Consider the following 72089-nt stretch of genomic DNA (forward strand, 5'->3'; position numbering starts at 1 on the left):
TTGACCCGTACTCAACTTGTGAGATATGTCTTCTTAAAAAAAGACAAGCGCCATTTGTAGGACATATTTACTGAGCTACTAACACATTGGGTCTGATACATAAGGATGCATAAGGAACACTTAATGAATCGGCTAAAGATGGTTATTCTTATTTCATTACCTTTACCGATGATCTGTTATGGTATATATATTTGTATATGAAGTATAAATCTGAATCCTTTAAAAAGTTAAAGGAATTCAAGGCTGAAGTTGAGAAACAAATGGGAAAGAGTATAAAGGCTCTTTGATCTAATCGAGGAGGTGAATACCTTAGTGCTAAATTCCATAATCATCTTAAAGAAAATGGAATTTTATTGCAATTGATAACTCCTAGAACTCCAGAACACAATGGTGTATATGACAGAAGAAATCACAGTTTATTAGATATGGTGCGATCCATGATCAGTTACACGAATTTGCTAATATCCCTTTGGGGATATTCCCTTGAAATAGCCACATATCTTTTGAAAAGAGTCCCAACCAAGTCTGTTCCAACTATGCCTATGAGATATGCATGATAGTAAATCGAGTCTTAATCATATTAAGATTTGGGGTTATCCAACTTATATCAAAAAGCAGAAAATGGACAATTTGGAGGGGAGATATGAACAAGGTCGCATCCAAAAGAAACTCTTGGATACTATTTCTATTTTCACTCTGACCAAAGAGATTCGGTCAGTAGACATGCTTCTTTTCTGGAGAATTAGTTCATCCAAGAAAGTGGAGCAAGGCGGAAAATATAAATACAAGAAGAAACCAATAGAATAGCAAACGACCGAATCTAGACATAAACTTCATATTCAATGAGAAATTCAAATGCACAACCTCTTCGAAGGAGTTTGAGAATGTCTCGTCCAACTGTTCGTTATGGACACTTAATTGAATATACTAAACCTTTGTTCATTGTGAATGACAGTGATCAATCTATTGATCCTAACACCAATGAGGAATCGATGTCCGACATTGATTTTGGTAACACTACAAAAAAACTAGGATTTTGCGACGACAATTTGCAATGAAAAAATTTTCGTCGGAAATTTGCGACAACTTTTGAAATGAAAACTAAAATCGTCGGAAATTTGCGACGAAAAATTTTTCGTCAGAAATTTCCGACGATTTTTGCGACAAAAACTTTTTCGTCGCAAATTTCCGACGAATTTTGCGATGAAAGATTTTTCGTCGCAAATTTCCGACGAATTTTGCCAACAAAAGATTTTTCGTCGCTAATTTCCGACGAATTTTGGCGACGAAAGATTTTTCGTCGCTAATTTCCGACGAATTTTGGCGACGAAAGATTTTTCGTCGATAATTTCCGACGAATTTTGGCGACGAAAAATTTTTCGTCGCTAATTTCCGACGAATTTTGGCGCAGAAATTTATTCGTTGCAAATTTGCGACGAAAAATTTCGTCGCTAATTTCCGATGGAAAAAAAATTTGTCGCTAATTTCTGACGAATTTTGGCACAGAAATTTATTCGTTGCAAATTTGCGACGAAAAATTTTTTGTCTCTAATTTCCGATGGAAAAAAAATTTGTCACTAATTTGCGACACCGAAAATAATTTTTGTGATATCCGTCCCCACCCCCAATTTCTCTCTCTCGACTGATTCCTTTTATCCCCTCACTGCTCTCTCTCCGTCTCTCTCTTTCATTTCTCTCGATTTACCTATCTGTGCACGCGCAAATCAATCTTGATAAAGCTTTTCCGCTGGTAAGTGTCGTGGCTAATTTCGTGACTAATTGGCGACAAAAACGGTTTGTCACAAAATTATTCATCGCTGGATTTGTATTTGTTGGTGTTATTGAAATTTTTTTTCCCTTCCTTACTAGTTTGGCCGGTCGCCGGAGACATCGCCGACCATGGGGCGAGGTCTAGTGGCCTGGCCATGGCCGCCGGTCGACCTCGCCGACGCCCAGGTGGGCTAGCCTCGCATGGGCCTCGCCATGGCCGGCAAGCTCGAGATCTGGGCAAGCTCGAGCTCGTCGACCAAGCTCGCCGGCCATGGTGAGCTCGGCCCTCGCCGGTGGCGAGGCTGGCCCTCGACGGCACTGGCGAGGGCCGAGCTCGCCGGCGGCGAGGCTGGCTCTCGCCGGCACTGGCGAGGGCCGAGCTCACCATGGCCGGCGAGCTCGAGCTCGCCCAAATCTGGGCGAGCTTGAGCTCGCCGGCGGCGAGGCTGGCCCTGGCCGGCACTGGCGACGGCCGAGCTGGCCATGGCCGGCGAGCTCGAGCTCGCCCAGAACTCGCCCAAATCTGGGTGAGCTCGAGCTCGCCGACACAAGTTCTGGGTGAGCTTGAGCTCGCCGGCACAAGTTCTGGGTGAGCTTGAGCTCGCCGGCGGCTTGGCTGGCCCTCACCAGCACTGGCGAGGGCCGAGCTCGCCATGTCCGGCGAGCTCGGGCTCGCCCAGAACTTGCCCAGATCTTGGCGAGCTCGAGCTCGCCGGTCATGGCGAGCTCGGCCCTCGCCAGTGCCAACGAGGGCCAGCCTCGCCGCCGGCAAGCTCGAGCTCACCCAGAACTTGCCTAGGCGAGATCGCCGATCGTCGAACCGGCGAGCGGCCAAGACGAAAGGAAAAAAAAGGAAAAGAAAAAGACAGAGAAAAAAATAAAAGATAATTAAAAAATGAATCTTAAGTAATTTGTTTTTATTTTAGGTACGTGTCCATTTGAAGGTCTCGCAATCCAAGTGAATGTTGCAATTCTCATCAAATAGACCACTTTCTACTACAAAGGTTTCAGTCAAATACTTGGTAAGTCTTCTGGACATGGTAATTTTTTCATTTTTTTCAAGTTGAAAGTAATTGTTTCGTAGAAAACAAAATTGTAATTGTTAGAATTTTATGGTTTTAATTAACAATATTAAACAAGAGATATGATATTTTTAATATTGTACGAGAATTTTTTTATTTTTATATAGACACAATGCAAAGAGACAGGGGTTGGATGTATAATAAGAACTTACCTGGACGTCGAGGATTGACCGATGAGTTTCGAATCGGGTTGGAACTATTTTTGGACTTTGCTAGTAATAAATATGAGTTCATGGATGGAAATAAGTTAATGTGTCCATGTAAAAAGTGCAGTAATGGAAAGTTTCAAGACATTGACAAAGTTAGAGAACATCTTTATAGATTTGGGTTTACTCCGAACTATTATAATTGGACTTGCCATGGTGAACCATTTATATCTGATGACGGATATCGAAGAAGCGACCAATTTTTAGTGAGGGAAGAATGTAGCTATTATGACCAATTGAACCCATACCAGAGGATGGTGTTTGATGAAACCGATCATAATTTTATTTCAGAATCTAATCATGCAAGTACTAGTTTTACTCCTACACTTGAACAAGTGGGAACTAGTCACACATCACAATTGGAAGAGATAAGAGTTACAGGTTTTGATGAGAATGTGTGTGATGGAACTTTTCAATCTAATCAGTTCTGGAAAGTGTTGAAAACAGCAGATGAACTTTTATGGGCAGGTTGTGACAACCACACGAAGGTATCAGTTACAGCAAGACTGTTAAATATCAAGGCAGATCATAATATGTCTATGGATTGCTTCAACTCTTTTGTTGAAGTAATGCGGGAAACAATGCCTCGTGACAACATCATGCCAAGTGACTTTTACGATATGAAAAAGCTAGTGGATAACTTAGGTCTTTCAGTTGTAAGGATTGATGTATGTAGTAGGGGTTGTATGTTATATTGGAGAGACGATGAAAATGCAGAATCATGCAAATTCTGTAGCCAACCTAGGTACAAGATTAATAGGAGGCAAGGTCGTAATCAGAAGCGTAGACAATACAAGCAAATATTTTATTTGCCCTTAATTCCCAGGTTGCAAAGGCTTTATGCGTCTCAAGCCACTGCTGAACACATGATTTGGCATGCAAATCACGAAACAGAAGAGGATCTAATGTGTCATCCTTCAGATGCAGAGGCATGGAAACATTTTGATAGAACATACCCTGAGTTTGCGATAGAGCCTCGAAACATCAGGTTAGGTCTGTGTGCTGATGGATTTGCCCCATTTGGGAAATCAGAAAAAAGTTATTCATGTTGGCCAGTTATCTTAACTCCGTACAATCTTCCACCCTGTATGTGCATAAAGACACCTTATATGTTTTTGACATTGATCGTGACTAGCCCGCAAAATCCGAAAAAGTTGATAGATGTTTATATGCAACCATTGATTGAAGAGTTACAACGGCTATGGGACAAAGGTGTCCCTACGTATGATGTTTCTACCGATCAAACACTTGTAATGAAGGCTACTCTTCTTTGGACAATAAATGACTTTCCAGCTTATGGAATGTTATCTGGATGGAGTACAGCTGGGATCTTAGGATGTCCGATATGTATGGAGAGATCGAAGGCATTCAGATTAAAACATGGTAAGAAGCCCAGCTATTTTGATTGTCACAGGCAATTTTTGCCACTATATCATACATTCAGAAGGAATAAAAAAAAGTTCATCAAGAATAGGATCGAAAGAACACATCCACCATTGATGTTGATCGGTCATCAAATTTGGGAGCGAGTGCAAGAGTTTCCAACCGTTGTTGAAAACCCTCACGGCACAACTATTGCGTACGGAAGTACACATAAGTGGACTAAACGCAGTATATTTTGGGGTCTATCATATTGGAAGGCCCATCTTATTCATCATAATCTTGACGTCATGCACATAGAGAAGAACGTTTTCGACAATGTCAAAAATACTGTGATGGATGTTACTGGAAAAACAAAAGACAACTTGAACGCAAGAAAAGATATGAGGGATATTTGCGATTGGCCAACACTAGATGCGGATGCAAGCAGCAGGGGACCAAAACCAAAAGTAGTTTATACATTGGACAAGGAGCAAAGACGGGTCGTTTGTCAATGGTTGAAATCGGTGCGATTTCCTGATGGATATGCTTCCAATCTCGGGAGATGCGTTAATTTGAATGAATGCAAGTTGACAAGTCTGAAGAACCATGATTGTCACATATTTATGGAAAAACTAATTCCAATAGCCTTCAAGGAACTTCTACCAAACTTTGTTTGGGGCGCTATTACAGAGTTAAGTAATTTTCTACATGATATTTGCTCAACAGCGTTGAAGGCATCACACATGGAGAAACTAGAGAGAGATATTCCAATTATTCTTTGCAACTTAGAAATGATATTTCTTCCATCGTTCTTTGATTCAATAGAGCATCTCTTAGTTCACTTGCCTTACTAGGCCAAAGTTGCAGGTCCCGTCCAATTTCAATGGATGTATCCATTTGAGAGGTAAATTTTTTTTTAAATAAATTTGAAATTACTTCATTATATATTATGTTCCGATAAACTTTTTTGTATTGCAACTAGCTTCTTATATCATTTGAAGAAAAAAGTGAAGAATAAGGCATGTGTCGAAGCTTCAATTTGTAATACATATATTGTGGAAGAAGTGACAACATTTGCATCATACTATTTTGAGCCGTACAGGTAGTGTAAGAGGCGGAGAGCATGAAGAAATGATGAGGGCCCCATTGATCCCTATTGCAAATTATTCTCTATTTTCAATTTTTGGGTCGACCAAGCGGCGCATGTAAGTTTCGTCACTTAACAGGTGAAGAAAAGAAGGCAGCCCATACATATATTTTACTGAACTGTCCAGAAGTTAAGCCATACTTCAAGTAAGTGTACATTTGTAAGTATATGTATTGTGTGTCAAACATTTGCTAATATATAAATGGTATTTGTTAATAGGATTTTCCAAAATTCAATGTTTGGACTACCACCGAATGAGTTTAACCGTTTGTGCAAGGAACAATTTGCAACATGGTTCGAAACATATGTAAGTTGTATATAGATGAAATCCAAGTTATTCGAATTTTTTATACATCATATATTAAAATACATATTATTGACATTGCGTGTGTGACCTTAGGTTCACAGTAATCATGATTATGTTGGAGAGCAAGGATTGCTATATCATCTGTCGTGGGGTCCAAAGTCAAGAGTACGAAGTTGGCCAGCATATTTCATAAACGGGTATAATTTTCACACTCGAAATTATGGAATGGGAAAAGCCACAATGAATAGTGGTGTGTGTGTTCAGTCATCCAATGGTGACGGTTCGAAAGATGATTTTTATGGCTTGTTGAATGAAATCGTAGAGATAGAGTACCATGGACCATTAATGCTGGTTGTGTTATTTAAGTGCATGTGGTTCGACCCCGTCAAAGGAATGAATGTGCATACGAAATTTAATTTGGTTGAAATAATCACAAGAAAAGATATTTGAAATATGAACCATTTGTCTTGGCACAACAAGCAATTCAAGTATATTATGCATCATATCCTAGTTTGAAAAGTGACAAAGCCGGTTGGTGGGCTGTATGTAAAATCAAAGCACGAAAAAAAATCGAGGAACACTGGAAGGACACAGCATATCAACAAGAGGAAGTTCGTCACATGATTGAAACTGATGAATATAACATTCCAACTTTATGAAATCCATGTGGAGTGATGATCGATATGGATCCAACTGAAATTCGCGAATCAAATTTTGAAGTGAGTATAGAATTTGATTTTGAGACAGAGGATGAAAATAATGCTCATGAAGAAGATGAAGATCAAGACGGAGATGAAGACGAAGATGAAGGTGAAGATGAAGGTGAAGGTGAAGATGAAGATGAAGATGAAGATTATGATTTTTGAGACTTTTTACTAATTATGTGTAATTATTATTATTATTGGGACATGTGTTTTTTGTTGTTGTCACAATTTTTATTATTGTTGTTGTCGTAATTATTATTATTGTTGTTATTGATGTTGTTGTTATTATTAGAATACGTGGCTAATTAAACTCAGATTTAACCACGGAATTGAAATAGTCAGGAAAAAGCCACGCGACTATATTTCCGGCGTCTTCTTTTAAATTCGTGGCAAAATTGGTGGGAAATTTCCCACGAATTTTGCCACGAATTTAAAGTTTCCGGGAAATTATTGCACTATCTACTATTTTCGAACACCCGGTATATGATGCTTGTTTTTTTTAATTTCGTGGGAAAATTCGTGGGAAATTTCCCACGAATTTTCCAACGAAATTAAAACACCCGTTATGTGTTGCGCCTTTTTTTAAATTTGTGGCAAAATTCGTCGGAAATTTCCGACGAATTTTGCCACGAAATTTTAATTTGCCGTATGTTGGAGTCTTTTATTAAATTCGTGGCAAAATTCGTTTGAAATTTCCAACGAATTTTGCCACGAATTTAAAGTTTCCGGGCAATTATTGCACTATGTACTATTTTCGTGGCAAAATTCATTGAAAATTTCCGATGAATTTTGCCACGAAATTTTAATTGCCATATCTTGGAGTCTTTTATTAAATTCGTGGCAAAATTCGTTGGAAATTTCCGACGAATTTTGCCACGAATTTAATGTTCCGGGCAATTATTGTATTATGTACTATTTTCGTGGGAAAATTCGTGGGAAATTTCCCACGAATTTTGCCACGAAATTTTAATATGCCGTATGCGGGAGTCTTTTTTAAATTCGTGGTAAAATTCGTTGGAAATTTCCAACGAATTTTGCCACGAATTTAAAGTTTCCGGGCAATTATTACACTATGTACTATTTTCGTGGCAAAATTCGTCGGAAATTTCCGACGAATTTTGCCACGAAATTTTAATTTGCCGTATGTTGGAGTCTTTTTTTTTTAATTCGTGGCAAAATTCTTCGGAAATTTCCGACGAATTTTGCCACGAATTTAATGTTCCGGGCAATTATTGCACTATGTACTATTTTCGTGGCAAAATTCATGGGAAATTTCCCACGAATTTTGCCACGAAATTCAAACACCCGTTATGATGCTTGTTTTTTTAATTTCGTGGGAAATTTCCCACGAATTTTCCAACAAAATTAAAACACTCGTTATGTGTTGCGCCTTTTTTTAAATTCGTGGCAAAATTTGTCGGAAATTTCCGACGAATTTTTCCACGAAATTTTAATATGCCGTATGTGGGAGTCTTTTTTAAATTCGTGCCAAAATTCGTTGGAAATTTCCAATGAATTTTGCCACGAATTTAAAATTTCCAGGCAATTATTGCACTATGTACTATTTTCGTGGCAAAATTCGTCGGAAATTTCCGACGAATTTTGCCACGAAATTTTAATTTGCTGTAAGTTGGAGTCTTTTTAAATTCGTGGCAAAATTCGTCGGAAATTTCCAACGAATTTTGCCACGAAATTTTAATTTGCCGTATGTTGGAGTCTTTTTTAAATTCGTGGCAAAATTCGTCGGAAATTTCTAACGAATTTTGCCATGAATTTAAAGTTTCCGGGCAATTATTGCACTATGTACGATTTTCGTGGCAAAATTCGTGGGAAATTTCCCACGAATTTTGCCACGAAATTCAAACACACGGTATGATACTTGTTTTTTAATTTCGTGGGAAAATTTGTGGGAAGAATTTTCCAACGAAATTAAAACACCCGTTATGTGTTGCGCCTTTTTTTAAATTCGTGGCAAAATTCGTCGGAAATTTCCGATGAATTTTGCCACGAAATTTTAATATGCCGTATGTGGAAGTCTTTTTTAAATTCGTTGCAAAATTCGTTGGAAATTTCCAATGAATTTTGCCACGAATTTAAAGTTTCCGGGCTATTATTGCACTATGTACGATTTTCGTGGCAAAATTGGTGGGAAATTTCCCACAAATTTTGCCACGAAATTCAAACACCCGGTATGATGGCTTTTTTTTTTTAATTTTGTGGGAAATTTCCCACGAATTTTCTCACGAATTTCAAATTTCCGGTACAAGCGGCTTTTCTCAATTTCATGGCAAAATTCGTGGGAAATTTCCCACGAATTTTGCCACGAAGATAGAAACATATCATAATATTCTTCAACCGTCCATCTCGCGTCTACCAAGTAATTTTGGCCCAACCAAATCTCTTTCTCGCCGTCCTCGCCGTCTACCTCGCCGTCGCTGCCCTCGCCGTGCACCTCGCCGTCCACCTCGCCCGGCGCGGTAAGTACTCGAGCTCCATTCCTTGAATAAATATGCTGTCGCGGCCGAGGGGGGGTCGCGGCCGCGATTCCGGGGAGGGGGGGTCGCGGCCACGATTCCGGCCGGGGGGGGGGTCGCCGCCATGATTTCGGCGAGGGGGGCTCGTTTTGATATTTGTTGTAATTCGTTTTGCATATTTAATATGCTTCCTTATATTTTTAGTGAAATCTGATGTGGTCAAAATTTCAATAGATTCTTCCGACGAGAGCCAGAGATTGCTATTTATTAGAGGCGATAGTCTGTTTGTTTCATTTTCTCAAGTTTATTTCTTGCTCTCTGAAACAAAATGGTAAGCAACCGTAATACATGTTCATATTTTTGAATATATTTGTCTAACCTCTTTACTTGTCAGTATAAACGTGGAGGTCACATGCGTGGTGCGGTTTCACAAAGAAGACCAGCCCCTTCCGCTTCGTGGCCTCGTCCCCGTCTCTCTCCTCTTCCCCTGCCCTTTCATCCAACCCTCAACCACCACATGTTCATGGACAACACGGACACATTGGCCCATCCTCCGACCCTTAACAACATATTAGGGAAGAACTTGGGGACATGCGAACTGAATTTACTTCAGTTCCATCTCCTTCGGTTCCACATTCTTCTTCAGTGCAACACTCGAATGATGAAGAAGATAGCCGATTCATTATATGCCCATGTGGAGATTCATAAGTACTTCATTTTTTTACGTATATGTAAATTATGGATGTAAACAAAATTGTCCATGTTGTGAATTTTCCGTATGCTTCATTGTCTTATTGTCTATATTGTTATAACATGTTTTCAGATTCATATATTCTACGTATGTTGTGAGGGAACTTAATAAAATAGTCAATAACTGTTGGATCGGACAGTTTACTACTCTCAGCAACGCTCCTAAAGAAGTAAAGACTTTGTGGTGGAATGAGTTCAAGGTTAGTGTTGTCCTTCTATTTTCTCACATACTAAGGTCGGTGTAACATACTGATGGTCAATAATGAATTTTCTCACGAATTTTCTGGTGCATTATAATGGATATGTCACCTGTAACCCTCATAATAACTTTCAGTTGCTTTTCTATTGATTGTAGCGTAAGTTCACGTGAAATGAAATGGAAGAGGATGAGGTTAGAAGAATTTTTAAAAAGAAAGTCGGTGATCACATGCGATATGTGATAAATAGAGCGAAGAAAACAAAACAAAAGCTGGATTTCATAACAGCTGACAATTGGACGGAAATTACGAGAACTTGGGAAAATGAGAAGCATAAGCAAAGGTGTGAACAGAACAAGAAGAATCGAGCTTCTAGTTCTAGTGACGGGTCTGCGTATGCCACATATGCTGGGGGCTCTATCAGCATCGGCGAGCATAAAAGAAGAATGGTAATTTTGTTTAAACTTGTCAGTTCATTTAATTCAATGATTACTCATTTAATTTTAATTTTTGTAGGCAGATGAATTGGGGACGGAACCCACATTTACAGCCACATTTGAACGCACATTTCAGAAAAAGGATAAGACATGGACTGGCGCTCGAGCAAAATCTATTAAGGTATGTAAGGTTATAGTTTGGACTTTATGGAAATTAGAATGAAAATCATGAATGTTTTTAATATTTATGGTAATATATATGAATTTATATTATTTTCATATATATTGTTAATATAGGAAAAATATGATGAATTTTTAATGAGGACTGCTAGTGGTGATGGTGGTGGTGATGATGGTGGTGGTGGTGATGGTGTTGCTGTGTCTGAGCCATCAGTTGACAGTATGGCATTATGGGTGGAGGCAACGGGTGAGATGAAAAGAAGAAAAATATTTGGGATAGGATCCTTGTCAAGGATGTACAAAACGAAGGCTGCTGCAACTTCATCCTCCAATGCAGCTGTTTCAAGGAGGACACGACATGAGGAGGAAATGACCCAAGAATTGAACCAACTGAAACAGTTGCTTGTACAGAAGGACAAAGAAATGAAGCATTTACTTGGACAGAAGGACGAAGAAATGAGAGTGATGCAACAACAAATGCAACTTATCATGCAACACCTCGACATCGATCGCAATGAGGTTCCTCCTGTACCTCCTATTAATGTAATAGGTGGTGGGCATAATGATGAGCCATACAATGATGCGGCGATTGATGATGATGATGATACTGATGCTTTTATTGTCAGTCCATCCTAGTTCATTCTCTTCGGGGCCGACCAGTCGTTGTCGTCGTCCCCTCGCGGCGAGCTACCTCGTCAATTCGAGGACAAGCTTTAGGTGACGTCCTCGTCTCTCGGCTTTATGAGTTAGAATTGTGACGTTGTTGCTGGTTTCATATGTTTTCTAATGGATGTGAAAGTTGACTTATTTTCAAATGTAAGAACATTGGTCCTTGAACGTTTTTTAAAAATCCTCCTACTCATTTTTTTATAGCTAGTTCCACGTCCATGCATAAATGCTTTTTTTTATATTTTGGACAAATTCGATATCTTTATTTATGTATCCATATTTCATCAGGTGTCGATAAAGGTGACTGTTCCTCATGTCCTGCCAAGTACCAAAGCGGCCAACGTTTTATGGTTATCCCGCGTCCTTTCAATGTTATGAATGTATTACATGATGTTTATTAGTGCTTAGCTACCTCTATGTACTATGAGAATGAATATCAAATACCATCATGTGAGACTTTGCAACTTATACATTATAGAAATTAATATTATTGCTAATTATATTTAAAATCGAAATTGTCCCTAAACAAAATTCGTCGCAAACTTAGCGACGAATTTTTTCACGAATAGATTTCGTCGCAATTGAAATTTTTGGTCGGAAAAATTCGCGATTTTCGACGATTTTTGTAACGAATAATTAGCGACAAATTTTGTAACGAATTTTCCCACGAATTTAGCCACGAATTTGTTTTCGTCACAATTTACCAACGAAAATTGAAATTTTTTTGCGGCAAAATTCGCGATTTCCCACAATATTTGCAACGAATATTTTGCGACAAATTTTCCAACGAATTTTGCAACTAATTTAGTCACGAATTTTGCAACGAATAATTAGCCACGAATTAATTTTCGTCGCAAATTACCAACGAAAATTCAAATTTTCATCGCAAAAATTTGCGAAAAAAAATTTCCGAAGAATTTTTTTTTTCGTGGGAAATTTCCCACGAATTTTGCCACGAAATTGAAAAAAGCCGCCTATGCCGAAAATTTGAATTTCGTTGCAAAATTAGTGGGAAATTTCCCACGATATTTGCAACGAATATTTTGCAATAAATTTTCCAACGAATTTTGCAACTAATTTAGCCACAAAATTTGCAACAAATAATTAGCCACGAATTAATTTTCGTCGCAAATTACCAACGAATATTCAAATTTTCGTCGCAAAAATTTACGGAAAATAAATTTCCGACCAATTTTTTTGTTCGTGGCAAAATACCGGATTTTTCAATTTCGTGGGAAATTTCCCACAAATTTTGCCACGAAATTGAGAAAAGCCGCCTATGCTGATAATTTGAATTTCGTGGGAAAATTCGTAGGAAATTTCCCACGAATTTTGCCACGAAATTGAAAAAAAACCGCCTATGCCAAAAATTTGAATTTCGTTGCAAAATTCGTGTGAAATTTCCCACAATATTTGCAACGAATATTTTGTGACAAATTTTCCAACGAATTTTGCAACTAATTTAGCCACGAATTTTGCAACAAATAATTAGCCACGAATTAATTTTTGTCGCAAATTACCAACGAAAATTCAAATTTTCGTCGCCAAAATTTGTGCAAAAAAAAATTTCCGACGAATTTTTTTGTTCGTGGCAAAATACCGGGTTTTTGAATTTCGTGGGAAATTTCCCACAAATTTTGCCACGAAATTGAAAAAAGCCGCCTATGCAAAAATTTTAATTTCGTGGGAAATTTCCCACGACTTTGTTTTCGTCACAAATTACCAACGAAAAATTAAAATTTTTTGTCGCAAAAAATTTCCGACGCCGAATTAGCGACGATCTTTTTTTCATTGCTAATTCGTCGGAAATTCGTTTTGCCACGAAAAATTACCGACGAATTTTGCCACGATTTTTGCAACGAATAATTAGTGACGAATTTTCCAACAAACTTTCCAACGAACTTTGCAACCAATTTTGCGACGAAAAATTTCGTCGCAAATTACCAACAAAAATTTAAATTTTTTGTCGCAAAAATTTGCGACGACGAATTACCAACGAATTTTTGTTCGTCGCTAATTTCGTTAGAAATTCGTTTTCCAACGAATTTTGCCAAATTTTTCGTTGGAAAATTCGTGGCAAAACCCTTGTTTTCTTGTAGTGTAAATGGCTTGAGGCCACGAAATCTGAATTAAATTCAATGTATTTCAACAATGTTTGGACTCTAGTTGACTTGGCCGATAGTATTGTACTAATTGGCTGTAAATGGGTCTTCAAGAGAAAAATGAACACTGATGGTCAAGTTGGAACTTACAAGGCACAGCTACTTGTGAAAGGATATCATAAAAAAGAAGGGATTGATTGTGACGAGACTTTCTCACTAGTAGCCATGCTAAAATCTATTCATATTATTTTAGCTATAGCTATGTATCTTGACTATGAGATATTCCAGATGGATGTCAATACAACTTTCCTAAATGGGTTCCTCGAAGAAGATATCTATATGGAACCACAACGGGGGGGTTTGAATGTGATGGTGATAGTCGAAGGTGTGCAAACTTAAGAGAGCCAATTATGGACTCAAGCAAGCCTCCAGAAGTTGCAACATCCATTTTGACGAGGTAATCAAATCATTTGGTTTCATCAAAAATCCGAATGAATCTTGTTTATATAAGAAGGTCAGTGGGAGCGCAATTGTCTTTCTAGTTTTGTATGTTGATGACATACTTTTGATAGAGAATGATATACCTACGATATCATCGATCAAAAAATTCTTGTTACATAAATTCTCCATGAAGATTTAGGAGAGGCAACCAATATTTTAGGAATAAAAACCAACAGAGATAGATCGAGATAATTGATTGGCCTTTAACAATCTACGTACATCGACAAAGTGTTAACACATTTTAACATGCAATATTCCAAAAGAGGATTGTTGCCTTCTAGGCATGAAATCCATCTTTCCAAGGATACGTGTCCCAACACTCCTTAAGAGAGAGAGCGGGTGGCAAAATACCCTATGCATCCATTATTGGTAGCATATTGTATTCTATGCTATGTACGAGACTTGATATTGTGCATGATGTATGCATGACGAGTAGATATCAATCTGATCCAAGCAAAAGCACTGGATAGCAATCAAGACTATCCTTGAGTACTCACGAAGGACTAAGGATCTATTCTTGATATATGGAAAAGGAGAGTTTAAAGTTGAAGCATATACAAGTCTGATTTTCAATCTGATCCTAATGATTATAAGTCTACTTATGGGTTTGTCTTTACACTCAATGTTGGTACAGTTAGTTGGAAAAGTTCCAAACATAGCATAACTGCTGATAGCTGCTGATTCCACCATTGAGGCTGAGTATGTAGCTGCTTCTGAAGCAACAAAGGAAGCGGCTTGGATGAAGAAATTCATTTAAGAATATGTAGCTGCTTCTGAAGCAACAAAGGAAGCGGCTTGGATGAAGAAATTCATTTCAGAACTTGGAGTGGTTCCTTCCATTGAACAGTTGATGACATTGTTTTATGATAGTAATGAGGCAATAGCTCAAGCTAAGAAACCAAGGTCTCACCAGAAATCCAAGCACATTGAGAAGCATTTCCATCTCATCAGAGAGATTGTTGGGAAAGGTGATGTCACCTCACAGAAAATAGCCTCAATGGAAAACGTGGCGCATCCCTTCACTAAAGTGTTGCCTCAGTCTTCTTTTGAAAGACACCTTGACAAGATGGGTTTAAGGCATGAGAAAGGTTGGCTTTAGTGCAAGTGGGAAATTGTTGGTTATATGCCCTAAAGCAAACTTGTCATAGTTACATGTTAGGGATTTCAGTTGTATTATTTACTAGCAAAGGCAAATTCATTCATTGTCCCATTTATATGAATGAATCCATAAGATCACTTGCGACTGAATTTATTAGTAGGGTGTTAAGAATATATGTGACATGTTCAAAGTTAGATTGAGTCTTTAAACAGTTCCTGGTTGATGGATTATTAAGAGGATATTGATGATCTTGTTGAGACCGGTATGTTCTTAAGCTTCAACATTTAGTATTTGATACCTAAGGGAATGATGAGTCAGAAGTCATTGGGTATTGTAATACCCGAGCTAGAACACAAGTGCTGGTATCGGACAAGCTCACTCAACATGACATACTCAGAACGATTAGCAACATAGAAGCTTTTAGTGGGATTAATGACTAATCATTTGGGCTATGGTCTTATGTAAAATCCTTAGACTTGAGGCACGGTGTTGACTTGTATTTTTTATGGTTGTGGTTCACAAGTGCACATATTGGCGCTTCATTGAACCATCTTTGTACTTGATGGTCATAGTTTGTTCATATATGAACGTACATGCGTGTGCAATATGGAATCGGTCTTCTTGTCGTATATAAGATACAATAATGATGTCCTATGCGATCTAACCGTGCCATTGTTTTGAAATCATTAGCTAGGGTTATAACCAAGAATGAATAGTTGATGTCTCATTGAAATACGTGTCAATTAGGCTTGTGCATTTGCTTGAATTGGTGCATTGACAAATAATTCCATGGCTTTTGTTCGATCGGGACATAGAAAGACAAAAGGATTGAATTAGATGGCAGCCAAAGTTGACAAATTCATTATGTTCTTAAATCATTCATACTGTTTGGGTAGCCATGACATATTGCTAGATGTCACTCATGGTTTGTAGGACCTAAAGATTGAGCAGGACGAACAGTTTTTTTGGTTGTACTAATGTATTATTACAAGTCCTACGGCTAGCTCAATGATGAACCTAGGGATGCCACAAACCATAACCAATTCAAAATGACGTTTAAATGGGAGAGACATAATGCAAATGTGTTTGCAAATTGCGGCAATCAAATTGAGTCGGGCAAGATTAAGGTTCTAAAACGGGTTCAAGATCAACGGACAGATTAATATTCTAAAACGGTTTCGGAATAAATGGTTAGATTAATACTCTTAAATGGTTTTAGAATCAATGACCAAATAAATGATCCGAAGTGGTTTCAACATCAATGGGCAGATTTATGATCCGAAACAATTTCAGAATCAATGGCAATTTAACGATCTTAAACGGTTTCAGAATCAACAATCAAATTAATGTTCTAAAACAGTTTCAGACTTAACAGCTCAATTAACACTCTGTAACAGCTACAAAATTAATTCCCAGATTAATGCTCTGTAACGGTTACTGAATAATGCTCTGAAACGGTTTCAAAATCAACGTTTAGATTCAGACTCTAAAATGGGTTCAAACTCAGCGGTAGAATTAATGCCCTAATACAGATTCAGAGTTAACGGCCGAATTGATTTAAATAAATTGGATCTGAAAATGATTATTAGTGATGATTGACGTCAATCAAATTATTCACACACAAGAACAATTGCTAGCACAATTGATGTGGTGAACTCACTCGAATTTCTCTCTACCGTTCGATGCATGATTGGTGGTGTTTCTAAACTAGAGATCCGACATTTATGGGGCTAGAATTGAAGAACATCGTAACCAGATTACTTTAGACAAGTCAAGAGGAGATCGGACATTTACGATATGGAACTAAAGAACATTATAACGAGATTGTTAAAAATGTGATTAGACCTCCTTCTTCATTTCTATGTTCTTTTTATTAAAATGCACGAACAATATTTTGGAGATATACATGTCTTCCGCTGCAATTTTTTTTTTATTTACTTTTACCTATGCATGCTTTTGCCCAAAATCCCATCAATTGCAACTTCATGGAGGCGAGTTTCAATCTGAGGTGTTGTATAAAGATTCCCTTATGACCAGATATCATGCCAAAAGAAGCTCCATTGGTAGTTAGCACTCAGAAAAATTATCAAAATACCCAAATCTATTGCAATTGTGCCAATTTAGTTCTAATTTTTTTTTTGTCAATTGATTCCTAAGTCTTTTGCATTTGTGCCAATTGAATCCATCTAGCCATTTTTTGCGGGAAATCATTGATATGGATGCCGACTGTCTTACATAACACCGCCAACGATGACTCGGACAATTTTTAATAATTTTTTTTGAATTTTTTATTTATATTTTTCTTTTTTTTTCTTTTCTTTCACTTTCTTTTTTTTTCCTTCCCTTCTTCCTCCTCACTAGTCTCCGACGAAGCTCGCCGCTGCCGGCAAGGACGAGCCTCGACAATAAGTGCGAAACCTCTTTCTCTATCTCCTCAGTCTCCACATTGATAGTGCTGCCCTTGTCTTCTAGATCTTTGGCTATGGTCGATAGAGACTTGTTGACACTCTGCTTCCATTGTAGCTTTGAAGGGATTGAGGATTTGAGCGAAATCTGGGAATTGGCGCACTCACGACTCCTATTTTCTTTGTTGAAATTGTCCGACTCAAGCGATTCAGAGAGCTTTACGAAGATGGAGTTGGCAGAAGACCAAGAGACCTTGACGGCAACGGCAACGGAATCTTTGGATTCTCCTTTGTCGAAGGCAGCGTTGTTCCATATTTGAAGCTCAGGGGTGTAGAATGCATCTGGGTACTCAGGAACACTCAGCTTCTGAGGTAACTTGAACTAGAATGTTTTTTTTAATGTTAGGACAAACAGTTTACCTTAACAACGAAGATACACAAACATGAAAGAGGCTTCTTACTTAGGTTTTTGACTAATCCTTGGTTTATGATTAGTACAACTAGATGAGTTCTGATTTTGAATGATCTAAATGCCCTGATCTAGTCGATCTGGGGTGGGCCAATATTACTTTGTTTGCTAGGCCTATGACATGGAAAAATCGTGATCAGCTCCATATTCTCAAAGATTGAGCTTGTACTATAGATTTAATTATGAAAACGATCCATCCATTACTTTATCCCTTGAACTGATGCAGTTGAGATGAGGGCAAACACGAGTAAAACTAGCAAAACAATCATGACTGCATCGAACACGCTCAAAGGTGCAAATTCAAAGAAAATTCTCTCATAATTACGTCATTAATCAAAAGGATAAATTGAATTACACGAAAATTAGATACCTATTCTACGTTCAACTTGAACTTCCTCTGCCGCCAATCCCTTTTATCAGTAGTTAGATCTCAATCCTTAGTTAGACATGAAATGCTTCCAACAATTTATTAACCCAAGTGACAAAGATCTTCGTGCATGTCATGTTTATTTAGTTGTTTCCTAAAGGCGTAAGTCTTTTCTAGTCGGCCTTGGAAACTCTTTCTTCAGGCCAAAGCTCGGCAGAATTGAATAGAGGGATCAAACGAGCAGTGAAGACCCATTTGGCACAAATTTGACCTTATGTAGCGTGAAAGAAGGCCAGTTGAGATATGAAGGATTTATCATGATGACTAGTTGACCGTGCTTCTAAGTATAATAGACGTTGGTCCATGCAAGAATTTGCTCATTGTCAATGGCAATTGAGCGGATTTTAAGGTGCGCAACAATCCTCTCATTATCGCCTTGATTAATGAGCGCCAAGTCAACTTTCGTTAACTACTAGTTGCATAGCCCGGGCTTTGCGAGTGCACATTACATTTCTACATTGTCACCATTTTATTTATTAGAACCCCATCTCTCTCGCTTGTCGTAATTTGGTGATGAGGATTGGGTTACAAAGAAATGTCCTATTTCATCCAAATTCTAGAGTTTGCACGGAAAGTATTTTAATGGAATTTGTTCACTGAAAGTCCTAAAACTTATCACGAAACTGCAATTAAGTCCTAAAACTCGCAAAAAGTGCAATCAAGTCCTAAAACTTGTCAAGTTGATTCAATCGAATTCTAAAGTTAACACTATCTAACTAGACTAACGAAAAACACTTCCGTGTCTTATTTTATTACTTTTCTTGAGACACGTGGCAATGATGTGGCAACCAATAAGTATCACATCGGAAAAAATAAAAAAAATTAATTAGATAAAAAAAAAAAGCTAAAAGTTCAAAAAATAATATATAAAAAAAACCACACACACAACCAGCGGCTGTGGCCTAGCCCTCGCCGGTGGTCACTACCACAAGCATCGGGAAGGACTAACGAAGATCCCCTAGGCGTTCCCGAAGCCCAGCGAGGGTCTACAGGCCCTAATTTGGGTGAGGAGGACCCTTGCCCTAGATCTGAGCGAGGGTCATCAGCCCTCGCATAGGCCGGCAAGGCCTCACTTGGGGTGGGCAACACAGGGCGAGGCCTTGCCGGCCCAAGCGAGGGCCGACAATCCTCGCTTAGATCAAGGGCGAGGGTCATGCCCTCCCCATTTCAAGGCTTGCAGACCCTCGTTGGAGACCGATGAGACCTCGCCCAGAGCCAGCAAGGGTCGCCAGGCTTTAAGAAGGCCCAGGTGACCTCCACCGGCCCTTGCCGGCGACTTTGGCAATAACTAGGGCTTGGCCACAGCCACTGAGTGTGCGTGGTTTATTTTTAATGTATTTTAAACAAAATTAGTATTAAAAATTAAATTTGACCAAAACAACGTCGTTTATCACCACGTAGGAAAGAAAAAATATCGATTAAACCAACTTAACAAGTTTTGGGACTCGATTGCACTTTTTCTACAAGTTTTGGGATTCCATTGCACTTTCGTGAAGTTATAGGACTTCTAGTACACATATCTTGTATTTTAATTGTGTTATTTTCTGTTTTACAGGCAACTTCTTAGTATTAGGGATTCGGAAAGAGTTTGGTCATCTTGTTATTGGGGCTGGGCTCGAACGTCCTTGACTTTTGCATGAGATTTTCATACTAAATAGTGACACCAAGAAGCTAATCGTCACTGGGACGAAGTCACATTATTATAGGCAGAACAATGCCGACTCATGACGGCATTAACAAGGGTAACTACAATTACAAACTTCCTCAGTTACGCAGGTTCCGATTGCCTTTGGGCCGAACCTCCGAGCGCAGTAACCCTTGCACTGGTCCAAAACGCAGAACAGTTTCAAATCAACCGAATATATGCATGTGTTCGCTGCTCTCACCATCGTCAACTCATTGCCTGCATCCCAAGAGAGAAAAAAGAAAACACTGCACGGGTCAAATTTCAATTCTTTGAGATGATTTATATGTCTATATAATATGTCGAAGACACCATAGTTATATCTCCGCACGAATTATATATATAAGAAAAGAAAAAGCACTTTCATCTGAGTGAATTTGATTTACCAAAGCTTAATAAGAGGAAGAGTACCAGGATGGACATGCTGGAGCTCTTCATCTTGTGGATCTTCTGAATGATACTGTGGATGCTGCAAGTTTTAAGTACGTGCAGGGATACATGCTGGGCAAGTAGGGATTACGAGGTTATATATTCATTCATGTCTCTCTGTATTAGGCATTATATCCGTTAGCCATTCTCAATTTGTACTTTAGGAGAGTATGGGGTGGGCAATTTAGGTAAGCAATATTGAATTATTGGTAATTTCTTATTGGACTGTTATAGCATGCCATTTTGAGCCGTTGTTATTGAGCTACTATGAGTAAGAAAAATATCTGGATTCGCAACTCGATATCGGTCGTGATATATTGCTTATATTTGCAAGAAATTGAAAAAAAATTCCAAAATGAGTTCACAGGTCAGAATAAATGTTGTCATGGTTCTTACTAGTGAAAAAGAAAAGCTCACGAATAATTCAAAGTAGAAAATGGAAAAGTAAATTCAATAAAGAAAGAGAACGTGTTGCTTGAAGTGAATTCAATAAAGAAATAGAGATTAGTGGGGATTCTCAAATTATTCTGGACAGCTCCCCCATATATTTTATGTTAAAATAAGTGCATTGAAAGTCTAAAAACTTTGTCACGAAAGTGCAATTGAATTTTATAACTTTCAAACAATGCAATCACTTGCTTCAGTGAAACAATCCCGACGATTCCCCTCGCAATCGATGAACGCCCAGGAGGTCCAGCGAGTTCTTGAGCAGCAGGCTTGATGCCCTTGCGACCAACGCTTACAGGAGTACCCTCCAGTCCCGCCAGAGTTCCGCAGCAAAGCAGCCCAATCCCAGCGAGCAACCAGTGACCATTGACGACATCTGCAGCAACAGGCCAATCCCGGCGAGCCTCAAAGCCGCCTCCAGTGAACTCCAGGACTACGCCTGTGCCTCGCACACCGTCAGCACTCACTGCGACCACCAACAGCAACCCAGGGACACTAAACATACTTCGCATCTTCTCCAGTCGATCCCAGGCACACTTCCATCACGTTGTCCGACGTCAAAACAGCCCCAACGTGCCAGATTTTCTCCTGCTGGTCTCCAACCCGTGAGCAACATCACCAGAGTCGACCACAATCTCATGCATCACTCGGCCACAATTGAAGACATGTCTTTTTATCGCTTAAATTGATGCAGTTGAAATGAGGATAAACTTTCACCAAAATTTTGATATAAAGACCGTGGACACCTTAATTAACAAATAATCGAGTTAGGTACTGAGAGGGCATTAGTTGAATAACTAGTATAATCAAGCCTCCAACCCTAGATCCGGTTACGTAGGAAGCGGAGTATTCTCTTATACCTCACTCGATTACTAGCCGGCCACAATAAACTTGCGGCAACTTTCCTCATGTAGGATTCTCATAGGGTTATTAGAATTGTAATGTATTTCCGTGTGAGATAAAGGTTTAGGAGAGCATGTGCTGATTGAGGACCGTTTCGGCATTACCTCTAAACCCATCTTCCCCTTGTCGGGAGGGTCGCGACAATCCTAATCAACAAATTATGATGGAATTAAAGAGGAATCTACAATTACAATGCGCATGTTTGCAGAATGCGATGGCCTTCCTGCCAAACCTCATAATGCAACCTAATTTGCCAAACCTCACACAGCATTGATAAGCATGTAATCTACAACAAAAGGAGAGAAATCCACCTTCCCCGTCCTTAACGCTGTAATTTCTCTTGATGGTGAATCAATGCCTTTTCCAGCTTGTAAGCAAGCCTTGGCCTAACATGGTCATTTCGTCTGTTCACCGCACTCGGTTGAACCGGACTCAACCCTCAAAGGGAATCAATCACCCATCTGAGAGACAGGGACATGAGGGTCGTGTTCCGCCATGCTCATTCCACTAAATAAAATCCATTTTCAAGGGGGAGAAATGGAGGAACAAAATGCAAATCAAGGAAAAATGGAACTGGAAAGAAACTGTTCAGCTAAATGTTGTTAAAGTGATCTGTAGTGAGGGGAGGATCGACAAGCTTAAACAACTGAGCAGACGCGAAAACTCCCACTGCCCTTACACTTGTGCTTGCCATGCCACCATATAAATCACCATATCTTACGACCACCACCATTTTGTACTTCTTTTCTAGAATCAGTTCAATCATGCGACCAATGGATGTCGTGGTAGTAACACAAGGAGGTGGACTTCTCATCATGGCTGATAGCGGAGAATTCAACTGCACAAAATGCACATCACATTTAGCACCTGATGAAAGTAGTGTTTGGACAACATGGCTAGGGTGGCAGATCTCTCAAATGGCAGAATTAGACGTCTTTTTCATCTGATCCTCCAAAACCTCCTTATGGGATTCTATGTATGAAAATCATATGCAGAAATCAGACATTTGTTTTCTATGAGTACTTCAAGTCAAACCATGCTTCATACCAGAAAAACTCATTCTTTTGTTAAGCCATGCCAATTATAAGACTAATTCCGTATTATCTAGTAAAGTCACACAAAAGGAGTTTTGCTAAAATGTCAGACACTACTTATGCAAACAGAAGACAAATCTGGAGTCTAAATGTTAACAGGGTGAAAATGCGTCTGAATATGACCAAAAGCAGAGTGATGTCCGCCCCCCCACCCAACGAGCTCTGCGGATAATTAAAAAACGATTTCTTCACGGTAAAGCCTTAAGAAAGTTGGAGCTGAAACAAAAGAGCTTACCTCATTACAATCTTCACAATGCAAGAGCCCTATGCAGCTACCCCAGTCATCTACAATAGGGACTACTGAATCCCTAAAAAACCGCATTGTCACTTTCTTCAGAAGCAAAGTACCTGGTAGTGGCCTAGCTGCTTCAAATGGCATCATGATACTGTCAATAGGTTCGTATAATGATAGCTACACAGAAAAAAAATGGTTTTATGGGACAACTTCAAATTATTGTTCAATTGTGGACAGTGATGCCAATAAGTCAAAATATAAGAAGCCGAGAGAAGAAAACATAAAAATAGACTGTGGCAATTAGCACAAATGTTCAACTAATCAGCTATTTGACTTTCGAATAGCTTATTCCACGTACCTCCCATATCAACAACAATTACGTCTACACCAATGAAGACAAAGAAGACCAGATGGTTAGAGTAGTTTAAAATTAAGTGTTCTTGTAATTAGAGCTAGACATGAGATTGCACGTTTCTGGCAGGTAACTTATCATTGACTGTCATCTATTAATCGAGTCTTTGTAGCATATCGCTTGTACCTTTAATTTGGAGTTCCACAATACATGGCCATCCGTAAAGTTGTTCGTGTAGAAAACTTTTAACAATTTTGTCTAGTCAAGTTTTTAAATTCTTCCCTGTCCAATTTCCTCAATTTTTTTTCTCGAGGTTCAAACTCCATAAAGGTACACTACTAATTTTTTCAGCATGAGACATTGCACCTCTTTCATTACCCCGCCTTCATTCACCCCTGTCATACCCTCAATGCCTTATGCATGCACAACCTCATGTAAGAGGTTTACATTTGCTTGTTTTCTTTTTCCTTTCTCCTACTAAAGTTTGAGAGATTATCTTAGCTTATCTTCTACACATGACCTCTATAGCCACCAACATCTTTGTCATTCCTTCTCTCCGCTTGGAGTGAATCAACATGTATAACCCACAAGGCAGCCTTAACTTTTGCTTTCTTATATAGTTCTTCCACAATTCCATATGTATGTCTTGCAATGTTTTTTAGCAAGTTCCAGACAAATTAATAATTTCGAGCAAGGCCTACTTTTAGCAACCCAAGTAGTACGGTGAATTACTTTTTCCTATCAATTTTCTCTTTTCTACAGTTTCATTTAAGGTACCGGTCTTTCTTACCTTCCTAACTTTATTAAACCCACATTATCTTCCTTTCCTTCATTCCTCATCTTGAAAGAAATTCACTAATCAATATTCACACACTGTCTTTGAATATAAGCTTCTTGAAATGCTTTCACCCCGCTGTTCTTCAGCAAATCGTTCATAAAGTGCTCATATGGAAAAGAAGTGCCAATTTTCATGCTAGTATAGGTGGTGAAATAGAATGTACTCAATACCCGAGGAAGTAAGTGAGGACTGAACAAGGAGTTTGCAGTTCCCAACAAAGCCTCTATGTGCATAGCGACCTGCAATTTAGAAGGCAGTCCACTTAGAAAAAGATTAAGCAAAGGAGAAGCTGGACTGGATAACAAACAAGTTTGAGAAAGCAAACGACAGACCGATTAAATAAGACCAAAAGATAAATGATGTCATCCTGAGCCAACTTTGAAAAGTGTCTCCAAGGACAGTTCAATTCAAATTTAAGGTGTTAATAGGTATGATTCCACAGTTTCTTTGCTGATTAGATTTTGGATTTTAAGCACCAACAAGAGACCAATTGACAGCATTCCAATCATGGAAGGTAGGATTCCAAAACTTATATTCTCTGCTGATTAGATTTTAGATACTAAACACCGAGAGGAGACCAAGTTACAGCATTCCAAACGTATGTATACCAGATCAAGCTAAATGAAGAAGAAAACTGGATTAAAAAAAAAAGGGCTGCGCTTTTCCACTCCTCATTTGGCTTAGACACTCATTTTCTTTGTGTTTTGACCATATTATCCCTTGTATGGCCCACCACTTCTCTTATAACTCTACAAAACTGATCCCTTTTTATTTTGTTTCTTCTTTTTTTTTCTTGCAGGTCTCACTTTCCTTCTTCTTTCTTTTCACACCTAAATCGTCTCTCTGTTTTCCTACCATTCTCTTCTTCCTACACCTCCATGTGATGCCAACCCCGTTGTCCTCCACGCTTTCCCTGCCAACCCTCACCGTACAATTTCAACCCCCTGAAGGCAATGGGGATTGGAGAGGCCACAGCAGTGCTTCCTCTGCATCTTGTGAGAACGCACAAAACCCCTATCCACACTAAAGGGAAATGGACGCTCCCCTCGCCGACTATGCCCATTCATGTAACTTCTCAGCTGCATTTGCCGAGAGGATTTTCAGGCCTTTCCTTGAAAACCCACATGTAAATGTTTTCTATGTCGTGCTAAACCAAAAAAGCATTGAGCGGCAAGTCTGATTTCTCAAAGCCAGACACACCATTACGGTCCTGAACTATTTTGGAGTTTGATTTTTCATTCAAAATAGGCCTAAAGTAGAAACTAAAGAAAAACCAGGCGATCCACGCACTATCAAGGCGCTTGTTACTCTTATGCCCCACTTTAGGATATTAACATTCATCTCTATTTGGTAAAGTTGGGGTCCTAAACAACATTTAAAATATCACAAGGGTCGTTCCAAAGCAGAGAAGGTGGCCTAGGCCTTGATGACAAAGGGAGATTGATATCAGGTGGTCCTCTAGCAGCTAGGGCACGCATCATGGAAAGATATAGGTGGGACTTTGGTTTCAAGTCTGAATTCAGACCAGCCCGTTTTATTATCTCTCCAAAAGCACAAAGAGCACCTAAGCATATAAGAAATGCAAGAAAAAGAAGCTCAGTGGACCCTCTTTGTGGTAGCTGATTCAAATACCTCCATCTAGTTTACTAGAGGCAGCAGCTAGATAGACAAGTCCTCAAACAAATGACAAGTTGACCCAATCATAACTTCAACTTCTATAACTTCTATGCAAATACTAAGTAAAACAGCATATGCGCGCAGATACACATCAAATCCAACACAACCTTCTAATTGATCTCGAATGAACTTTCAATTATTACCATTGATCATTCCATCAATAAATACTTACCATTTATCATTACTATAAACATCTTTCACATGCACGTACCTTTGATCGATCCACAATTCAGCAATGCATCAACTATTGCTGTGTATGCAGTCTGATCCAAAACAAGATCATAACGTGATTTCATTTCAAACACAATCTTCTGAACTGAAACTAAATCCATGGAGTGCCTAAAACCCTGTAAAGAAAAGCTTGAATGTCAGATAAATCAATAAATATTGAACAAGCAAGAAACATGCTGCAACAACCATTAGAATCTATATTATGTTTCAGCTTCATATGGCAAGAAAATGGATCAACTAACTGCATCCTAGTCTCACTGGTCCTACTCTCCAACATTTATGCTCAGGATCCTTCATTGGTGTCGGAATGAAACTTTAAAGATGTGTCAGGCCCGTAATAAGAACCAATAAAGATCATGATGAAAACACCATTTTTTTTCTACTGCAAGTAATCAGGTTATCAATTTTCATTGAAATTCTTATCACTGGAAAAGGTTTTCCACAAATACATGGAATTAGAACACCAACTTAAAAACAGTTGAAAAAACTACATTATTCTGTAGCAGCATGGTGTACAGAAAAAAACTCGGTCGGTTTGCTTGTTTTAATTAAGTCCTGGTGTAGACTAGACATGGTAACCCATAAAGCGAAGAGAGGTCTGAAATTAGAAATCCAATGATGAGCACTGGGATAGGCTACTGAGTTAAATTTTAAGAAGTGAGACCTCTCAATTACAACCAACATTATAAGTTCTAAGTAGAATACACTCACGGTTTTCTGAAAATGAAGACAATGATTAAGAGACCATTTTGACAATTTTATGTGATATGCTAATTGCGATTTTTCAAAGAAGAAAAATGGTTTCTTCCATTTCTTATTTTTTATCATACTTACATAACACTTAAATAGGGCCTACAATAACTAGAAAATAGCAAGAAATAAAAAACAGATTTCCTACTTCTTAATTCTAGCGATTTACTTCCTAATCCTAAGGATTCAGGAATAAAAATAAATGGAAACAAAATATTCCTATCTCGGGATTTTCTCCGAGATCTTCGAGATTTTCTTCTAATTCTTCAACACCCCCTCTCAAGTTGGTGCGTAAATGTCTATCATGCCCAACTTGCTGATGAGAGACTCAAAGTTAGGTCTGAACAATCCCTTTGTAAGAATGTCAGCTATTTGTTGTGTTGTTGGCACAAATGGCATACAAATTGCTCCTGCATCAATCTTCTCTTTGATAAAGTGTCGGTCAATCTCAACATGCTTGGTTCTATCATGTTGCACTGGATTATGTGCAATGTTAATTGCAGCCTTGTTGTCACAGTACAACTTCATGGGCATTTTCACTGATACTTTAAGTTCTTCTAGTACTCGTGTTAGCCACAACATCTCACAAACACCGTGGGCCATTGCTCGGTATTCCGCTTCTGCACTGCTTCGCGCCACAACATTCTGCTTCTTACTTCGCCAAGTAACCAAGTTCCCCATACGTATGTACAATATCCCGAAGTCGACCTTTCGTCGCAATTGACCCCGCCCCTCGCATCCGTGTATGCTTCAATCTCCCGTTGAGTAGATTTTTTGAATAGCAGACCTTTTCCGGGTGTGCTCTTTAGGTATCTTAGGATCCTGTACATAGCCTCAAGATGTTTTTCATATGGAGAGTGCATAAATTGGCTTACCATACTCACAGCAAAGGCAATATCTGGCCGAGTATGTGACAAATAGATCAGTTTCCCTACTAGCTTCTGGTATCTCGATGTATCAACAGGAACCTCATCTTTGTCATCTCCAAGTTTCTGATTGGGATCTATAGGAGTTTCTGCCGGTCTACAACCACTCATTCCGGTTTCCTTTAGAAGATCTAGGACATATTTCCTTTGTGAGACTACAATTCCCTTTTTCGATCGAGCTACCTCCATTCCAAGGAAATACCTTAGAGTTCCCAAATCCTTGATCTCAAACTCAGAAGCGAGACATTCTTTCAACCTGTTCATCTCAACAATATCATTCCCAGTGAGAATGATGTCGTCCACATACACTATCAAAGTTGCAACCTTCCCGTCACAAGAATGCTTTACAAACATGGTATGATCAGCTTGTCCTTGAACATACCCTTGTTTCTTCACAAAATGAGTGAACTTCTCAAACCAGGCCCTCGGTGACTGTTTCAGTCCATATAATGACTTCTTCAATCTACATACCTTTGATCCAGAACTTCTATCAAAGCCCGGGGGAAAATCCATGTATACTTCTTCCTCCAAATCTCCATTCAAAAAAGCATTCTTCACATCTAGTTGTTGCAGGGGCCAGTCAAGATTGGCTGCAAGTGACAGGAGCACTCTTACAGTGTTTAGTTTTGCAACTGGAGCAAAGGTTTCAAAGTAATCGATCCCATAGGTCTGGGTGTATCCTTTTGCGACCAACCGAGCTTTATACCTTTCGAGAGATCCATCGGACCTATGCTTGGTTGTAAATACCCACTTGCATCCAACTGTGGTCTTTCCCTCAGGTAGATCCACTATATCCCACGTTCCATTTTTTTCTAGAGCTTTCATCTCCTCAAGAATTGCTTCCTTCCACTCAGGAACTTGTAGAGCATCCTGCACAGTTTTCGGAATCTCCACACAAGACAATGTTGAGGTAAAGGCACGGAAATTGGGTGAGAGGTTTTTGTAAGACACATAATGAGACATAGGATGTTTGGTACAAGACCTAACTCCTTTTTGGATAGCAATAGGTATGTCAAGTTCATCAGGTCGGACAGATTGAGTTGGAACATTACCTGGTGACTCTATGGAGTTCTGGTCATGCCCCGGTTCGGACTCATGGCACCTTAAGGGAGCAGGGTTATCTTCACAAGTAGGATGCGATGACAATATATGTGGACCCGAATTTTCATTATTTAAAACACTTGGTTCAAAATCTGGTATAAGGGTTGCGGGAATATGATTTTTAGGAAGAGGTTTTTCAGGTTCTAGACAAAAAAAATCTATGATGGAGTTGTGCGAATCTGCACTTTCTTTCCCCCTCTGAAGATGAGCTCCAAAAAAAGGTGTTGATTCAAAAAAAGTGACATCCATGGTGATAAACATTTTTTTGGAAATCGGGTCAAAGCATTTATACCCTTTTTGATTAGGTGCATAACCAACAAACACACATCGTTTTGCTCTAGGATCAAGTTTCCCCCGATTTCTATCATGGATGTGGACAAATGAGGTACAACCGAATAGTTTTAAGGGTAAGGCTGAAGCAAGTCTAGAAGTTGGGTAGGTCTCCTGAAGAACTCTTAGGGGTGTTTGAAATCCTAACACTTTAGAAGGCATCCTATTGATGAGATATGTAGATGTAAGAAGAGCTTCACCCCAGAGATATGTGGGAACTTTAGTTGTGAAGAGTAAAGCTCTAGTTACTTCTAAAAGGTGTTTATTCTTCCTCTCTGCCACCCCATTTTGTTGAGGGGTGTCAGGGCAAGAACTTTGATGCACAATCCCCTTTTCCAAGAAAAACTGTCCCAAATTTTTATTGAAATATTCTTTCCCATTGTCACTTCTAAAAATTTGGATTTGTCCTTGGAATTGTGTTTGTACCATGGTGTAAAAATTTTTGAAAACAGTCTCTACTTCGGATTTCTCTTTTAACAAGTATACCCAACTCACCCTTGTATGATCGTCAATAAATGTGACAAACCATTTCTTTCCTGAGAATGTAGGAATTCTAGATGGGCCCCAAACATCACTACGAATTAAGGAGAATGGTTTCGATGGCTTGTAGATTTATGAGGGAAAATTGGTTCGATGATGTTTGGCTAATTCACAGAATTCACACTGAAATGAAGATGGACTTTTATTCAAAAATAACTTTGGGAAGAAGAACTTTAAATATTGAAAATTCAGATGACCTACATTATAATGCCATAACATAATGTCATCATCCTTACTAAGAGTAACAGATTCAAAACAACTACCCTGGACTTGTCTACTTGAGCTTGTTCCATCTTCAAAGAAATAGAGTCCTCCACTCTCTCTAGCATTGCCAATCGTCCTCCCCGAGGTCAAGTCCTGAAACTCACAATGAGATGAGAAAAAGTTAGCTTGATACTTTTGATCGAAGGTTATTTTACTAATGGACAGCAAGTTACAAGATAGCTTTGGGACATGAAGAACTTTATGAAGTGTGAGGGCTGGTGAGAGCTTGATACATTCTGTTCCAGCTATGGCTGAAAGAGAACCATCTGCAATTGTGATTTTTTTATTTCCTACACACGGACTATAGGTGGAAAAGAGTTTTGAACAACCTGTCATATGATCGGTTGCTCCTGAATCGAGAATCCATGGAGCAATTTGGTGTGGATTTTCTATGAGGAAAGCAGTGGAAAAATAATTACCTTTCTGGGCTAAAGAACAAGATGGATTTGAAGAAGGTTGTGGAGATTGAAGGATTTTGTATAGGTGCTCTAACTGTTCCTTTGTGAATGGAACCAAATCAGACTTGATTTGCTCTTCATTTGTTGCTTGGAACGCACGACCATCGTTACTGCTCCTTCTCTTCCAACCTTCTTTCTTCCAATTCTGTGGTTTCCCGTGAATTTTCCAGCAAGTCTCTTTGGTATGCCATGGTTTCTTGCAATGTTCACACCATGGTTTCTTCCTCCTGTCTTCCTCAGAATCAGGCCCCCGAGATACAAGAGCAGAATTTTCGGATATAGAGCTGACACTTGTTTCCGAATCATGTAGCATGATTCGCCTCCGAGATTCCTCCCTTCTAACTTCAGAGAAAACCTCGCGGATGGATGGTAGAGGTTTTCGACCAAGGATCCTGCCTCTCACCTCATCCAGGCTTCGATTAAGGCCTGCGAGAAACATGTATACTCTATCATTCTCTTCTCTCTTCATTTGTCTCTGACAATCATCTGGACTTTCCCATGTATCATCATAGCATTGATCTAATTCCTGCCACAAGGTCACCATTTCATTGTAGTAAATAGTGACCTCACGATCCCCTTGCTTCAATTGCCGTAGCTTTGTCTTGAGTTCAAAGATCTGGGAAGAATTTTCCAAATCAGAATATGTTTCTCTCACAACGTCCCACTCATCTTTAGCGGTCGGAAGGAATAGGTGAGGTTTTCCAATTGTTGGCTCCATAGAATTGATCAACCAGGCAATCACTAAGGAGTTCTCAGATCTCCAAATCTTCCAAGACGGATTGCTTTTTTCTGGTTCATTCACCTCACCTGTTAAGTGGCCGAGCTTCCCTCTGCCATCAATTGCTAGTTTCACCGATTGAGCCCACTCCAAATAATTTTGGCCATTCAATCGGTGAACTGTCAATAGCAGGTTGGAGTTCTGGGAGAATTGCTCTCCACCATTGCTCGATTGTGCAAAGAGATCAGCTGGGTTGTTCTCTAGCATGACACCTAAAGGAGTGGTGTTCCTACTAGCTCCGGTCATCGCCGTTTTCACCATAGTAAGAGCCGGATTTAAAACCAAGCTCTGATACCATGCGATTTTTCAAAGATGAAAAATGGTTTCTTCCATTTCTTATTTTTTATCATACTTACATAACACTTAAATAGGGCCTACAATAACTAGAAAATAGCAAGAAATAAAAAACAGATTTCCTACTTCTTAATTCTAGCGATTTACTTCCTAATCCTAAGGATTCAGGAATAAAAATAAATGGAAACAAAATATTCCTATCTCGGGATTTTCTCCGAGATCTTCGAGATTTTCTTCTAATTCTTCAACACTAATATACATTTTACACCTGTTTTTTGACAACTTAAGCTTTTGGGACAAATGGTCATCTAACATGGTATAAGAACTGTACCCTTGCTGGAGGACTCACTGCAAGCATGGTGTGTTCTTCAGTGTTTTTTAAACCGTACTGGTGAGGGAACAGGTTGAGCAACTTGTATATGGTTCAACCAGTTGAAACTCCACTTTGACCGCTTAGTTTATTTATGGTAGATAACATGTATTGAGTTCGTGAAAAAGTAGTCTAATGCATGCATCCCAAGCCTTCAATTGGCATCCCCTTTATGGTTCCAATATTCCTTTAGGTGCTTTCCATTGCATGTTTTACTATAATAAAACTGGCTCAAACATTGACAGCCAAGAGCAATAAGCTTTTTGTTTTTCCTTTATGGTACCATCATTTTTTTCAAAATGCAGAAGCATAATACCAAAACCAACGATTATATGTCATAAAAAAAGTTCAGATCATTCAAGCCTTTGACTTCGATTATAGAAATTATAACATACCCAAAGTTTGCAACAATCCAGCCAAATGGGTTTTTCCATCTAGATTGTTGGTCGATTTGTTTTTTCACTTATATCAGGTTTACTGAGCAATTACACTACAGACTATATCTTGAGGATGCTCTGCTCCTTTCACAGTATCAAGTCCCTTTAAGCCAAGTGAATTACTTTACTAGAAGCTCTTAGATTGTAGATTAGAAATTCCTATTGTGACAGTGAGAACTGTTCTGTGGTGGGTTGGCTTCAACTACAAAAGAAAAGAGTGTCAAAATGAAAGTATGACGACAGAACTCAACATGTCACTAAAAAAAGAGAAATTAATCAGATCAGCAGCTGTTTAGCTCCTGGGAATATAAGGATCTTTCCAAACTAAAAAATTCTTTCAGCTATGTTATTGATTTTGCTTACTAAAATTTATGTCGATTTTGGAAATAGGCAAATAGGAGAAGCGATAAAGCTCTTACAAAAGAAGAAAATTTTCAAACTGAGACGTGGACTGGGTTAGTCTGTAGAGGCAATCCTTCTCTGCACATATGACACCAACACGCCGACACGTCATTTCTCAAAAAATAGAGAATTTTGACAAATTAGGACACGTTGTATGTTAATGTATATATTTATATATACATAATAAATTATCATTTTTATGATTACTTCAATCAAATTAATTTGATTCGAATCCACAAATAAATAAATTATAAAAAGAAAGCCTAGAATGAATTTATACTAAAACCATTAATCCACCATTTGTTAATATCATTCATTGTTTCAAATTTACACTAAAAACATTAATCCACCATTTGTTAATATCATTCATTTTTTGGGGCTGGCTGGGTATATTAATTTTGGGATGGCTGGGTATACGACTTAAGTACATATATTTATTGATAGATTTCATTTTGACCCCTAATTTATTGAAAATGTTTAAAATTGACCCCGTGCATGTCGGGATGCTGGACTTCCATGTCGCTGGCTTGTCCGAAGCGTTGACCACATGTCAAATGTCTAAAACCTGTTGACCAAGAGTTGGATGCGTGTCGATGTCCGACACGCGTCTGACATTGACACGGAGGCCCCCCGGAAAGTGTCCGTGCTTCCTAGGTCCCAAGCCCAACTACCTCAAAATATATAAAGATTTGATTTGCTGCAGCAACTTTGCTGGGAGCTCTTCCCTCCCTTCTCTTTATTTTAAGTCGCAATAATAGCTTCAAAAGCTGCTTGTGTTTTCTTGTGGTACCTGCCATCGTAGTCAGTCACTCCTCTGTATGTGTTCTCTCCACATTCTCCTTCCCTTTTGCTAATGGAAATCAGTCTTGCTTTCCAGTTCTCCTTCTCTGACTAAATTACGGTTTCTTACGCAAAAATAAAGATAAACAAAACTAACCTTGAGCAAAGTGGTGTAAGTTACTGCATAAGGGAGAACCACCTGGTAGCCATTCGACTCTCCTTTTTCCTGGAAATAAGTAAACTTGAGAAATGGGAGGGAAAAAATAAGTTATTCAAGCTAAAGTATAGTAACCAATTATCTAACATTGTCAAAATATCAAGATTCAGATTTCAATCTATCACTAAAGTAAATGTTCTAGACCTTCATTTCCTCGAAAAAACACATAGCTGCATCAAGATTTCCTGCTTTTATGCATGCGAAGATTAGAGTATTATAGGTTAGTCTATCAGGATCCAATCCTTGGTGTGACATCTCCTCGTGGACATTTAAAGCTTCTTGGGGCAAACCTGAGTTTAGGTATCCCTGGCATATTCAGAAAGCAGAGTCTTCAATCAACATTCTCTTCCGGTATTAGTTACAATTTGCTATAAGAACAAGAAAACATGCATACTCAAGGAAAAATGTAGAAGCTTCAAATCACAATCATCTAAAAAGATGGGGCAGGCGTACCTTCATCAATAAGTTGCACATTAGAATTGAAGGTCTGCCACCCTTGTGTAAGACATAGCCATATCGAGCAAGAAGACCATTAGCACGGCGTAGATCTCCTGCACTAAAACAGTGCAAGCGCAACATTGGAAAGGACACTGAAGCTCGTAATGATAAATAAATGAAATAATCTGCCTCCGTTAATGAGGAAAACGGTGCTTTATCTAGCATATTTATGAGTGATTCAAGCAGACATATTCACACAATCTACATGGTTGTCACTCAAAACCACAAAAGCAAGTTTCATGAAGCTGGCACAATCTTGTGGCTCAAAACAGCAAGGGAGATATTTATGAAAATAACCTTAATGAAGTTGATTGAAGCAATTATTGGTAAGCTTATGCAATTGCACTTTTAGTCAACAAGGAAAAGACAGGTACTTCAATGATGAGTTTGTCACAACAGCCTCAATTAACTAACTGAAATTTGAAACAATTAACAACAAGCTCATACAATTCGCATTATCACTGAACAAGCCGAAAAATTAGGCAGTCAAGGTCCTGTTTGGATAAGAAAACTGGTTCAATTTTCAAAAAAAATGAAACAGCACTAAAACGACAAAAAGAAGAAGTCGTTATCAAAGCTGTTATTGTGAATGAAACACAGTTTCCTATTAAATAAAAAATGCTTCTTTACTTTGGAAACAAGACAACCAAACGGGCTTTCAAAATCTAGTTTTCACCAACAAAACGCGGAATTCAAAAAAATAGAATAATCAAAAGGTTTTCCCAAATCCCATGGGCCCCAGATATTGCAAAGAGAGGGTCTGTTTGCAGGTGGCGATTTTCGGTTCTGTTTTCGCATGCATCAGTAAAGAAGTGGACATCCGTGTATATAACAATAAGAGGTTGATGAAGTCTAGAAGAGCTTGTTGAAGTATTGTCCCACATCGCTTAACAACGGATCTTATATGCTCTTTATATTCATGTGGTCTACCTACACCTATTAGCTTAAGCTTTTGGGATGGACTTTCTAACATGCTTTCAAAGCTAGTGCTATCCCTTTCACAAATGTGCGTGGTCAAAATTCCATGTGAATGTGCATATTCAAAATTCCACGTGCCACTATTGCTTGACAACAGGATCTCCCTCCACCTATTAGCTTAAGCTTTTGGGATGATCTTTCTAACAGAGCTTATGGACACAATAAAAGACGTCTTCGTGGTGCAGTTTCATTAATTATTACATTATAAACTAACTAAAATAAAAAAGATTAATAACAATCAATAAGAGGATTGTAACAGAAAATTAAGATAATCGTATATTTCTTAAAATGCATCACAAGCATTCGTCTTCAACCAAAAAAAAATGATAAGCATTTGTCTTCTCACTAAATCCATTCGTCTTCTCACTAAATCCATTCGTCAGATTGCCCTAGAAATGATGAGAACTGTTAGTCCATTCTCCTCAATAACAAGTTAAGTGATATGGAAGAGCATCAACCATGTTTGCATGATGTACTTGAGGATTTCTGCAGACTGTCAATTGATCAAGCTCATTTTTATCCTATCCTTTTATTTAAGAGTAACAACTATACAATCCATGATGGAATATCTCCTACACTAAGAGGTCTCTAAGGATTGTCCGTGTTTTAAAATACTATGGGTAGCGCTGAAAAGAACAGTGAAGACATTAGTGGATTTCATGATTCCAAGCTCATATTAGAGAATTATCATACATGCCCTCTTTCTTCTCCTACTAGATGGCTGTACAAAAAGGGCAAAATATTTGTAGCGAGATGATCTTTTGTCAAATTTAAAGAGAAGTTTATGATGATCTAATTTCAGTTTTCCTGATATTAGATGAGTTACATATTCTTTAGAAAAATCATGATTTGTTTTTGTGCTAACTAAGTGCTTCTCTATCTACTTTACAGTTTTTCCTAACAGGTCTGAGGTGATCTCCCACTTCTGCATGTCAAGCCACCCCAGGAATTTTCGTAAAAATCTCTCTCTAATCTTCCTATACACTGATCAAGAACTTCTCCCTGCATATATCTACACATATGTAAGATTATTGCCAATAGACTAACACATTACTTCATTTGTATTTAGGTGAGCTTATGCAGGTTGATGTTTTCCGGGAAAATAGAAATAAGAGATTTTAATTCAACGAATGAGGTTTTCCATGTCACGTATTTTATCTTCTGTGACAGGAGTTGTGGACTATATCAGATTTCTTAAGATAAGTTCGAAATTCTAATGCCAAATTACAAAGTTACAGTATTATGACGGCTTCCATTGGTCCCAAAAGGAATAGCTTTCACTGAACCATTTCTATTCAGATTTTTAATCACACATTTCCCTTTGTAGCACATAGAAAAGGCAGAAATGAACTTGCTCATGCACTCTGCGGTGAGCAGCTGATGATCAAGGCTTCTTTAAGGTTTCACCGTTCCTGTAGACATAGGCCGATATCCTTAATAAGGAGGCTGAATGGCACTAAGTTTTCTGCTTTCAGCTAAGATAGACTTAATAGGTGTTTCATTATAAGGTTTGATTTTAGATTCATTTATCACCTATATGAACATGCAACTGAAATATTCACGCACATATTCTTGTTTTATAGATAAACTGAAAATTGTCAGGACAGGTCATTATGCTCGTGTATACGAGTTCAAGATCATAAACTTTTTGGAGCGCCCCACACATAGAACAGGCTTTCTACTAGTGCTATACGAAAGTTAAACCTTTAATTTAATGTTGATTTAGCATTACAGACACCAGTAGCTAGCAACGTGACAGTTAGAATAAAGAGAAATAAAGTTACTTCAAATGAAAAGCTGAAAGATATCTTTTGTAAGCATTTGCTATGCTACCTGCTTCGATAAGAGCATTTAGTAGACCAAAGATTAGCACTGCTGACAACTTGGGATTTCCCATAGCAGTACCATTCTCCACAGATTCAAGTACTTGGAATGCTTCATCAATTCTTCGAGCATCACCTAAGCCCTTTTGAGGTAAAGAAGATACAATCATGACTACCTAATATAAATACAATGCCAAACTCATGCGAAGAGAAACTCTTCCAGCCAAAGCTGCAGACTTGGCAAACATGTAGCCAACTTGATGAGGGCATTAAGATAAGCTTCTATAGATGACAGACTGTATAGAAGTGTCCGTGTCTCATGAAGCTGTAGTGCATAGGCAATATAGAACTTTAGTTACTACTACAAAGTTCTCACAACATGGATGAAGATATCTCTGTCTACCAGAAGAAGGTTTTTATATTATGCCACCAGTAACGTTTATTTCTAATATGACTCAACTGATATTTTCTAGACCCAAGAAAGAGTAAGTGTACATATCTGCATAAGATGATCTTGTAGATTCCCATCTAATAGGGAATCAAGCATCAGGCAGCATTAATGAAAAATTATGGGTGGGAACTAGTATGATCATAGGTGGACTGAGGGGGTGGCAGAAGGTGGCAGTCCCCCCAATAGCCTGACCATCCTTTGAGCCTAAACCAGAACAGCAGATTCTGGGATTTTTTGCCCTATCAAGTCATGAGTTTCCTCGACCAAGGAAATAACATATACTTGACTAATGAAGTGTTCTGTTATTTGTCTTTCATCCTTGACATCTTGGCAGGGGGAAGGGAATTATTAGTGTGACAAAGAAAACTAAATTTGTTGCTTATTCTAACATTAAGCGAAGAACAATTCCAGCCAAAAATTAATAAGAAACCTTTTTAGATCGTACCAATATTCCTGTTCGCTCTTTCCAGTAATCTTTCCTATTCAGATCCAACCACTAGAATTTCTCTGAGTGAGAAGAATTCTGCTTCAACCCATTAAATTGCGATGACAAACATATTACAACTAAGGTGGCACATGACCAAGGTCACGATCCATGCACAGACCAAGGACAATCCATGCACGAACGGACTTAACCTTTCATACCAGGCTCTATTTGTGAGCTTCTACTCTAGGTTGTTAACTAACTTTCTGGTTTAAGTGCATCCAAGCTATTGAAATTGGGGTTACTTCATTGGTTTTTCCAAGTATTTTGGTTAGTTTAAGCTTTGTACTAGATCATTATTAGCAATTCAAGTAATTCTTTTGATAATAACCTTTTGAAGGGCTCCATCAATAATGATAGCTTGAAACATAAGGAGGAAAGCCAGCTACCCTTTTACTTGACTTTCATTGAAGTATCCAAAATCATCTTTGCCTACTAATCTTAGATATTTTATAGCTTTTGGGTTCAAAATGGAAGGCAGCCCCCATGGTGCTCCTTAATATACTGTCTTTATATTTGAAAAAATTATTTAAAACATGGCCATGGGCAAGTGGAAAAAGATTTTTGCTGCTCCAGCAATAATCACTCCATTGCTTCAATTTGCAAATTAAAGGAGACTATTTGCACCCATAAAAACCCAGTTTTTAATCTGAAAATCACAGACATCACTATTCAACTTTTGTTTTGTCAAGACAGTCAATATTTAAACTCATAGGAGTGCATTCCACCATGTCACCGATGAAAATATATACATGTTCACAATGACATGCCATACCTTCAGAAGTGTGCCATATGTCACACTATCTACACCACAACTCTCAGGCTTTAACATTTCCTCAAAGATCTTAAGCGCCGCATCGACATCCCCACAGTGAACACATGCTTCCATCACCGCATTCATCACTATAGTGTTGAGCTTCCCATATCTTCTCTCGGCAATTTCAATTTCCTCAAAAATCTGAACCAAAAGGAGGTCGAAAACTAAGGCATGTGCAAAATCATTCATGGTAGAATACAGAAGAACAACTAACAGAACATTTTAAATATTCTTGTCACATAAGACATTATACCCCGAACCTGGCAAATTAACACTCAGTATGCTTCAATGTTGAGCCATGTGAGACCTTTGCCAACCAAACTTAAAAGCTCAAACCACAAACGGCGACACAGCTTATCATTCAAACACCACAAACACTCTCCCTCGCCCGCAAGCCGGCAACTTTGCCAGAGCCCAACGCGCAGAAATTCACTCTAAATTGGGAAAGCGAACCAAGAGATTGGAAAAATCGCTTGTCATGGCACAGGCACAGCTTCCACATCCACATCAGTATCTAAAGTTTGACTATTCGACCTCCATTCCCCTTCAATTTCTCAGCGACCAAACTACGTAAGCCCAATCCGGACTCCCCAACCAAAAGACAAAAGCGATGCTCGTGAGCCCAAGCCCCAGCTTTTCCAAGCCAAATAGGCCGAACGAAGCACGGAAATCGAGGCCGAAACAAAGCACGGCAACCCCGCGAGCCGAATCGCGACCGAGAGACCGTACGAAGGAAGCGGCCGCGACCTGACGGAGCTGCCGTCGGCGGGTGAGCTGGACGATGCGGGAGGTGAGAGGCTTGAGATTGGGCCTCCCGGTCCTTCGCCGTCGGAGGAACGACTGCCGTCGGAGCGGAGTAGAGGAAGAAGAGAAGGCGCGTTCATGGAGAGAGAGCGGCGATGGTCTCGGTGATACTGAGGTCGGCGGCGGAGGCGGAAACGTCTGGAACCGAAGCATCGCCGGCGATGGTGGTGGTGGTGGCGGCGGCGACGGCGGCGAAGGAAGCTATCCATACGCCATGCTCAGATAGAGAGAGAGACAGAGAAGGAATGGATAATGTGTTCAGTGCTCGGCAGTGAAATTGTTGGCGGGCAAAAGCTTTTCATCTTTTTTCCACCGATGAAAGAAAAATAAAATAAACATAACTTTAACGAGGCGATGACAAAATCGGCACTTTGAATTTTGAATTTTGGCCCAATTTATGATATGATTCCTAAATTTTTAATTTATTCGATACAGTTTCTAAAATTTAGCCCAAGGTATAACGTGGTTCTTGAATTTTTAATTTGTTTAATGATTTCTTTGAGCTTTTAATATATATTTAATTTAGTCCATAAACTATATGAAAATGTCTAATGATTTTCTTCCATTAATGTAAAATTGAATATTTTCATATAGTTTAGGAACTAAATTGAACATAAACCAACAAGTACAATGTCCACATTGCCCATTGGGCTAAAGTCTAAGAACCGCATTGAACAAATTAAAAGTTAAGGCCAAATTGCATATTGGGCCAAAGTTTAAGGATTATTTGTGTTATTTTCCCCATTCTAATGTGCTTGTGTTTAGGGGTGTCAAAAATACTGGAACCGACCCAAACCAAACCGAAATTTTCAGGTCAGGATTTTTTCGGTTCAGATAATAGATTTAAAAACAAGTATATAAACAGTTTCGATTCGAGTGGGGTATTCGAAAACACTTGAAAACCATCCATCTGTCTTCCTCCTAGAAAATGCCCTCCAAGAAAGTCCCCTTCACAGTTATGTTTTACACCCCGACCCCAACCATGTTTTTGGTTCGGGTACATATACGGTTCGGGATGCAATTTGGGTCGCAAACACACATGTACCAAATATGTTCGGGTATCATGGAAACCCGAACCGTTAACACCCCTAGCTGTTTATATTGTTGAAGTGGCTAGCCAATTATAATAGGGAATAGTGTCGCAAAAAATACTGAATTCATACGTCGTGACACATCTACCATACTAATTTTTGTATGAAAAAAATCTCAAATCAGTGCACTTGTCACAACGAGTCAACGATGTCTTTAAAGAGCCAGTTTATACCGAATTTCCACGTCGGATGAGTAAAATCATGCATCTTTCACGGGCGCGACCAATTTAGGGTTTTTTGTAATACGGAAATTTGTATAAGGTAAATGTGTCCCGAATGTATCAATTTGAGATTTTTTTTGTGATAATGTGCCAAATCCACCAATTTTACATTAACGTTTTAATATTTTGGCTTTTGATTTATTTTCTGTTCCACGTGTTTTCTCTTACGAAGTTCCTTTTCTAGCTTAAACTTCGCTTGAAGGCCAAAATGACCAGAAAACGAGGGTCACAAAAAGGAAAGAAAGAAATGACTCAAATGAGTGGTGTGCGTGAGGCTGGGCCGGGCCCACACGAATTGGGTTATTTGTTCCGACTCTGGCCTGGCCCAATAGAATTTTAGCTTTCACGGACAGCAGTAATGATGCCCGTGAACCGCATGACACTTGGCAGCCACTAGAAAGATCGTCAAGGATGCTATGGGACCCGCCGTCCTCGATAATTGTGGCGGGCCCGATCCCCGATCGCGATTGGCCCGGTCCGGCGGGTCTGCGACGACCCCGACAAACCGGTGTGACGGCCACAGATCAAGGACGAGGTCGGAGCGTTTTGTCGTTAAGCGCGATGGAGTTGGAGGATATGATCAGTTAGAGAAGTCCTTCGATCGAGAAAAGGTGAGGTTCGAGGCTCGAGGTTGACTTGAAATTAGAGAATATGCTCAAGTACGGATTTTTCTGCACTTAAATGACCCATTATCTTTAACGATTACGATTAAATCGATTTGGAGCGACCCTATGAACGAATCACGAGAGAGCAAAAGATCAAGGATAGAGTTGGAGCATTTCGTTGTCAATGACGATGGAGTAAAAGATTCGAGTTAGAAGTTTTTCAATCTCGAGCTCAAACTCATAATTTTTGTTGGACTCCCATTAGTATAAATTAAATTTCAATGTGAATCTTGAGCCTTCCTCGTGCTTTCTTTTCATAATATATACTTACTTTCATGGACGCTTTACGAGTATGTGCAGTTAGCTTATGTTCCTCATGCAACATTATAAGCTAAACATAATCTTAATTAAATGGAGAAATTTAAAAAAAAAAACTCACATTATTTTCTTCCTTTGCTACCATACAAATTCTTTGCTAAAAATGAATAATTAGACGGACATTTTGATATATTTTTCAATAGTCGAGAATAAACACATATGTACAATTCAAAAAATAAAAGAAAACGAGAAAAACATTCTAAATTTCTCGTGTAGTGGATGGATGAAGTTAATTGCACTATAAAGACAATTAAATTTCTCTTTAGCCTTATGAAAAGTGTGACACATTGTCCTGTACGTTAATCAATGACACGTAACCTAAACTTTTCTTTTTCATTTTTCTTCCTTGATTGCAATCTCACTCCTCTCTTCTACGTACATGCGTGTACGGTGCTCACGGAAATCAAACCCCGGACCTTGTATTCTCCGACCCTACATCCCAATCCCTTTACCAATAAAGCCGCATGCTTGTTGGCCATTTTTCTTCTATTTACTATAGAGTATCAATTTTTGGGTACATCTTACTTCCCATCTTGCTTCCCGTAGAAAAATTAACTTCTCCCATTAATAGTACATTGAAAATTAAAGGTGCCGTCAATTTTTAGTTTTTCACAATTTTGCGAATATAGTCATAAGTGCTTCGTCAAACTTGCTAATGAAGAATAAGAGAATATATTGCCTAGATCCGAGCTCATCGACATAACCAACTGACGACATATCGCTCAATCACCGGCCTAACACCCGTCAACCTAACCAATTGCAGATCACAGGCGTGAGATTTCCTTGCAGGTCGACTTCAATGAATTCCAATACTAGACTTCCCAAGTTTGAGGAATTTTGAAAGTCTATCAATCAGTATTTTTACGCACAAAATCGATACATCATGAGGATCGACCTCTAAAACTGAATCAATTCTACCAAATCAACCTCCAAATTTTTATTTTTTTTTCAGTAAGGCCTTTGGCCTATCACATTACCGTGAGGATCGTAGTTACAAGTTATGAACGTGTCCCCGTTCACGCAAATGACTCTAGCACACCCAACTCGGAGACTCTGCCTCCACACCACTTGCGTGTAATGCGTGCAATCTCGGTTCGGCGCACATGTGTTGGTGCCGTAGTCGTAGTAGGGTCCCTCGGCAGCCCACGCGGCATCGGCATCCCACGGCCTCCACGCATGGCCACCTCCCCAGAAGAGGTTCTCTCCACAGTTGATGCTCGAGTGGACAAGGGCACAGTCTCCTCGCCGCTGGTGGGCCCACCAGGAGGCATAGCTCGCGAGGGCCTCGCTCCACTGGAGGGACGGGAGGCCGAGCTTCGACCTCACGGCGTTGTGCGGCTCCAGGTATTGCTGGATTACGATGCTAGAAGTGGCCAGGAGACGTCTAGACGGCACCGAGAGTGTGAGGGATGGGAAGGAAGAGAGGAGGAGGAAGGCTCCTAATAGGCCACATGAAAACAATGCCATGCTAGAAGGAGAAAGAGAGAAGGGTTCGATCAAGATTGATGTTAAACACTAATTAAAGCTAATGATATTTATATGGGTACGGTGGGGAATCATTTCACATGCTAGGGTTTGAATGCGAAGGATGTATCAGAGGCGGAAACCACGTTAAGTAATGGGAAGAGTGTGGGATTGTGGTTGACTTGCAACTTGGGAAACGGGGTTATCAATGATTGTCACCTTATGATTAACGAACTTACCGGTCATTATCTTATCATATATCCCAAGGATTTTCGCATATAATAAGGTTCCGGATCGGTTTGGACGCCGCCACCGCGATCGACAGTTGCGATACTCGAGCAGCAAAACTGGGAAGTACTGTTCCTTTTGGCAGTCTTGACACATGGGGTTATAAGTCAAACGGAAATCAAAGATGGCGGGCACGTTGATAAGATCAGTTCATGATAGAATACAAGTAACTTGTGTTGCACATGAGTCCATGTGGGTGTGGCCAGAAATCCACTATGGACATGTCTTACGCGACAATGGCGACTATGGGTCACGTGCGCTTGATGCGGCAAGTGGGAAAGATCTGTCTTTTTTTTTTAATCTCCTCTCTTTCCTGAACTGAAGAAGTCTTCTGCCGCTCTACCGAAGAAGAGAAGACGCTAACCGTTGAGCTTTGCCCGCTGAAAGTACAGAAGGCGGCACCCGCCGCGATGACTGAGAAAGCGATAGGGAGAAGGAGAAGGATTTGTTCAATCTCTCTTTCGTGTTGTAAAAGCGTTTTCACGCTGACATTGCATAGGACACACTACGACCCTCCTCATGCTCTTCTAGGGGCTGGTTTATGGACTGCATTGCCCACTCGGCTTATCTGCGGATTTTCCGGCGTACCCTATGAACATATAAGAGAGATGACGGGCTAGTCAAAGAGAATCCGAAGCTCTGTTTCGGCAATTGGCTTGTTAAAGGAGAACAACCATGTAAGATATGAATCATATCGAAAGGTGAAATATAGTTTTCTTTGGAGGTGAGAATCACGGTCATGAAGACTCGAGGGCCATTTGAGGCACAAGAGGTAACCAGATAAGGTCTCAAAATAAAAATTGGTAACAAGAAACTAGCCCTCGCAAATATCTCGCGCAGAGGCGCAAAATCGAACTTTACACTAAGTTCAGCCAAACCTCATGTGCGCGATCCTGACAAATTTTTCTTGTTGTAATCAGGATAGATAAAAATAAACCCATTAATAAAATTAATGTGAGAGAGCTTTCGAAGCAATGTAGGATAAGTGAATGCAAGGAAAATAAGCTATTGAAATACTTTACACAACGTTTCCCCACATATTTCAAAAAATTGATTAATGAAAAGAAGAGATAAAAGCTGGTTTCACACTAAAGGCTAATGCATCGAATCTAATATATTTTGGATTATGAACCAGGCCCAGAAAAATGAAAAACAACATATAGGACCATCGCAAAGCTTATAGCTTCTATAAACAAAGGATGATTTATTGTAAACTAGGGTTCTCACAAACCACGTTACACCCCTTCCCCCAAACAATTTATGTCGCTCAACATGGGTTTGCGTTGATAGGCGATGCGTACCCCTGATTATTGAGAGTGGCCCCACTCCACACTTATAGGTGATGCCATCAAGTATACACTGCAAATAAAAACACCACCCATAAGGGATGTGTCCATTCATTAGGAGCTTAACTCATCATCGTATGATATGCATTTCAACACCGATCACACACCACGGGAGGGACTTAAAATAAATTGGTTCGACAGTATCAAGAGGTGACTTGTTTTTTTTTTATAACCGAGGTATCTCACGTGCAATGGACTATTCCTCGGGGTGGTGGGGTACAAGACCAATGCCAACGGGTAAGCCCCCAAGATGTGATCGGTGGGAGTTGAACCTGGGACCTCATTAGTTTTACTGTCTGAGGTCAGGAACTCTCAACCACTCGACCAATCACCCCATTGGTAAGAGGTGACTTGTTGGTACCCATAAGAACCTACTTCATGAGATCTCCATTCACAGGTTGTGTTACCACTTTTGTTGATATTTCAAAATTTGCATAAGTCACATTTCGATGTTTCAACTATTTGTTTCCTTTCAAAGGTTTAATCAGTCTGCCAAAATTCATTTCTAAGTTCACATAATTGATCCATACAACTCCACGTTTCAATAACAGTTTTAGGATAAAATGAATGCGTGTTGTCTTGCTATCATAAGCTCTATTAGCAACGAGTCTTGCAGCTTTGCAATCAAACTGCAGAGACATAAACGGCTTTGGTTTCACACCCATCGACTATCCCACCAAGAAATGATTCCCAACTCAAGAGCAATAAACTCTTGGTCTAATAGGGGGAAAATTACCAAAAAAGTCCTAAAACCTTTTTTTTTTACCATTTCAGTCCTAAACCTTTTATAATTGTGCCAATTCAGTCCATCCGGCCACTTTTGGCCGGCGCGGCTGACGTGGCATTATTTTAATAGTTTTTTTCCTTTTTTTTTTCCCTTCTTCCCCCTGGCCGGACCGACCAGGGTGAGGCTCGTCGGCGAGGTGACCTTGCCGGCCATGGGCGAGGTCGACCTCGCCCGGCCATGGCGAGGTCGAGCTCGCCAGCCATGGGCGACGGCGAGGCCTCGCCAGACCTCGCCCGGCGATGGCGAGGTCTCACCAGATCTGGGCGAGCTCGACCTCGCCCATGGCCAGCGAGCTCGACCTCGCCATGGCCGGGCGAGGTCAAGCTCGCCCGGTGACGGCAAGGTCTCGCCAGATTTGGGCGAGGCCTCGCCGTCGCTGGGCGAGGTCAAGCTCGCTGGCCATGGGCGACGGCAAGGCCTCGCTAGATCTGGCGAGACCTCGCCGTCGCCGGGCGAGCTTGACCTCACCCAGCGACGGCAAGGTCTTGCCAGATCTGGGCGAGGCCTCGCCGTTGCCCATGGCCGGCGAGCTTGACCTCGCCATGACGGGGCGAGGTCAACCTCCACTACAAAAAAACACGAAATTTGCGACGAAGGTTTTTCCGTCGCAAATTTGCGACGGTTTATTTCCATCGCAAATTTGCGACGGAATTTGCGACGGTTTTATTTTCCGTCGGAAATTTGCGACGGAAAATGTAATCCGTCGCAAATTCCGTCGCAAATTTGCGACGGAAAAACGTTCGTCGCAAATTTCCGACGGAAAATAAAACCGTCGCAAAATCCGTCGCAAATTTGCGACGGCATTGTAAGTCCGTCGCAAATTTGCAACGAAAACAACGTCCGTCGCAAATTCGTAGTTTATCAGCCCGTGATATTCCAACCCTATCTCTCTCTCTCGCTCTCTCTCGTTTTTCTCCCTCTTTCATATGTCTGAAATCAGCAAAATCCGCGCACGCACATATTAATCTTGGTGAAGCTTTTGTACCGGTAAGTGTCATAGCTAGCTTCGTGACTATTCGTCGTTGCATTGTAATTTCTTTTTTTTTAATATATGTTTATGTTTGTTTTTTTTTTTTGTATATGCATCACCGGTTTAACGACCGGCGACCGGCGACACCTCGCCGGCCTTTGGATGAGGCCGAACGGCCACGCCGTTTTGCGACGGAAATAGTTTCCGTCGCAAATTTGCGATGAGTAAATGAAAATTCTGTTGCAAATTTGCGACGGATACTATGTGCTGTCGCAAATTTGCGACGGATACCTGATTCCGTCGCAAATTTGCGACGAATAAATGGAAATTCCGTCGCAAAATATGCGACGGAGTGAAGTATCCGTCGCAAATTTGCGACGGAACATAGTATCCGTCACAAAATTGCGACGGATACTATGTTCCGTGCGACGGAACATAGTATCGGTCACAAAATTGCGACGGCACATAGTATCCGTCGCAAATTTGCGACGGCACATAGTATCCATCGCAAATTTGCGACGGATACCTGATTCCGTCGCAAATTTCCAACGAATAAATGAAAATTCCGTCGCAAAATTTACGACGGATACTATTTTCCGTCACAAATTTGCGACGGATACATTCCGTTTCCATCGCACATTAAAAATTATTAAAAAATGATTCTTAAGTGATTATTCTTTTTTGGGTATGTGCCTAATTGAAGGTCTCGCAATCCAAGTGGACGTTGCAATTCTCATCAAATTGATCACTTTCACCTACAAATATTTCAGTCAAATATTTGGGTAAGTCTTCTTTACATTGTAATTTTTTCTATTTTTGCAATTTCATATTAATTGTTGCGTGAATAACAAAAATTATAATTTCCAAAATTTTATGGTTTTAATTAAGAACAATAGATATGATATTTTAAATATTTTACCAGAATTTTTTATTTTAATACAGACACAATGCACAGAGAAAGGGTTTGGATGTATAATAAGAACTTACCTAGACGTCAAGGATTGACAGATGAGTTTCGTACTGGGTTGGAACTATTTTTAGACTTTGCTAGTAGTAAATATGAGTTTATGGATGGAAATAAGTTAAGGTGTCCGTGTAAAAAGTACGGTAATGGTAAATTTCTTGTGTGTGATCAAGTTAGAGAACACCTTATTAGATTTGGGTTTACTCCGAACTATTATAATTGGACTTCCCATGGTAAACCATTTATATCTGATGAAGGATATGGAAGAAGTGACTAATTTTTAGTTAGGGAAGAATGTGGCTATTATGAGCAATTGAACCCATACGAGAGGATGGTGATTGATGCAGCTAGTTATAATTTTGTCAAAGAATCAAATCATGCAAGTACTAGTTTTACTCCTACACGTGAACAAGTGGGTACTAGTCATGCTTCACAATTGGAAGATATAGGAGTAACGGGTTTTGAGGAGAATGTGTATAATGAAACTTTTCAATCTAATCAGTTCTAGGATGTCTTGAAAGCAGCAGATGAACCTTTATGGGCAGGTTGTGAGGACCACACTCAGTTATCGGTGATAGCCCAACTATTAAATATCAAGGCAGAGCATAATGTGTCTGCGGATTGCTTCAACTCTTTTGTTGAAGTAATGTGGGAATCATTGCCTCGTGATAACAACATGCCAAGTGATTTTTATGATATGAAAAAGCTAGTGGATAACTTAGGTCTTCCGGTTGTAAGGATTGATGTATGTAGTAGGGGTTGTATAATATATTGGAGAGATGATGAAAATGCAGAATCTTGCAAATTCTATAGCCAACCTAGGTACAAGATTAACAGGAGGCCGAGTCGTAATCAGAAGCGTAAACCATGCAAGCAAATGTTTTATCTCGCCCTTAATCCCCAGATTGCAAAGGCTTTATGCGTCTAAAGCCATCGCCGAACACATGACTTGGCATGCAAATCATGAAACGAAGAGGGTCTAATGTGTCATCCTTCGATGCGGAGGCATGGCAACATTTTGACAGAACATACCCGAGTTTGCAATGGAGCCTCGGAACATCGGGTTAGGGTCTCGTGCCGATGGATTTGCTCCATTTGGGAGAACAGAAAAAGTTATTCATGCTGGCCAGCTTATCTTAACGCCGCACAATCTTCCACCCGGTATGTGCATGAAGACACCTTATATGTTTTTGACATTGATCATGACAGGGCCGCAAAATCCGAAAAAGTTGATAGATGTTTATATGCAACCATTGATTGAGGAGTTACAACGGCTATGGGTTGAAGGTGTCCCTACGTATGACGTTTCTACCGATCAAACATTTGTTATGAAGGCTGCCCTTCTTTGGACGATAAATGACTTTCCAGCTTACGGAATGTTATCTGGATGGAGTACAGCTGGGATCTTAGGATGTCCGATATGTTTGAAGAGGACAAAGTCATTTAGATTAAAACATGGAAAGAAGCCTAGCTATTTTGATTGTCACAGATAATTTTTACCGTCAAGTCATCCTTTCAGAAGGAATAAGAAAGAGTTCAGCAAGAATAGGACTGAAAGAACGCGTCCACCATTGAGGTTGACTGGCAATCAAATTTGAGAGCGTGTGCAGGACTTTCCAACTGTTGTTGAAAACCCGCACGGCACGACTTTTGCGTACAGAAGTACACATAAGTGGACAAAACGCAGTATATTTTGGGATCTACCATATTGGAAGGCCCATCTTATTCATCATAATCTTGACGTCATGCACATAGAAAAGAATGTTTTCGACAATGTCATAAATACTGTGATGGATGTCGCCGGAAAAACAAAAGACAACTTGAACGCAAGAAAAGATATGAGAGATATTTGCGATCGGCCAATACTAGCTGTGGATGCAAGCAGCAGGGGACCAAAACCGAAAGCAGTTTATACATTGGATAAGGAGCAGAGGCGAGTTGTTTGTCAATGGTTGAAATCTGTGCGGTTTCCTGATGGATATGCTTCGAACCTCGGGAGATGTGTTGATTTGAAGGAATGCAAGTTGACAGGTTTGAAGAGTCATGATTGTCACATCCTGATGGAAAGACTAATTCCAATAGCTTTGAAGGAAGTTTTACCGAACTTTGTATGGGGCGCCATTACAGAATTAAGCAATTTCCTCCATGATATTTGCTCGACAGTGTTAAAAGCATCGCACATGGAAAAACTAGAGAGAGATATTCCAATTATTCTTTGCAACTTAGAAAGGATATTTCCTCCAGCATTTTTTGATTCGATGGAGCATCTCTTAGTTCACTTGCCTTATGAGGCCAAAGTTGCAGATCCCGTCCAATTTCGATGGATGTATCCATTTGAGAGGTAATGTTTTCTTTAAAATACAGTTCAAATGAGTTTATCATATAATATGTCCCGATAAGCTTCTTTCTATTTCAACTAGATTCTTATATCATTTGAAGAAAAAAGTGAAGAATAAGGCACATGTTGAAGCTTCAATTTGTAATGCATATATTGTGGAAGAAGTGACGACATTTGCATCATACTATTTTGAGCCGCACGTTCAATGCAAGAGGCGGAGAGCAGGCAGAAATGATGAGGGTCCCATTGATCCCAATTGCACAGCATTCTCTATTTTCAATTATTTGGGTCGACCAAGCGGCGCATGTCAGTTTCGTTACTTATCAGGCGAAGAACTTCATGCAGCCCATACTTATATTTTACTGAACTATCCAGAAATCGAGCCATACTTCAAGTAAGTGTAAATTTGTAAATATATGTTTTGCGTGTCAAATATTTGCTAATAATGATATGGTTTTTAATATTAGGATTTTCCAAACTTCAATGTTTGGACTACAACCAAATGAGTTTGACCGTTTGTGCGATGAACAATTTGCAGCATGGTTCAAGACATATGTAAGTTGCCTATGGATCAAAACCAAGTTATTAAAATTATATACATCATTTAGTTAAATATATATTATTAACTTTGCATGTGTAACCTTAGGTTCACAGTAATTATGAACACTTTGGAGGGCAAGGATTGCTACATTATCTGTCATGGGGTCCACAGTTAAGAGTTCGAAGTTGGCCAGCATATTTCATAAATGGATATAATTTTCATACTCAAGAATATGGAATGGGAAAATCCACAATGAATAGTGGTGTGTTTGTTCGGTCATCCAATGGTGACAGTTCGAAAGATGATTTTTATGGCTTGTTGGATGAAATCATAGAGATAGAGTACCCTGGACCATTAATGATGCGGGTTGTGTTATTTAAGTGCACGTGGTTCGACCCCGTCAAAGGAATGAAGGTGCATACGAAGTTCAATTTGGTTGAAATAAATCACAAGAAAAGGTCTATGAAGTATGAACCATTTGTCTTGGCACAACAAGCAATTCAAGTATGTTATGCATCATATCCTAGTTTGAAACGTGACAAAGCTGATTGGTGGGCTGTATGTAAAATCAAAACAAGGAGGAAAATCGAGGAACACTGGAAGGATAGAGCCTACCAATAGGAGGAAGTGTCTAACACGGTTGAAATTGAGGAATATAACATACCAACTTTACGAGATCCGTGTGGAGCAATGATAAATGTGGATCCAACTGAAATTTGCGAGTTAAATGTACAAGAATGTTCAGAATCTGATTTTCAGATGACGAGGACGAGGACGAGGACGAAGACGAAGACGAAGATTAAAATTTTTGTCAAAAAATACTACAGATGTGTAATTATTAATGCTACAAGTGCTATTTTGGTTGTTATCATTATTGTTCTTATTATTATTGTTATTGTGCTTTTTTATTATTGTTATTGTCGATTATTCTTTTTATTTTAATTGATCGTCCAAAATTTTGTCCCTAAATGCCGACAAGTCTAATATTATTAACGTGCCCTAACATTTCCGATATTCTAATTTCTATTGCAACATTTGAGATGCCTAAATTTTGGATTGAAAAAAAGATGTAGCAAATTTAGGACCCAAATAAATGAGATGCTAAATTTTTGACCGAAAAAAAAAGTCACAAATTTACAACGTTCATGTAGTATGTGCATATTTGCGCCGGACTCAAGCTGTCCGTCGCAAATTTTGCGAGAGAATTTGTACCGTTCGAAATTGTATACGGATAATTTAATCCGTCGCAAATTTGCAATGGAATTTTTTTTACGTTGCAAATTTGTGACGGATTTTTATTTCTGCTGGAAATTTTTTGTCGATCGCAAAATTTGCGATCAGTATAGAAAGTCCGTTGCAAATTTACGACGGAAAGTTGATTTTGCGATGAGATTTTTACTGCTCGAAATTTTCGGCGTAAAAAAAATCCATTGTAAATTTGCGACGGACTAAGACTTCCGTCGCAAATTTGCCGTCAAAATTTTTCCGTTTAAATTTGCGACGGAAAAATTAATCCGTCGCAAATTTGCGACGGGAAAATTAATCGGTCACAAATTTGTGACGGACGGCTTAGTCCGTCGCAAATTTTGCGACGAAAATCTTAGTCCGTCGCAAATTTTGCGACGGATAGCTGGAGTCTGTCGCAAATGTGCGACGGACAACCACAGTCCGTCGCAAATTTTAGGAGGGAAATTTTGCCGTTCAAATTTGCGGCGGAAAAATTAATCCGTCGCAAATTTGTGACGGATTAATTTTTCCGTCGCGAATTTTTGTCGGTGGAAAATTTACGACGGACGTGAGCGTCCGTCGCAAATTTGCGACGGATCGAACAAGTCCGTCGCAAATTTGTGACGGACTTGCTCGGTCCATCGCAAATTTGCGACGGACTTGCTCGGTCCGTCGCAAATTTGCAACGGACGTCAGCGTTCCGTCGCAAATTTACATCGTTATTACCCCTCCCCCTTCCTCGACGCCGCCCCCCGCCCGATCTGCTCATTCCCCCCGCCCGTCGCTGTCGCAGCCGTCGCCGTCGCCGCCCAGCCGTCGCCGCTCGTCGCCGGGCTCGCCCGCAGCCCCCGCCCGTCGCCTGCCTCCCCGTCGGTCGCGCCTCGCCTCCTCGCCGACCGCCCCCGCCTCGTCGCGCCCTCGCCCCGCCTCGTCGCCCGCCCCGCCTCGCCGCCATCCCGCCGGCCCGTTGCCCGCCCCGCCGGTCGCCCTTTAGCCCCACCTCGTCGCCCGCTCCCGCGGTCGCGTCCCAAGGTGGCCGGCCGCCGTCGCCGCCCAACCTCGCCGCTGTCGCCCGCCCTAGAGTCGGGTGCGCTACGCTGCGACGCCGTCGTCACTATCGCCGCCGCCGGCCGGCCCGCGGTGCCGCCGTGCCACCGCCGACCAGCCACCCGCCTCCCGGGCCGCCGGCCGAGGGCCGCACTGCCCGCCGCCGTCGCCGCTGCCCAACGCCGTCGCCGCCCCCACGCCGTTGCCGCGCCCGACACCGTTGCCGCCCCTGACGCCGTCGCCGCCGAGCTCCGCCATCGTTCGCCCGATCGTGGCCAAGCACCTGGCCGACTAGTCACCATTTGAGCTCACGCTTGCGCCGGGACCGCCACTGTTCTATCGGCCGATTTTTATTGTCCTTGAACCAAGTAAGCAACTCTCTAAACCCTAGTTAGTATAATTAGGTAATTAGTCGGAATTGTTTAAGGATTATTTAGGATCACTTTTCGTTGGCTAAGTTACGGGTCGATTTTAGGATTGCATGTGGCTTTGATCGATGGTCGACTGGTTAATTTGTCTATTATGTGGATGATTAAGCGTTAAATGACGATAAGGTGATTGATTAAGCGTTTTCACAGAAAATGCTTGAAAATTGAACAATTCTATAAAAAATCAAGGAAAATTACGGAAAATTAAAACAACGGTATATGTTGGCAACAAATATGAAATTTGACCGTAAAAGTTTTTTAAACTTTTTAAAAAACAAAAATTTTAGAATATCACAAAATGGCAAAAATTAATAGTGACCACCCATTTTCAATGAAATTTAGATTTTTTAACGTTCCGGGGAAAAAATTATTAAAAAATTAAAAATTTCCATAACCTTATAAAATGGCTTAACATAAATGTGGTCACCCATTATGAGGAAAATTTTTATTTTTTTTGGGAGAAAAAAAATTAAAAAAATATAAAATTTCAATACTGCACATAATTGCCTAGAAAACATGTGGCCATCAACTTGCAGTGAAATGTAAATTTCTTTAGATGGCCAAAAAAAAAAAAATTAGAATTTAAAAATTTTCAAAACTTAACGGAATGACTTATAATACCTGTGGCCACCTACTTTTAGTTATATTTAATTTTTTTAACGTGCCCTAAAAATTATTAAAATAAATAAGGACAAAAATTTTGGAAACTTTACTTAATAGCTTAGACTACCTGTGGCCACCCAATTTTAGTATGGACAAATTTTTTTATTTCACGAAAAAAAATTATATTAAAAATAATAATTTAAAAATGCTTAAAATTTTAAAATTTCAAAACTTTACAAAATGTCTTAGAATATCGGTGGCCACTAACTTTTAGTGAAATTTTTTTTAGGGCCCAAAATTTTTTTTTGCAATAATAATAAGTTTTTTCTTACAAATCTGTACATAATGACTTAGAATACCTGTGGCCACCCACTTTCAGTGAAATTTAAATTTTTGTACGTTGTCAAAAAAAATTTAATCAAAATGAATGCGATTCATATAGTGATGTTTAATACTTGTAGCCACCCAAATCGTGCTCATATATTGATGTTTCATATCAAAATGAATGGGATTTATAGTATATTTGTTTGTAGGAAATTGCACGTCATAAACACTCGACATTGGCTCATTTCAAGGAAACATTTTCTCAGTCTTTCCATCAAAATGGTAAACTTCGTCATGTACATCATTATGTGTTCGTAATACGTGTCAATAGTTCTTTACATATTCGCATAACCTTCCTACTTGTCAGTTTAAACGTGGAGGTCACATGCCTAGAAGACAAGGCTCTTCCTCGTCCTCGTCCCCGTCCCTTTCCTCTTCCCCTGTCCCGGCATCTAACCCTCAATCACAGTATGGTCCGTCACAATATGGACACGTTGGCCCTTCCTCCAACACTCAACATGTTACGGGACTTGGCCATATGCGAACTGAACGTTCTCCAATTCAATCTCCTTTAGCTCCCTCTCCTTCCGTTCCACCCCATTATTCGGCGGAACAATCGAATATTAACGGAAACAGAGGCCAAGAAGATAAACGATTCTTCATATGCCCATTTGGAGATTCGTAAGTACTTCACTTTTATTTTAGTATATGTAATATTTAGGGCTTCAGATATTGATGTCAATTGAATTGTCCATGTTGCACAATATTCATATAAATGCAGATTCACGGATGCTCCGTCTGTTGTGAGGGAATTGAATAAAATAGTAAGAAACTTTTGCATGAGAGAGTATATTACTTACAGAAATATTCCACAAGAAGTGAAAGAAATATGGTGGAATGAGTTCAAGGTAAGTTTTACATATTTCATTTTCTCACCAATTAAGTGTGGTGTAGTATATTGATGGTCAATAATGATGTAAAGGGACCATAACAACTCTGTAGTTTTCGATACCTAAAGGACCAGATATTTTCCCCAACATGAACTTTACAAAATCTGTCTTCATTTGTCTGGTGCATGGTTATGGATATGTAATCATCATAATAATTTTCAATTTGTGTTTTTATTCATTGCAGCGGAAGTTCAAGTGAGAGGAAGCGGAAGGCAATGAAGTGAGAAGAATTTTCGATAAGAAAACAAGTGATTTTATGCGAAATGTCATGAATAGAGTGAAGAGCAAGCAAGCGAAGCCGTCTTTCTTTACAATGACAATTGGGAGGCAATTAACACATTTTGGGCATCCGAACAGCAGTCGGCAACTCGTGAGCGGAATAAGAAGAATCGATCTTCTAGTTCTAGTGATGGGTCACCACATATCTTGGGGCTCTATCAACATTGCGGAGCATCGCAAACGACTGGTAAGTCTGTTAAATGAGTTATAAGTTAATTTAATTCAATTACTCATGTTTACATTTTGTAGGCATTCCAATTGGGGACGGAACCGACATTTACAGCTACATTTGAACGCACATTTCAAAAGAAAGATAAGACATGGACTGGCGATCGAGCAAAAGCTGTTAAGGCATGTAAGGTTATACTTTGGCTTATATGTAAACTATAATGAAAATCGTGAATGCTTTCAATATTTTTGGTAGATATATATATAGTGATTTTATTTTCATCTACGTTGTTAATGTAGGAAAAATATGATAAACTTTTAATGAGCAGTGCTAGTGGTAGTGATGATTGTCCTGAGTCCCGGCCACCAGTTGATAATATGGCATTATGGATGGAGGCAACAGGTGGGGCGAAAAAAGGGAAAATATTTGGGATGGGATCATTATCAAGGATGTACATGCCGAATAGTCCTGGAAGTTCATCATCCACCGGGACTGGTCGAAGGAGGTCACGACCAGACGAGCAATTGACTCAAGAAGTGAATCGTCTGAATAATTTATTTGTTAAGAAGGATGAACGAATACATAACTTGGAAGAACAAATGAGAATCGTTATGCAACATCTTAACATCAATCGCTATGCCGATCCTCCTGTACCTCCAGCCAATCCAGTAGGTGATGGGTACAATGATGACCAACACATTGATGCCGAGAATGCTCGCTGATGATGATGATGATGAAGATTTTCTCCGGTCTTTCTAGTTAAAATTCTCAAAATCGGGGGTAAGCTTGCTTCATAATCTTGGTTTTTCATAATTTCACTCATATTCATATGTAAGAACATTTATGTTCGTCTCGAAACGTATTTTTGTTAACCCTTTTGTTATTTTACACCTAGTTCCACATCCATGCATAAACGCTTTTTTATATTCTGGACTGATTTATGTATCGACATTTCCTCAGATCTTGACAAAAGTGACTACTTTTGGTGTCCTGCCATCGTACCAAAGCCGCGTCTTCTTCTGTATGATTTTTTTGCGTCTTCTATGGTTGTCCCGTCTCTTAGTTCATGTTTTGACTGTATTGTAAGATTGGATATCAAATAGTATCATGTCAGACTCTACAACTTTCCTTATGTTATTTGTTTTAATTATATGTCATTGTGGCTGGTTTGTCAGAATTTATGATTTGTTCGTTTTTCTATTTCAATTATATATCATTGTCTCCTTTGATTGATATGGCCAAGAATTTATGGCCGAAATGATATAAAAATAGCGACGAATATTTTAAGCCGAATTTTGCTATCATTAAAGTTTGTTACTAATTTGCGATGAAATTCGCGACAAATTTTCTGACGAAATTCGCGACGAATTTTACGACGATTTTGCGACGAAATTGCGACGGATTTTTGCGACGAATTTTGCGACGGACAGAGTCGTCGCAAATTTGCGACGAAATTGTGACGGATTTTTGCGATGAATTTTGCGACGGACACAGTGCGTCGCAAATTTGCGACGAAATTTGCGACGAATTTGTGACGGATTTTTGCGACGAATTTTGCGACGGACAAACGTTCGTGGCAAATTTGCGACGAAATTTGTGACGAAATTGCGACGGATTTTTGCGACGAATTTTGCGACGGACAAACGTGCGTCGCAAATTTGCGACGAAATTTGCGACGGATTTTTGCAACGAATTTGCGACGGATTGAGTTCGTCGCAAATTTGCGACGAAATTTGCGACGAATTTTGCGACGGATCGAGTTCGTCGCAAATTTGCGACGAAATTTGCGACAAAATTGCGACGGATATTTGCGACGAATTTTGCGACGGACAAAGTTCGTCGCAAATTTGCGACGGAATATTTGCGACGAATTTTGCGACGGACTATGTGCCGTCGCAAATTTGCGACGGATTTTGCGACGAATTTTTTTTCGTCAAAAATTTGCGATGAACTTGTGAATTTTCCGTCGCAAAATTTTGCGACGACCTAGTAGCGACGGAATTTTTTTCGTTGCAAAGTCCGTCGCAAATTCGATTTGCGACGGATTTTTCCACATTTTCCGTCGCAAATTTCGTCGCTAATCCGGTGTTTTTTTGTAGTGCTCGCCCATGGCCGGCGAGCCTCCCCCTAGCCGATCCGAGCAGAGGGAAGAAGGGAAAAAAAAGGAAAAAAAATATTAAAATAATGCCACGTCAGCCGGCCGGCGCCGGTGGGCTCCGGCCGGCGTCCACGTCAACGCCGGCTAGCCAAAAGTGGCCGGATGGACTGAATTGACACAATTGTAAAAGGTTTAGGACTGAAATGGCAAAAAAAAAAGGTTTAGGACTGAATTGGCACAATTGCAAAAGATTTAGGACTTTTTTGATAATTTTCCCTCTAATAGGAAAATGCAAGTCGTCCATGTTACTATGGCTTATCTAGAATGCACCTGTTGAGCACATACAAAAAGGTGATGAAGTTGTACTGGAACAAGTTCGGTGAATGTCATGTGATTAAACGATTTCGTCTTGAAAAATTTGTAGAGGAGAAGAGGGAATTAGAAAAAGAAACTAATAATCCCCAAGCTTTTGAATCTAGCACTTTATTATCTATACGATTCTGATTAGATCTTTAAGTTCGGGATCATTTCAAATCGATGTGCAATAAATGTAAGCGTCTTTCGTTCTTTTTTCAAGTATCCTATGTCTGACAAAAAAACAGTATCCTATGAAAAAGTAAGGGCCCGTTTGATTTCCACTTATCAAGCTGAAAACCTAGTTTCTTGGAAACTCTAAGATTTTACCTTCCACGATCTGAAGAGAGTTGGAGTCTTGAGTCGGATAGTTTAACTTTGATAAGTATACTGTTGGGCACGGATCAACCAATTTGGGAGGAGTGTGTACTGGAGTATCAAGATTTATTTATCAATTACTTAGATCTCTAAGTAGCCTATTACTCAAGAGAAACAAATAAAGTAGTGAATTGGGTTGTCAAAGCCCAAATTTGAAAAGGTCTTTTCCACGGTTGGGCTTTTAAGTCTCGGTAGCCCTTATGGGATATATCATGTTCTGAAACCTACTTAACAACGTATGCTCATGTTGTTATTCCTTGATGAAATGTAAAAAAATTTTGGCAACCCCCAAAAAAAAACAACCTGAAAACCACGAGCAAATATATCATTAATCTACAATAGGGCTCTCTTCTCCGATGGAGCTCTTCTCCACCCTCTTACGAGCGGTCGTCTGCCCTAAGACGCTTCTTCTAATCGCTGCCCTCATCTAAACTATGTGACTCCTATCCCTCATCCCCACCTTTTTCCTCCTTTCTGAGTTCCCTCTCTCCTATTCATTATGTAAATTATTCTGTCCTTGCCAGGAAACCACTTCTTCTTCTCTGTTCTATAGAGAACCTTTAGCCAGAACGTGGGCAAGTGCAAACCCTAGTTTCAATTTCCAACCATTTCATTTGAGTCAACCATGAAGAGGGCATGTGGCACTGAGGATGTGGGGCACTCTTAGTTGGACCAGGGTACTCTTGGACTTCGTTTTAAAGATGATTGTGATAGAATGAGAGTCGAAGAATATTGATCTTGGTCCTTTTTTTATAACCCTATGCTTCTTCAAAAGTGGAAACTGAATAATGGGCTTAGCTTACTAGCCTTAAATGGCCATCTATGGAGCCATGAGTATCTTGTGTTGAAATTTTTTAAACACTTGTGCCTGGGCAATATGCAACTCTAATGCTCTTCATCAATTAATAAAGAACTCATATAAATTCATATATAATTTAGATGAACAAAATCTTAGACAATCAATTCTTCTACGACCTAGGTACTTTAGTACTCAAAGTTTACCTAAAATATTCTTTCAAGTGGCCTCTCTCTCCTCCCAAAGATTCTCTCTCTCTTCTTCAACCTCCTTGGAGGGGAGGGCATTGAGCTAAATCTCTCCCTCCTCTCCCTTTTTCTTTGGTTGATTTGCTTTTCTTTTTTCTTGTTCTTGATTTTCTCCCGATCAAGTATATATTTGGGAGTTTTCCTCTCAAAATCTAGTCTGGTAGCTTTTATGTGTATGCTTTCGCGGTTTTGATTCCCCTATGTTAGGTTGGTTTACAAGTCCAGTTTCGAAAATGATCGTAGGAGCTATAGTGTAAAGGGTTCGCCCTCACATGCATCAGATTTATGCTTGCTCGACCTATTTTCTCCATATGGTGATGGTGTTGAGGATGCCAAACCTTGGCCCACACCGCCGAATGGCAAAGCCGTAGCTACAGAAGGAGATCTCGGTGTGTGCTCATATGGACAATGCAAGATTCGATGATCGGACGTCGATTTTGATTTCAAGAAGTCACAAATGTGATCTATGAACATGTGTCCCATTTGACCAAAAAAAAAAGAAGAAGCATGTGTCCCCTACTGACCATACTCTGATAATTTATCTTGATTTCTGGAACTTGTTTTGTTTTGAAACTTTTTGGGCTTTATGCTAATTTGCAGTTTTCTAGGATTGCATTGTACCTCTCATGTATCCCTTTGAAAATGAATAAAATTTTGTTTTGACTTAAAAAAATCTTCCACTAAATTAATGATCAGATCCCTCATTCCATTTGAAGCCTCAAGATTAAATATATATTTGGTTCCTTGTTCTCTATATAACTTAAATGACTACCACATTACTAAGTTATTATTATGCTAAATCTTTACTTGATTCATTAAATTTCATTACTAAGACCGCATCATAATTAAACTCACCTTAATCATCTAAATTAGGGATAAACGCATTGGAAATCCTAAAACTTTTAATAAAAGTGCTATTGAGTCCTAAAATTTGTCACGAAATGTAATTGAATCCTAAAACTTTCAAAAAGTGCAATTAACGAATTACTTGATTGGATCAATTTGACAAGTTTTAGGACTTGATTGCACTTTTTGAAAGTTTTAGAACTCAATTACACTTTCGTGATAAGTTTTAGGAGTTGATTGCACTTTTTGATAGTTTAAGGACTCAATTGCACTTTCGTAACAAGTTTTAGGAGTCAATTGCACTTTTATGGCAAATTTTAGGACTTTCAGTGCACTTATGCATCAAAATTATAAGTAATTTTCCATAATTTCTACTTTTTAGAGTCACATAGATGCCCCTACAGATTTACGAGATGCAAGGAGTGGAAGATTTTTCCCACTTCGCTCTCTTCTTGAAGTAGGTGCCAACAATCGGATTGAAGCACACAAATCTATCATGTTCTTTATTGTTCCTTGTTAACTTTAAGATATGTTATGTCACGCCCTAAATTTTTCATACAATTTGAACCTTCAAAGAAAAAAGGAAAAATTTCAATTAAGAGCCCGAAGTGGAACCATTTTCTCAAAAGATGGCCTGAAATGGACATTGGCTCAAATAAGGGCCTGAAGTGACTAACTTAGTCTCAAATAAGGACCTCAACTTAGAATCCAATCAAATCTTATTTGTAGCTAAGGGTATTTTCGTCTAAGTACTTTTTTTACTCTTTCTTTTTCTTTTTTTCTTTTTCCTTTTTGTCTTTTCTTTCTTTCTTTCTTCATCTTGCTCGCGCCTCTTTCATTCTGCATCACCTCCTTCAGTCTACATCACCTCCTTCTTGACAAGAGCATCAGCCTCCTGACCAGCAAGCTTGCACAGCTGCAGAACATTTTGAACAATTTAGGAAAAGAAGAAAATGGAAAGATATTCAAGAAGGTTTGCAGTTTTGCAAACCTGCAAACCGTGTGCTTCAGTTTTGCAGCCTGCCCATCAACGAACTTCAAGTGTGTGCTCTACATTCTGCCATTATGCGTCCTCGTGCAGGCGCTTATCAATTTTGACAGAAGCCGGATTGAAGTTATTCGCCACCAGTCGCCTTCTCTAACGATGAAATCTTCACGATACCTGGGAACTCCCATCGAATAGCCTCTTGGGCGCCACTTTGGGATCGACTTTCTATCATTGGCCCGAAAAGACTGGCGATGATGATGAACTTGAGAATCGAGAAATATTGACAATTGGGTTTTGTTTTTATTCTTTTTGCTTGTAAAAACTTATTTTGGTAATTAAAGTAACAATTTCATGTTCTCTCCTATGGAGGCTTCTTGCTACTGCACTACCATAAGAGCAATAAGCCAGGCGTATGAAATTGGCCTTCACGGACAGTTTATTGGGAATGTTCAGTTGAGTCTAGGTTGGATGATTCATGACATTCATAGACGCAATTTTGCATAGAGGCGGAATATGTGGCTTCTCGAGATGGTTCAAATGTGTAGTGCATGTTGGTTATCTACAAAGGTTGCTGAATCATTATGACTGTGAGTCTATCTCAAGATGGTTCAAATGTGACTTGTGAGTCACATCTTGGCTTGCTCGTGCTCGATCTAGGGCTCGGATCGACCTCCATCTTTCGACGAAGGAAACTGGAATTGCTGTTGAGGACGGTGGGAGACGAGGATGGCAAGGTCGGTGGGGAGATAGAGATGGACTCTAGAGAAGGTGATCTGCAGAGCGAAGAAGATGGAGGCATGAGGAAGAGAAGAGAAGAGAAGAAAGAGCAAGGAAGAACAAGAGAGAAAAGAAGAAAGAAAGAGTAAAAAAATTCCTTAGACAAAAATACCCCTAGCTGCAAAGAGGGTTTGGCTGGTTTCTAGTTAAGGTCCTTATTTGAGACTAAGTTAATCACTTCAGGATCTTATTTGAGACCAAATTGGCCACTTCATACTCTTATTTGAGACAAGATCCATTTCAAGCCCTTTTTTGAGAAAATGGTTTCACTTCATGTCCTTAATTGAAATTTTTCCAATAATAAATAATTGAGTCTCAAATGATGTACATTTTTTAATTACTATACATAATCAGAACTCCAAGTACCAAAGATACACCACTACTTATGCCACACACTCTAATCCATTCCTTAAAAGGATCTTCGGTAGCGCTAATCTAAATACCCCTGAACTCCGAACTCAACCAATATGGAAAGATATTTTGAAGTGAGCCTAACCTCAGTAAATAAGATCTATTCACCACTCGACTCTAGAGTACAACAACATAATAATAACCAACGAGTAATATCACATGTTATTTCGAGGAATCACTATAATTGAGACAATATCAATCACTCATTTGGCAAGAGTACAATTTATACTAAACCCATTCATCTAAAATTTACATGCTCATAATAAAATGATTCGATCACTTAGGGAATACTATATGTATTCTACATGATTCAAGAGTTTGTAACACAATCTCAATATAACATATCAAGCATTTCATTTTTTGTGAGCAAGTCTCATAACATAGATTCACAAACATGTCAAGGTTCCCCGTATTCTACCAACATATTTGTAAAAGCCATTACAAGCATTGCCAACCATGTCAAAGCTCCCAACACTAGTCCACTATAGTAATAAAGAGATCAACCTACTATATACAACGAATATTCACCTACACTTTCCAAACTTATTTCTTAAATTTCTTCAAGATGTAAAACATGTGTTATCAATGATTATAATCATGTGTGAAATAACTAAAAATAGATGCCATGAGCTGATATTTAGTTAACACTCAAATTTGGGCCATGACAAAGGTCTTTATCATATAACATCATTAGCATGCAAATCATTATAATATCACAACTGCCGTGTACAATTATATGATAATAGTGCAAATATTATCGCACTAACTTTTGGCATCTTCACTGTTCACAGAATAATTTATATGCTGTAAAAAAAATGTTTTTGCCCTTGTATTACAAAAAAGTTACTATTTTACCCCTTTACATGCATAGCTTGATCTCTCTGATGATTTTGCTCAGCAAAATCATTCAAAATCCTCTTTAAATCATTCGACCATATTTTTATTCATCAAATATAGTCATGATCCATAAAATTACTCACAACATCTCCTCATGGCATCATGAATATAATGGACTTTTCACAAAATATAAATAACAATAGGGTTAATACCACGGAAAACCTAAAATTGGTATACTTGTGACAAATTTACCTCAAACTAATTTTTTATCACCAAAAACCTAAAACTAGTACACGTGACAAATTTACCCATTATTAGTTTTAGTTAAATTTTACTGTTAAATTGCTGAGTTGAATGACACGTGGAAGTCAATGGGTATACTAGTTTGGGGTTGTACCTCTCTTTTTGTTACATGTTTACCAATTTGTGATTTTCCGAGATATCAATAATATTCAACGGAGGGTAAATTTGTTACAAGTGTAACGGTTTAGAGTTTTTGGTGGTCAAAAAATTAATTCGGAGTAAATTTATCATAGGTGTATTAGTTTGGGGTTTTCCGTGGCATTAACCCATAACAATATCATGATAGAAGCACAAGTAGATAACATCACTCTCATCTTATATCAACATGGCATCACCCATGATACAAAATCATACATAGTCTTGCATTTTATTAGCTCAACATGAAATCATTAATTCCTTTAACAACATAGATCTATAATATTATTCATACTTTAAGCTAAAATCAAATAAGGATTAAGAGTAATTAGTGGATCAGCCCAATTAAGCCCATAGAGATTCACATACCATGAGTAAAATACTTGAATATTTCAAGGCCTTAATCACTTGAAAAAAAAACAAACAAGAATAAAATTTATCAACTATCTAAATACATATTTTTCAATCAAAAATTAATAATAAAAGGAAAATGAGGTCCATCATGAATTTTACCTTGAAAGATGCTTTAGAGCTTGGCAGAAAACTTAAAGGAACTTTGCTTGTTGTTTTGGAAAGAGAAAGAGAAATTGCACGTCAAGATAACAAGATGAAGTTGCACGTCCAAGAAGGAGAAGGGAAAATATTTTTGTCTTCCTCCTTCGCTTATTTAAATAATAATTTTAACTCATGTTAATTGACTAGGGTTATAATTATGATATAAAGTAACTAGAGTTGCAAATAATAGATATAAAGTAACTAGTGTTAAAATATTATTTCATCCATAATGTCATGCATGGTGTAATCTTATGATTAAAACATATGGTTGGAAATTGAGGAGATGTGACAGCATAAATGAGTGGCAAGTGGCTATGAGAGAGGGAGAGAAAGAGAGTAGAGTTCGGCCAAGGCATGTGCATGAATGAGAAGCTTGATTTAAGTTGAAATCGTTTAAACATTAATAGGTTAGAGTTAAAAAAAAATGATGTCGTGCATGATGTAATCACATAGTTCAAATATATGATTGAAAATGAAGGAGATGTGACACTATAAATGAGTGATAAGTGGCTAACTTTATTTGCAAAACTTGTGGTAAAAATAGTTTTAAGAGTAGCTAATAGGTTTTGGCTTTGAAAGAGAGACCAAGAAGGTGATTGAAAGTGAATATCAATAATCATGTGGATAAAAATTAGTGCCCTAAATAGATTTAGTTGAAGTTTGTATCTTCAAGGCACTTTGGGCATTTTTAATGTATAGTAAGCAACTGATTCCCCAAAAAGCTACTCGCAATATGTGACCTTTATGAAACCTACTTATATTAATTTCCTTATACAATCTTTACATGCAGAAGCATAATAAAATAATTACACATCATCCCACACACGATCAACCAAGTCAACTAATATACATTTGCATCTTTACGATAATATCTAAAATTATTATAGTGATACAAATATTCAAAAGAAAACACAATACATTATATAAGCTCAGAGAAGAGATCAGGCTTACTTAGCGCCTCTACATACATACTACCAAAAGCATGCTTGTAAAATAATCAAGCTATTTTTCCAAGGGTCTATGACTTCGGACATCATCACATGTCCTCCATCATCATAATCAAGTGAACCATCAACTCCCATCATTGGGCCAACTAACTTGCCATTAACATTACCGTACCATATAATAAAATGATGAGGGATACACTATGGTAGCCCTATATCAACCCAAATAGTAAAACGTGCTCATAGCTGCATTCAAAGTATATGGACGATCCAAAATATAGTGGTGGATAAGTGTACAGATTAGTATAATAAAAATGTGAGTTAAAACCCAATAAATGAAATACTGAGTGTAAGGTAGGAGATCATCTTACAACTCAACCTGGTATCAACAAAATAATGTGAATCAAGATAAATTTCATAAATGCACGTACAAAATGAATGTGGGAAAATGCATTAGTTTTTCATCATGATACGCAATGAAAATGATAGGATAATGTGGCATAAAAATAACTCACTCAAATGCAAGCATATATATAATTTCATGATTCACAACTATTTATCATATAATAGCTCACCAATATACACAAGTGAGTATCTAGTCTCTACTCATCACTGCCAGGACCCATTTTAACTAACGAGGTATCATCACCACTAACTCACGCGGACGAAATCATAAATACCTCTTTGCCACCGCACTCGGCCCATTCATCACTGATGTCCTCTATATCACCAAAGATAAAAACGCCACTGTATAATGTCATAACGATAGCTATTCCATAATATTAAATCACAAGCTACACAAGGCTATTATAGCTTGTATGAATTATAGGACTTCGTGTCCTCTCAACCTTGTAGAAACCCATCTTAGATAGTAGAATATCCGTCTTTTCCCAGAGTTCTATACACACTGTCACGCCCCGAACCCCAACGGGCTCGCGACACCCCTACAGCGGTCGTATCGAACGCGACGTCCCAGGACGCGTCGCCGACCCAAACGACACACGCGAAGACATACGCAAGCGGAAGTGGAAATCAAATGATCCAGACAATAAACAATGACAAAAGGGTAGTACTTGTACAAATCAATAAACTCATATCATTAGCTTGAGACCATAAAATTCATACATTAGGCTTCTAGGGTTAGCATCCACCTTCATCATCAAAAAGGGACAGGTGGCATGGTAGACTACGGAATACACAAAAAGGGCTTTACCAAAAAGGCTTCTAGGCCCAGCACCCAAACCCTCCTACAGTGCCCAATCTAAATCGGACCCCTAAAGACTCCAACTCCGTGTCCGAGTTGATCTCGATCGGCTCTTCCTCGTGCTCGGACTCCAAGGGCTCTGGCATAGGCTCTAGCTCAGGCTCGGGCTCTTCAAATTCCTCCTTGAGCTCAGGACCCACGGGCGCTACGGGTGCTGGTACAGGCTCGGGTTCAGGGCCAGGGTCCTCCGGGGGATCTTCGGCATCCAGAACCTCTCCGTCAGGAGCAAACACGTCCTCGGGCTCCTAATCCACGGCATTCTCGTTGCCGTGATGTTGTCTCTCAAGACCCCGGATTGGGCCCACTAGCTCCAACCCATCACGATAGAACCAGGCCAGGTAAGTGTGGTGCTGCAAGGCCTCTAAGCCCACATCTACCCAGACTGAAGTAAGGTGCCTAATGTAAGTCTGATTTGGACCTACCGGGTACTCGGTCTCCTCATGCACCGTGTGCATAGGGACTCCAAAACGTCAAGGCAGCGGCATTATCAAGGACGGGGTGGGGGATCTGAAAAAGGTTTGCACTACAGCAATGAGAATAAATCTCAATAAGCAGACAACCTAAGCCCCACCTAGGCCAATGCGTACCCAGACGAGTCTAACATGCGATCTGGCAGCCAACACATTCTTATCCACACAAACATACTTACCTCGCCTTATAACAAGTACCAACTCTGCATATTAGTTAAAACACCAGGAAGCAATAATAACTCAAGAACGTAACATAAACACTCAAGCACCATAATCACGTATATTCACCTAATTCAATCAAACACACTTCGCATGCGTGGCCGAGCAACTAACCACAACCCACATCAATACTCCTCAGGTCCATTCTCACAGCCCGCATCAACACGCCTTAGGCTCAGCTCTCCGATCAATCCGGGCTCAGTCCCGCATAATCACGCCTCAGGACATTTCTCTCGACCCGCGTAACCATGCCTCAGGTCATTTCTTGCCTTTCTAGCACACCCGCGTAACCACGCCTCAGGTTGGTAGCCCTCCGATTGATCTGGGCTTAGTCCCTCATAATCACGCCTCAGGACATTCCTCATGCACATACACCATAACACAATTCGCCATTCTAACACGTCGTATAAATCAAATTCAAATCACGAACTCACCACACTAGCCCACCAATCTGACATTCAAGTCGGCACATTCAAACATCAATTTCACCCATAAACGCCACAACAATCTGGTCATTGAACCCACATAATTCAGCCACTAATTAAGCCACACAATCACCACAATTTAATTCACCAACTAATCACATTCACATATAAATTCTATTCCAAGGTTAGCCACTAAACCGATACTAATTAACCCCTAAACAAGTCTAATAATACCCAAAATACTAGGTAGGGTTTAGTGAGTCACTTACATAAGTTTGGCCAGGGGAAAACCGATAAAGGGCCAAAATGGCTCGGTGGAACAGTGGCGGCTCGGCGTGGCATGGGCACAGCGGCCGGCAAGGCGCCTGGCCACGGCCGGGGTGCTCGGCATGGCCTTCGGCCACGGGGGAGGCGCTCAGCCATGGCAGGGCACTCGGCCAGCCGACAGGAGAGCGGCCGGGTGAACGAGCGGGCGAGCGAGCAAGCGGCTGGGACGGCTCGGGCACGGCTGGGCGAGCGATTGGGCGAGCTTGGCCACGGCCTAGGCAATGGGCCGGGCTGCTCACCACGGCCTAGGCAGGCGGCCGGCGCTCGGCGGGCGGCCGGACTAGTCAGCTAGCGAGCCGGCCGGCTAGCTGGGCGGCACGGCAGCGGCGGTGACGGCGACGGGACGAGCGGCTGTTGGGCGGCGACGGCAACATGCTCAGTCAAAACAGGGGCGAAGTAGAGGTAGCCGCGTCATCGCCGGAGCAGCAGGGGCGACGGCGGTCTTGGGGGGGGAAAGCTGGGGCGGTGGTGGCGAGCTGGCGGCGGTCGAGGGCGGCATGACAGCGTCATAGGCGGCGGGGTGAGGTCGGACGGGCTGGCTGGCGGCTCAGCGGAGCCGGGCCGCAGCGGATGCGACGGTGAGCTGCTGCTCGCGTACGAAGGGGAACGGCAGTCGGGTCGGGGGAGGCGACTGGATGGATGGCGCGGCGGCTGGGCGAGCAGCGGTGCCAAGCGGATGGCCGGCAACGGTCGGGCGCGGCGAGCGGTGATCAGCAGAGAGGGGGTAGGAGTAGCGGCGAGGGAGGAAGAAGAAGAAGAGAAGAAGAAAGAAAAAAAGGAAGAAGAGAAAAGAAGGATGAGAGAGAGAGAGGGGACATGCATGGGGAGATGGGGGGAGGGGACCTGCTGATAGAGGGGGGAAAGGGCACGTGACCGGGGGGGAAGAGAGAGAGAGAGAGAGTCAAACGCACTCGAGTGCGATCCGACGGCCCACATTCAAACCCGAAATCGATCCGACGGTCCACCAAAAACCCTAATTAAAATTAGAATTTAGCCAAAAGACACTAAATAAAACACACTATGAGGGAGGTCTATTAGTCCAAATCCGCACTCGATCCAAATTTCACTTTTCACTAATCCCGGGCAATATCGACGTTAGCCACAATAATATCGACACCATCCAATTAAATTCGTCACAAAACTCTGAGAAATTCGACACCAAAGTTCGTGCTCTAAATAGCGGCCAAATTTGATCGAGTGCGATTTTAGCGAAATCTTTAATTTAAAAATAACCCAAAAGTGATCAGTTTCTGGCAAGATTTTACTATAAGCACACTGACGAAGTACACGCTTTATAAATCACAAAAATGGGTCGAAATTCGGAATGTCACACACACAGTTCGCTCTCTGGCAAATAAACCGAAGCAAAGGTCTTCATTACATTGCATCATTTATACAAAATTCATTATAACACAATAAATGCCACGTATATCTTCTATTTCTACAATTGTAAATAATAAGGTGAATGTGTTAATCTCTTGGTATTTCTCGTATAAATTGTGACAATCAATTAGTTACGTACATTTCAACATATAAACATTAATCCTCATTTCATCATGCCATCATAGATTAATAGAGAATTTTCACAAATTTATTTTTTCTTGGGATGCTTTTAGCTTTAGACAACAATGCTTCCATAATTTAAGTAACTAGTATAATTTTCATTTTTTAATAGCACCCTTGATTAAACTCACATTTACCACTAAAATTAAAGATAATTTCGTATAATTACAGAATTTTAGAATTACATTATTTCCCCAATAAAATTTTTCATGTTATAATTTTTACCCCTAACTTTTGATTTTAATCTAATCAAGCCATATTAATTAAATTAAATACCAAAAGCTATCCTTTTGTTATCTAAGACATATGATTATTTTATTTACACTATAGACAAGCCGAAGATTTTAAGAAGTACCGAAACAACCCACTTTTAATTTAATCATTTAATTAAGTCCATTTTTATCTTTTAAGATAATTGTTTAATAGTCCCCAAAATTTTCAATTTTTTACAACTTAGTTCGTTAGTTTGTTGAAATTACATATTTTCCCCTAAAGCTTCAAAACTAATTATTTTGAACCGTTTTGATTTTATTTGATTAATCTTACTTAATAACTCACTAATTAAAGTTGGTGCTTTTTATTGAGACAAAAAAAAGTTCGGGCTATAATTGTCACTCTAAGTAAAGTTGATGTTTTTTTTTTTTTGAATTAGCCCAAAATAGATTGAGATATTAGGTAATTTTAGGTAAATATTTTCAATTGCGCTAAATAAATAGGGAAATCGAAGTTTATTTTAAAGGCGATAAATTGAAACAATATTTTGAACCAACTAAAATAATTACAAACATAATAAATAGAAAGAAAATTTAGGATATGACACTTCAACTTTCAAATTTTGTTACAATATAGGCCACGGGGCTCACTTTGACCACGGCCAAAGATTGGAAGCCAGTCAAAATAAAGGGGGCATTAAAATTTTGTTAATGATGTTGACACATAAATTTTAGCGACTCATTAACTCATTTATTGCATAGAAATTTAGGAATCGACCCCGACCCTTAAACAAAAATATTATTCATTGGCATGTTAGAAGCACCCGCATTAAAGTAACAAGCCCACATAAATTCCAATTTAATTGGACTAATGGACTTAAGTAATTGAGGGTCTGAGCTTAATTAAATTATTTGGACTCAACCCGCGTAAATTGAAAATTTAGCCAAGCCCATTTGTCACGCCCCGAACCCCAACGAGCTCGCGACATCCCCTGCTCCGGTCGAAATGATGCGACGTCCCAGGAACGTCGCCGACCTAACTCAAACATCAGAGCCACATGCGGAAGCGAATAACAAAACCCCGGACAAATAATGACGACAACGGGGTAGAACAACAGAACAATCCAGCAACCACATATTCATACAACACCAAATATACAAACATCATATTACAGACATAAATACAGACTAACATCCTCAGTCACCGTTTAAACAAAAGTTCAGGGGTTTGGTTATCTCAACTTCACTATCGGATAACCCAAGTTATACAACCCCTAAAACACCCTAGGGAAAAACCTAAGGGTCGCCCTCTTCCATTCTGCTTCTGAATTTCTGGCTTGAATCTCTGGAACTCACCTGCAGCTCCACTGGGCACCAACAGCAGCTCCCCGGACTTCCAAAAGAAAAGGCTCACTTCCCGAGTTTAGGGCCGGGGGTCTGAAAGTGGCGGTTATACAACCGTGAGACGAATCTCAATAAGTGTACAACCCCAAACCCCACGTAGGCACTCACGTACCGCCAGACGAAAACACACATAACACACAACGATCGGCCAAACTAACAATCACATGCGACCCTACCTGGAATCCATCACGCACGTTCCTGCACGTTAGACAATAACACAGCCAACACATCACAGCAAGGAATCACAGACGCGCGCATGCCTTAATTATAAGACAGAAACCACTTGGGCACGTCCCATACCGTGCCTAGCAGTTTCTACCCCATAATTAAGCATCACATCACGCGATACAAACACACTCGCACGCTACTCACACCATGCGTCACTTTCCACAATCCTCTCGCTTGTCTTGCCAAATCCCACTTATTCTCAACCTTTCCACCACTACCGTGCCCGCATAAAACGCATCAGGCCAACGGTCTTCTAACCTCATCAGGCATCGTCACCCCGTCGGGCCGGGCATCGTCACCTCGTCAGGGACGGCATCGTCCCGCGTAAACGTACACGCCTCAGGACGGAATCCTACACACACTTTCCTTTTACCGCGCCCGCGTAAAACGCATCAGGCCAACGGTCTTCTGACCACGTTAGGCATCGACACCTCGTCAGGCCGGGCATCGTCACCTCGTCAGGGACGGCATCGTCCCGCGTAACGTACACGCCTCAGGACGGACCTTTCCAACCAAATCACATTTCCATATCCTCGTTCCACTCAAACCACACTTACGCACGACCAGTACTCGCACGGTCAAACACAATTCCACATTGCATGCACAT

General features: G+C 39.7%; 3 protein-coding genes across 3 annotated transcripts; all 3 read right to left on the reverse strand.

Moving 5' to 3' along the window:
* Nucleotides 1-22232: 22232 nt before the first annotated feature.
* LOC115671644 (pentatricopeptide repeat-containing protein At5g10690-like) lies at nucleotides 22233-39960 on the reverse strand. The gene is made up of 11 exons (XM_056318664.1): nucleotides 39624-39960; nucleotides 38835-39017; nucleotides 37135-37267; nucleotides 34279-34376; nucleotides 33970-34131; nucleotides 33766-33834; nucleotides 26159-26294; nucleotides 25644-25834; nucleotides 24441-24596; nucleotides 23081-23257; nucleotides 22233-22589 (listed from the first exon to the last, which is right to left on the reverse strand). Exons 1-11 carry the CDS (start codon nucleotides 39831-39833, stop codon nucleotides 22344-22346), a joined length of 1761 nt encoding a protein of 586 aa, XP_056174639.1. The 5' UTR covers nucleotides 39834-39960; the 3' UTR covers nucleotides 22233-22343.
* Nucleotides 30035-31024, reverse strand: LOC130140180 (uncharacterized). The gene is made up of 2 exons (XM_056318860.1): nucleotides 30509-31024; nucleotides 30035-30182 (listed from the first exon to the last, which is right to left on the reverse strand). The coding sequence occupies exons 1-2, from the start codon at nucleotides 31014-31016 to the stop codon at nucleotides 30148-30150; spliced, it is 543 nt and encodes a 180-aa protein (XP_056174835.1). The 5' UTR covers nucleotides 31017-31024; the 3' UTR covers nucleotides 30035-30147.
* Nucleotides 39961-42779: 2819 nt separating the features above from the next.
* On the reverse strand, nucleotides 42780-43468 carry LOC115671379 (pathogenesis-related protein 1-like). Its single transcript, XM_030592922.2, has one exon. It carries the CDS (start codon nucleotides 43440-43442, stop codon nucleotides 42924-42926), a length of 519 nt encoding a protein of 172 aa, XP_030448782.1. The 5' UTR covers nucleotides 43443-43468; the 3' UTR covers nucleotides 42780-42923.
* Between the last annotated feature and the right edge of the window lie 28621 nt (nucleotides 43469-72089).

This window comes from Syzygium oleosum, unplaced genomic scaffold (assembly GCF_021117445.2).
Source record: "Syzygium oleosum isolate NSW1041296 unplaced genomic scaffold, Sole_v2.1 Sole_v2.16, whole genome shotgun sequence".
NCBI classification, from domain to species: Eukaryota; Viridiplantae; Streptophyta; class Magnoliopsida; order Myrtales; family Myrtaceae; genus Syzygium; species Syzygium oleosum.

Bases quoted from the DNA above. Each gene is read 5' to 3' on its own strand.
- LOC115671644 (XM_056318664.1), bottom strand. From the start codon at position 39,833: ATGCTTCGGTTCCAGACGTTTCCGCCTCCGCCGCCGACCTCAGTATCA. The intron at 26,295-33,765 runs GTTAGTTTTGTT...TTTTCTTTACAG, and splicing joins CTTACACCACTTTGCTCAAG to GGTTTTAGGCACTCCATGGA. The intron at 23,258-24,440 runs GTATTGAGTACA...TTTTCTGTGTAG, and splicing joins GTCCTCACTTACTTCCTCGG to CTATCATTATACGAACCTAT.
- LOC130140180 (XM_056318860.1), bottom strand. From the start codon at position 31,016: ATGAAGAGAGAAGAGAATGATAGAGTATACATGTTTCTCGCAGGCCTT. The intron at 30,183-30,508 runs GTAATTATTTTT...TGTGAGTTTCAG, and splicing joins TTGTTCTTTAGCCCAGAAAG to GACTTGACCTCGGGGAGGAC.
- LOC115671379 (XM_030592922.2), bottom strand. From the start codon at position 43,442: ATGGCATTGTTTTCATGTGGCCTATTAGGAGCCTTCCTCCTCCTCTCT.